The sequence below is a fragment of the Cherax quadricarinatus genome, chromosome 56, assembly GCF_038502225.1.
Source record: "Cherax quadricarinatus isolate ZL_2023a chromosome 56, ASM3850222v1, whole genome shotgun sequence".
NCBI classification, from domain to species: Eukaryota; Metazoa; Arthropoda; class Malacostraca; order Decapoda; family Parastacidae; genus Cherax; species Cherax quadricarinatus.
This window is the reverse complement of record NC_091347.1, coordinates 56563-128651: the sequence shown is the minus strand read 5'-3', so window position 1 is coordinate 128651 and position 72089 is coordinate 56563. Positions and strand designations below refer to the sequence as shown.

General features: G+C 37.7%; 2 protein-coding genes across 2 annotated transcripts; both read right to left on the bottom strand.

Moving 5' to 3' along the window:
- Positions 1 to 16172: 16172 nt before the first annotated feature.
- LOC138854368 (uncharacterized) lies at positions 16173 to 23403 on the bottom strand. Its single transcript, XM_070096993.1, has 2 exons — positions 20950 to 23403; positions 16173 to 18964 (listed from the first exon to the last, which is right to left on the bottom strand). Exon 2 carries the CDS (start codon positions 18510 to 18512, stop codon positions 16200 to 16202), a length of 2313 nt encoding a protein of 770 aa, XP_069953094.1. The 5' UTR covers positions 18513 to 18964; positions 20950 to 23403; the 3' UTR covers positions 16173 to 16199.
- Positions 23404 to 23561: 158 nt separating this feature from the next.
- Positions 23562 to 58506, bottom strand: LOC128700627 (uncharacterized). Its single transcript, XM_070096977.1, has 2 exons — positions 56775 to 58506; positions 23562 to 29291 (listed from the first exon to the last, which is right to left on the bottom strand). Exons 1-2 carry the CDS (start codon positions 58440 to 58442, stop codon positions 26358 to 26360), a joined length of 4602 nt encoding a protein of 1533 aa, XP_069953078.1. The 5' UTR covers positions 58443 to 58506; the 3' UTR covers positions 23562 to 26357.
- Between the last annotated feature and the right edge of the window lie 13583 nt (positions 58507 to 72089).

Genomic DNA, 72089 nt, shown 5'->3' with positions numbered 1-72089 from the left:
TGTTTCATTTGGTGTGAGTCGGGGTTCATCTGGTTTTGTTAGTTTGATTGTTTTGTTTTTGGATAACTTTTTAGTTCCAAGAATTTCAGATAGAGTTTTCCAGGTTTTTTTCATATCACCTTTGATGTGATGCCACTTCGGTGGCAAAATCTAAAGTCTATCTTCAACCCTCGTATTTTTGTACAATTCCCTTCTTCAATTCTATCGTATTATTATTATTATTATTAGCAGTAGCAGAAATGTTTGATTCTTTGCTGTGTTCAAGAGTAAACATATGATGTCACTGTCCAGTACCCTGGTTTACCTGTGTAATCTTTTGACTACCGCCCACAGGATGGGTATGGGATGCATAATAAACATATTAAACTAACGTCCAATACCCGTCCGAATGGCCATTTCTATGCCCGAAATGCCTATCCATGCTAAGCGTTATAGTGGTACACTCTGTAATCACAATTTTACTACATGTAAACCAAACTAACCAAATTTCTGTAAACTCAGCATTGTAATCCTTATAGAGAATAAACTTTGAATTGAATTGAATTGAATATGTAGTCATGAATGGGTTGACATTATTTATACTGCAGTTTAATAGCAAATGATGAACAAACAATAAACTCACCACATTAATATTATTATTGTTATTATTATTATTATTATTAAAATGGGGGAGCGCTAAACCCGGAGGATTATACAGCGCATGGGGGGGGATGGAAGGCATTCAGACTCAATTCAGGGAACTGGAGCACAGATCCAATTCCCTAGATCAAGAGCCTCTCACCAGCTTCAAGGAACCTCCCTTGAGGGGAATAATAATAATAATAATAATAATATGAATATGATAGAACTGAAGAAGGAAATTCTACAAAAATACGAGGGTTACAAGGGTTGAAGCAGTGGTGGAGGAAGTGGTTGACAGACTTCTGCGTCAGCCTTTGTCGGGTGTGGACGTCTCTCTCTCTCTCGCCTGAGTATCAGTGATAAATTTCCCCCGTTCTCACAGGGACGCTTGTCTTTATCTATTTAGCCCGCGGGGCACTCTACAGGAGGGGCACCTGTTCATCGGCTTACTTTAGCCAGCTCCATTTTTTTTTACCGCTCTGCGGAAAATTCTTTAACGGTCTTTGGTGGGAAGCCGGTTACTGAACTCAGGTGGGAGTGTTGGTGTCCCTCTTTGCTGCGGCTTGGCAAGGGCGTCCACCGGATCTAATTGGAAACTTCAAGTTTCTATCTCTATTTACAAAGGAACTTTTGTTCCTTTTCTCTCATCGCCCAGCCATGGGCAACAATTTTCCTCGAACCATGGAGAAACCGCGTTCGATACGGCTTATGTTGTGGGTGGCCCTGATAAACCCACGCCGTCAGTCAGCGTGGCTGTAGTTATGCTGGTGTGAGTATTTGTCTATTGCTCTTCCAAACATTTCACAGTTATTTATTGTGTTTGGTGCTTGTAGAGTGAGTGCGACTGCTGCATGAGTAACCGTGAGCCCAAAGAATTACGCTAGTGCCAGCCGTTTGGTAAAGAAACACGATAGAATAAAAGAAAGAGGTTGTACCAAAATACAAGCAGTGCGCCGCCATTTGTCGAGGCAATGGTATTTAGATTTAAATTCAAATTAATTTATTTCTTTGCAAGTAGTTCCCTCAGGGAAGGTTCCTTGATGTTGGTGAGGGGCTCTTGATTTAGGGAATTGGATCTGTTGGGTTAGTCGGAGCTAGGAACAGTGTGTTCAGGTAGTTGCCAGTGAGGTAACTTTATATTAAGATTAAAGGACACATGTGTAACTAATGCGACATTTTTATTGTGGCAACGTTTCGCTCTCCAGGAGCTTTGTCAAGTCGTCACAGACAATATATTATTGCAATTTTTATTGTCGAAACAGTGGCTTAAGACGCCTATAACAATCGGTGACATTTACCCGATACCCCACACAAACATCCCAAATTTCAGTGAGAAATTAAAGGCACTAATAACAAACAGACAAATGAATAAGCACCACCTTCTCTTAGCTGGAGACTTCAACATCAACCTTGGCCTACTAGATGATCAGCCTGTAACTGATTTCATCAACAATATGAACAACACACTTCTCATACCAACAATAACTAAACCAACCAGGCTCACTGAAACAAGTGCAACCATAATAGACCACATATGGAGAATATACTAGCCCCCCTTAAATCAGGGATAATCACAGATAGCACTACAGACCACTACCCTACCTTCCTCTTGACAAACATTAGTAAACCACCACTTGAATACAACAAAGTTTCATTTAGACTCCATGATGAGCCCTCAATAAGGAAGTTCACAGCTAACCTAGAGACTGTTGACTGGCCTACAGAATTCTCCAAGGCCAATGGTATTGATAAATGGACAGACATTTTTAAGATAAGATTTCGTTCGGATTTTTAACCCCGGAGGGTTAGCCACCCAGGATAACCCAAGAAAGTCAGTGCATCATCGAGGACTGTCTAACTTATTTCCATTGGGGTCCTTAATCTTGTCCCCCAGGATGCGACCCACACCAGTCGACTAACACCCAGGTACCTATTTGCTGCTAGGTGAACAGAACAACAGGTGTAAGGAAACGTGTCGAAATGTTTCCACCCGCCGGGAATCGAACCCGGGCCCTCCGTGTGTGAAGCAGGAGCTTTAGCCACCAGGCCACCGGGCCTATAAAAACGAAACAGATCACAAACAAACGGCTTGGTTGCCCATGGCTAACCAGCACCATTCTGAAATCCATTGACAAGAAATACCAATATGAAAAGCAATATAGACAGAGCTTAATACACAAAGATATTCTTAAACACTATTCATCAGTCCTCACCAAAGTAATAAAGAAAGCCAAACAACTATACTACTCCAGTAGATTCACTGATACAAGAGGAGATATAAAAAAGACCTGGAAAACACTCTCTCAGATTATAGGGACCCACAAACTGAAAAAAAACAAGAATATTGTCCTAACTAAACCTAATGAAACACCACTACATCCCACTGACACAGCTAACAAGATAAACGACTTCTTCTCAACCATAGGTTCTAATCTCGCCAATAAAATCCCACGTACCAATGCCCATGCCGGGGACTACCTAGATGGGAATTTCCCAAATTCCTTCTATCTTGCTCCAACTGAGCCCACGGAAGTCACCGAGATTATAAAGTCACTTAAAAATAACTCAGGGAATCTGTCTCATGTCCCACCATTATTGTACAAGAGAGCGGCCCATGTCCTCTCGCATGCTATCTCATTACTTTTTAACAAGTCACTAGAAACTAGCACCTTCCCGAAACTACTCAAGACGGCAAGGGTTACACCAATACATAAAGGTGGTGACCCTACAGATTTAAACAACTATAGGCCAATATCAAACTTACCATTGCTATCCAAAATCTTTGAGAAACTCGTGCACAGGAGACTATATTCATTTATAACGGCACAAAACATACTCAACCCTTGCCAATTTGGATTCAGGAAAAATAAAAGCACTAACGATGCAATCATAAAAATGCTAGATCTGCTTTACACAGCATTGGAAAATAAGGAATATCCACTAGGAATTTTTATTGACCTAAGAAAAGCTTTTGACACAGTAGACCACGGCATCCTACTCCACAAACTTGACCATTATGGTATAAGAGGCCATGCGCTTGCATATTTCAAATCTTACCTTACTAATAGGTATCAGTATGTCACCATTAAAGACACAGCATCAACAACACAGCCACTTGATACTGGAGTTCCGCAGGGAAGTGTCCTTGGTCTCCTGCTCTTCCTCATATACATCAATGATCTTCCAAACGTATCTCAACACCTGAACCCCATTCTCTTTGCTGACGACACGACTTATGTCATCTCTCACCCTAATCTTGCCACCCTCAACACCATTGTTAATGAGGAGCTGATCAAAATATCGACTTGGATGATAGCCAATAAACTTACGCTTAACACTGACAAAACCTACTACATTATGTTTGGTAGCAGAGCAGGAGATGCGCAAATTAACATTAAGATCGACAACACTCTAATTGCCAGGCATAATGAGGGCAAATTCCTAGGCCTATACCTCGACAACAACCTGAACTTCAGCACCCATATCCAACACATAACCAAAAAAGTATCCAAAACGGTTGGGATCCTCTCCAAGATACGATACTACGTGCCGCAAACTGCCCTTCTCACACTATACCATTCACTTATATATCCATACCTCACCTATGCTATCTGTGCTTGGGGTTCAACTGCAGCAACACACCTAAAGCCAATAATAACCCAACAAAAAGCCGCAGTAAGAATAATCACTAAATCCCATCCCTGGCAACACACTCCCCCCACTTTTCATAGATCTAAACTTACTCCCTGTTCAGTACATCCACACTTACTACTGTGCACTCTACATCTACAGGACCTTAAATTCCAATATTAACCTTGACCTAAAACGCTTTCTTGATAGTTGTGACAGAACCCACAGGCACAACACCAGACACAAACATCTCTATGACATTCCCTGTGTCCGACTAAACCTTTACAAAAATTCAATGTATGTCAAAGGCCCTAAAATCTGGAACACCCTACCTGAAAATTCTAAAACTGCAGACACACTCATCACCTTCAAAACTACCATCAGAAAACATCTTATCTCCCTGATACACCCTGTCAACTAATTACACGAATACCACCTGGTGGTTAACACTTACACTCACTCACCCATTTGACCATAAACAGAAATATCAATCTCAATCTCAAAATAATGAATCTTAACTAGTCATAAGTTGGCCTGTGATACTCCAATACTGAAACTATGTATAGTGCCAAAACAAAAGCATTCACATTGCTAAACTCACAAACTAGTATTTAGTCACTTAGCCATAATACCAACTTACCTCATAATTTTGTAATATTTTAAACTTAAGATTTAATTTAAGTCTGCCCGAAATGCCTAGCCATGCTAGGTGTTCTAGTGGTACACTGTAATTATTATTTTACTACATGTAAACCACACAATAACCAAATTCTGTAAACTCAGCATTGTAATCCTTATGGAGAATAAAATTTGAATTTGAATTTGAATTTGAATACAAGACTGACAAGCTTATTACATTATCTTTTCCTCGTCACTGCTTTGCTGTCTTCGGTATTTCTTATCCTGCAGAGCAGACGAAAAAATTCAACAGTAATGATAACTAACTGTCGAATATGCGTCTTACTAATCCGTAAGTGTCAGAGAGCTTTCTCATAGGTGACAAAGGTGAACTTGAGGAAGGTCAGAAATACCTTGCGGGCAGGAATGAAAACAAATTAATGGTCACCAATTCGGTTTACTGAGCTTGCCAGCGAGCTTTCAAGAGCTAGATTAGCCTAGCTCTTTAGAGCTAGGCTGACAAGTTTCCAAGTTGGATCAAGAAAGCTGTTCTGGGCCAGTACAGTTGTGTATTTCGTCTTCTAAAATAAAATAAAAGAAAGTTGTGTAATTCATATTTATTTCAAAATTATTGGTTTGTATTATATTACTTCTTTCATGAAATAATATATTGTCTCTCCACATAAATAACATTACATAAATTACTTATAAAACTTGTTAGGATACAATAGTAAGTCAATACAAAGTGGTCGACTAATAATATATTTCATTAAGTGCAAACAAACATGAGAAAATTATTTTGCATATAACTGTGTAAATTTCATGTATTAAATGATGCAGTACCAACCTCCCCAAAAATAAAAAAAAACATACACAGTGTTTCTTTGTTTGAACAAGGGCGTTGTAAGTTCATAGGCAGTACTGTACTCAACACACAATAAAACTTATTAACCTTTACCGGAATAAAAAAAAAAGAAAGAGAACTTCAGGTTTTTGAAGCATTTTTGAGCATAGATTACTATTATAAACCATTCAATAATTTAATGTTTAAAGGCTATATTTGGAATACTAGGCCGTTTCCCACATAGGCAGGGTGACCCAAAAAGAAAGAAATAACTTTCATCTAAATTCAACACTTTCACCATCACTCATACATAATCACTGTCTTTGCAGAGGTGCTCAGATACAACAGTTTAAATGTCCCTCCAAACTGTGAATATCTCAAACCTCTCCTTTAAAGTGCAGGCATTGTACTTCCCATTTCCAGGACTCAAGTCCAGCTAACTGGCCATATATATATATATATATATATATAGATATATATATATATATATATATATATATATATATATATTATTATTTTTTTATTATCACACTGGCCGATTCCCACCAAGGCAGGGTGGCCCGAAAAAGAAAAACTTTCACCATCATTCACTCCATCACTGTCTTGCCAGAAGGGTGCTTTACACTACAGTTTTTAAACTGCAACATTAACACCCCTCCTTCAGAGTGCAGGCACTGTATATATATATATATATATATATATATATATATATATATATATATATATATATATATATATATATATATATATATATGTCGTGCCGAATAGGCAGAACTTGCGATCTTGGCTTAAATAGCAACGCTCATCTTGCCATATAGGACAAGTGAAAATTTGTGTATGCAATAATTTCGCCAAAATCATTCTGAACCTAACGAAAAAAAATATATTTCACTGTATTTGTTTAGCATTAAATTACTGTAAACAAATCTAAAATATGTTTAGTTAGGTTAGACTAAAATAAATTGTTCTTGTTATAATAAGGTTAGGTAAGTTTTCTAAGTTCCTTTTGGTGCAAAATTATAAATTTTTACATCAACATTAATGAAAAAAATATATCTTTAAACATATAAGAGAAAATTTTAGAAAGGACTTAATTTTAAATGAGTTCTTGCTAATTGACCAGTTTTACATATTCGGCACGACATGTATATATATATATATATATATATATGTATGTATATATATATATATATATATATATATATATATGTATATATATATATGTATATATATATATATATATATATATATATATATATATATATATATATATATATATATATATATATATATATATATATATATATATATATATATATACAGTGAACCCTCGGTTATCCGCCGTTCCACTTATCGGCCAACTCGCTTATCGGCCTGTTTCCCGCCTTCCTGTTATCAGCCGTTATTTTGCTTTCACTTATCGGCCATATTGGACGCTTATCGGCCGGCGATGCTCGTGCTTCTTGAGTCAGTGTAGCTGTGTTGCTAGCCGAGTGAGGAAGCTTCTGCTCTTTCATCCAAACATTTCGCTATAAATCAGTGTTTTTCTTTGCTAATTATTAAGTGCAACTGTGAAATAAGTAAGCATTTACCCAAAGAAAGTTCCTGTGGTACAGAAAGTGAGAAACATGATAGAATTTAAGAGAGAAGTGATTGAAAAAATTGAGAGTTGTATGCGAGTGTTGGGACTTGCCAGCATGTATGGGAAAAACAAATCTACCATCACTTCCATCCTGGCAAAGAAAGAACAAATCAAGGAAGCTGATGTTGCGAAAAGAGTAAATGTGATAACGAAACAAAGGTCAGCAATAATGGAAGTTATGGAAAAGTTATTATTTTTGTGGATCAGGGAAAAACAATTAGCAGGAGATAGTGCTGTGAAGTCAGTGATTTGTGAGAAAGCAAAGCAGTTGTATGCAGATCTTGTAAATATAATGCCTGGAACAAGTGCTGCTGTTAGTAAATTTAGGGACAACAAAGGCTTGTTTGAGACATTTAAGAAGTGTAGTGGCATACACAGTGTGGTAAGGCATGGAGAGGCTGCAAGTTCTGATAAATGTGCGGCTGAAAAATTTGTGCAAGATTTCAAGGAGTACATAGAGGCTAAAGGATTCCTCCCCCAACAAGTGCTCAGTTGTGACAAAACAGGCCTGTTCTGGAAGAAAATGCCAAAGAGGACCTACATTATGCAGGAAGAAAGGGCCCTGCCTGGACACAAGCCTATGAAAGACAGGCTTACTCTTTTGTTCTGTGCTAACACTGCTGGGGGGATTTCAGAATGAAGCCGTTACTGGTGTATCACTCTGAAAATCCCAGTGTTCAAGAAACACAATGTTTTCAAGAGTAAATTGTGTATGATGTGGAGGGCTAACAATAATGCATGGTTCACAATGCAAATTTTCAAAGAGTGGGTGAATGATGTGTTTGGCTCGAGTGTGAAATAATACCTCCTGAAACATAAATTGCCACTCAAGTGCCTCCTGGTACTGGACGATTGGACAGTGCTCTTGCTCATCCTCCAAACTTGGTAGAGCTATTGTCTGTGGAATTCTGTTTCATCACAGTGAAGTTCTTGCCTCCTAACAACTCTCATCCAGCCCATGGACCTGCAGATCATTTCTAACTTTAAAAAACTGTACACCAAATCCGTGTTTCAAAGGTGTTTCGAAGTGACCTCGGACACAGATTTGACCATATATATACAGTGGATCCCCGAGTTTCGGCAGCCTCGACTTTCGTGAAATTCGACCTTTGGCGAGTTTTTTTGGCAAAATTTGGCCTCGAGTTTCGTGAAAAGACTCGTGTTTCGGCGACCGTCTGGTACCCGCCTACCCGTCACCGCGCACACCAAGCCAGTCTCCCACACCATTCACGCTCAGTGTGCCATTGTTTACCAACACGTGACCATCACCCCGCCGGTTCATACAATACATTTCATAATAATCCATTGTTTTTTGTGCTTTCAACTGCTAAATAAGTCATCATGCACCCAAGGAAAGCTAATGCAAGCCCTTTGGTAAATAAAGTGAGTGACAGGGATGTGGAAGAGTTGGTGGAAGACCACAGGGAAGAACTAACCACTGACAAACTGCAAGAGCTTCAACTGGAAGAGCATCAGACCACAGCCAAGGAACTTGCTTCAGAAGAGGAGGAAGAAGGAGTGGATGAGGTGCCTTCTTTAGTAATTAAGGACATGTGTACAATGTGGAATGAGTTGCAAAGTTTTGTTGAGAAGTATCACCCTGACCATGCTGAAACAAGCCATATCTGCAACATGTACAATGACAGTGTTGTGTCCCACTTCAAGGAAATCTTAAAGAAACGCCGGAAAAAGACCTCTCTGGACAGATATTTTGTGCGACAGGGGTCCAGTGACTCAAGTTGTTCCCAGTGGCATTAAAAGAAGAAGGGAAGTAACCCCAGATAAGGACTTGCTACCTAAAGTCCTAATGGAAGGAGATTCTCCTTCCAAACAATAGTGTACACCTTACACAAATAACCCGCACATAAAAGAGAGAAGCTTACGACGACGTTTCGGTCCGGCTAGGACCATTTACAAAGTCACACTAACCAGAAGTGGAGCAGGATGGCTATATATAGGCAGGAAGAGGTGGTGGTAGTAGTAGTAGTAGTAGTACAAGAATGGTATGTAATACCGACAGGATAAAATTAAGACACATACGCAACACCCGGGCATCCCTATCGTAGACGTTTCGCCATCCAGCCAGCCACCGGATGGCGAAACGTCCACAACAAAGACAACCAGACGTCGCACATGTGTCTTAGACACATGTGCGGCTGTATATAGCCGCAGGACGGCTATATATAGCCGTCCTGCTCCACTTCTGGTTAGTGTGACTTTGTAAATGGTCCAAGTCGGACCGAAACGTCGTCGTAAGCTTCTCTCTTTTATGTGCGGGTTATTTGTGAATCGTTCCAGTCACGGCATTGTGCCTTTTTTTGTTATTTATACATGGAGGGCTAAGATGATGGAGGTGGTACTGGAAAACTTCATGTACCAACACGTAAGGGACACAACAAGAGAGAGAAGAGAGGATGAACCAGCAAGACTGGACCTAGTATTCACCTTGAGTAGTGCAGATATTGAGGACATCACATACGAAAGACCCCTTGGGGCTAGCAATCATGTGGTTTTAAGCTTCGAATACGCAGTAGAGCTACAAGTGGAGGGAGAAGCAGGAAGGCCCAGACAAATGAAGCCAAACTACAAGAACTGGCAGGGAAGCCAGTAAATGAGATGATGGAATATGCAACAACAATATACAAGGAAGCTGAGGAGAGGTTTGTACCCAAGGGTAACAGGAATAATGAAAAAGCCAGGGTGAGCCCATGGTTCACCAAAAGGTGCAGGGAGGCAAAAACCAAGTGTGATAGGGAATGGAAGGAGTATAGAAGGCAAAGGACCCAGGAGAATGAGGAGAGCAGTCGTAGAGCCAGAAATGAATATGCACAGATAAGAAGGGAGGCCCAACGACAATATGAAAACGACATAGCAGCAAAAGCCAAATCTGACCTGAAGCTGTTATACAACCACATCAGGAGGAAAACAACAGTCAAGGACCAGGTAATCAGGCTAAGGAAGGAAGGAGGAGAGAAAACAAGAAACGACTATGAAGTATGTGAGGAACTCAATATGAGATTCAAAGAAGTGTTCACAGAAGAAACAGAAGGGGCTCCAGAAAGACGGAGAGGTGGGGTACACCACCAAGTGCTGGACACAGTACACACAACCGAGGAAGAAGTGTAGAGGCTTCTGAGTGAGCTAGATACCTCAAAGGCAATGGGGCCGGATAACATCTCTCCATGGGTCCTGAGAGAGGGAGCAGAGGTGCTATGTGTACCCCTAACAACAATGTTCAATACATCTATCGAAACAGGGAGATTGCCTGAGGCATGGAAGACAGCAAATGCATCTTTAAAAAAGGAGACAGACATGAAACACTAAATTACAGACCAGTGTCACTGACATGTATAGTATGCAAAGTCATGGAGAAGATTATCAGAAGAGTGGTGGAACACCTAGAAAGGAATGATCTCATCAACAGCAGCCAACATGGTTTCAGGGATGGGAAATCCTGTGTCACAAATCTACTGGAGTTCTATGACAGGGTGACAGCAGTAAGACAAGAGAGAGGGGTGGGTAGATTGCATTTTCTTGGACTGTAAGAAGGCGTATGACACAGTTCCACACAAGAGATTTGTGCAAAAACTGGAGGAACAAGCAGGGATAACAGGAAAGGCACTACAATGGATCAGGGAATACTTGTCAGGAAGACAGCAGCGAGTCATGGTACGTGGCGAGGTGTCAGAGTGGGCGCCTGTGAGCAGCGGGGTCCCAAAGGGGTCAGTCCTAGAACCAGTGCTGTTTCTAGTATTTGTGAACGACATGACGGAAGGAATAGACTCTGAAGTGTCCCTGTTTGCAGATGACGTGAAGTTGATGAGAAGAATTCATTCGGTCGAAGGCAAGGCAGAACTACAAAGAGATCTGGACGGGCTGCAGACCTGGTCCAGCAATTGGCTCCTGGAGTTCAACCCCACCAAGTGCAAAGTCATGAAGATTGGGGAAAGGCAAAGAAGACCGCAGACAGAGTACAGTCTAGGGGGTCAGAGACTACAAAGCTCACTCAAGGAAAAAGATCTTGGGGTGAGTATAATACCAGGCACATCTCTTGGACAAAGACAGGATGTTCCAGGGAGGGGACACAGAAACAAGAGGTCACAATTGGAAGCTGAAGACACAGATGACTCAGAAAGATATTAGGAAGTATTTCTACAGTCATAGAGTTGTCAGGCAGTGGAATAGCCTAGAAAGTGACGTAGTGGAGGCAGGAACCATACATAGTTTTAAGATGAGGTTTGATAAAGCTCAAGGAGCGGGGAGAGAGAGGGCCCAGTAGCAACCGGTGAAGAGGCGGGGCCAGGAACTAAGACTCGACCCCTGCAACCACAAATAGGTGAGTACATCAACCAAATAACTGCTGCAGCATATGGGCGCCTAGCAATCCTCAGAACAGCATTCCGATATCTTAAGGAATAGTTCAGGACCCTGTACACTGTGTACGTTAGGCGGCACCAGTTTGGAACCCACACCTAGCCAAGCACGTAAAGAAACTAGAGAAAGTGCAAAGGTTTGCAACAAGACTAGTACCAGAGTTAAAGGGGTATGTCCTACGAGGAGAGGTTAAGGGAAATCGACCTGACGACACTGGAGGACAGGAGAGATAGGGGGGACATGATAACGACGTACAAAATACTGAGAGGAATTGATAAGGTGGACAAAGACAGGATGTTCCAGAGATGGGACACAGCAACAAGGGGACACAGTTGGAAGTTGAAGACACAGATGAATCACAGGGATATTAGGAAGTATTTCTTCAACCACAGAGTAGTCAGGAAGTGGAATAGTTTGGGAAGCGATGTAGTGGAGGCAGGATCCATACATAGCTTCAAGCAGAGGTATGATAAAGCTCACGGTTCAGGGAGAGTGACCTAGTAGCCACCAGCGAAGAGGCGAGGCCAGGAGCTAGGACTCGACCCCTGCAACCTCAACTAGGTGAGAGCACACACACACAGACACACAAATTTATTTATATATATATATATATATATATATATATATATATATATATATATATATATATATATATATATATATATATATATATATATATATATATATATATATATATATATATATATATATATATATATATATATATATATATATATATATATATATATATATTAACAAGTCGGCCGTCTCCCACCGAGGCAGGGTGACCCAAAAAGAAAGAAAATCCTCCCCCCAAAAATACTTTCATCATCATTCAACACTTTCACCTCACACATACTCACTGTTTTTGCAGAGGTGCTCAGAACACAACAGTTTAGAAGCATATACATATAAACATATACAACATATCCCTCCAAACTGCTAATATCCCGAACCCCTCCTTTAGAGTGCAGGCATTGTACTTCCCATTTCCAGGACTCAAGTCCGGCTATATAAAAATAACCTGTTTCCCTGAATCCCTTCACTAAATATTGCCCTGCTCACACACCAACAGATCGTCAGGTCCCAAATACCATTCGTCTCCATTCACTCCTATCGAACACGCTCATGCACGCCTGCTGGAAGTCCGAGTCCCTCGCCCACAAAACCTCCCTTACCCCTTCCTTCCAACCTTTTCGAGGACAACCCCTACCCCGCCTTCCTTCCCCTACAGATTTATACGCCCTCCATGTCATTCTACTTTGGTCCATTCTCTCTAAATGACTGAACCACCTCAACAACCCCTCTTCAGCCCTCTGACTAATAATTTTATTAACTCCACACCTTCTCCTAATTTCCACACTCCAAATTTTCTGCATAATATTTACACCACACATTGCCCTTAGACAGGACATCTCCACTGCCTCCAACCGTCTCCTCGCTGCTGCATTTACCACCCAAGCTTCACATCCATATAAGAGTGTTGGTACTACTATACTTTCATACATTCTCTTCTTTGCCTCCATAGATAACGTTTTTTGTCTCCACATATACCTCAATGCACCACTCACCTTTTTTTCCTCATCAATTCTATGATTAACCTCATCCTTCATAAATCCATCCGCCGACACGTCAACTCCCAAGTATCTGAAAACATTCACTTCTTCCATACTCCTCCTCCCCAATTTGATATCCAATTTTTCTTTATCTAAATCATTTGATACCCTCATCACCTTACTCTTTTCTATGTTCACTTTCAACTTTCTACCTTTACACACACACCCAAACTCATCCACTAACCTTTGTAATTTTTCTTTAGAATCTCCCATAAGCACAGTTTCATAAAAAAATGTCATATATATATATATATATATATATATATATATATATATATATATATATATATATATATATATATATATATATATATATATATATATATATATATGCAATAACATCACAGTAAACAGGTGATTTCAGAATATGCAAAACAACCCACTCTGAAAGAATAGAGAAATTCCAAGCGCTTTCGTGACTACTCACATTATCAAGGAACTATGAAATTAAAGCATCCAAGGAAGCTATATAAGGGGTCTGGCCGACACCTCACTATCAAATCCCACAACAGTTAAACACCTGACGCATGCCGGCCCAACTGGACAGGTCCTTTGCACAACTCACCCACAAACTATTCTACCCAAGAAAATTTAAAAATTATTATTTGTCCAGTGTATTATTAAATTCTTCCCAAATTCTATTAATTATAAATGGATCTAATTTATATAAACCAAAGGAAATATTCATATTATTGTCAAAACTGCTTTTTATGAAACAAGATTAAATTATATTCCTGTCAACCATGGACTTGCTTGATACTACTTTCTCAACTTTTTGAAAATCAATTGGATGGTTAAAATCTCTTACATGAATAAATAGAGCATTGGAATCTTGTCCAGTTCTAATGCTATATTTATGTTGTTTTAATCTTAGTTCGAGATTTTTACCAGTTTGACCGTAATAAACTTTATCGCAAATTTTACAAGGAATCTTATAGACACATCCATCAGCATTTTGGGGGGAATTCTTTATCAAAAGTTTTTTTACTGTATCAAGATTTTTGAATACAACTTTAGTAGATATACACCATTTCCTTGGAAAATTAAATAGCTTAGCCCATTCTATAAACTTTACTGTTGAGTTTGAAGAAAATAGCTCATTGCCTTTTCTAGATGTTTTAATTATTAAGGGTAATAATGAATTCAAAATTAAAATTTACAGAAAATCTACAAATAACTGTTCCTATGTCCACTATTATTCTTCGCATCAGTCAAACTGTCTGTTTTCTCATCAATGTTTTTGAGAGCTTTACGAATTTGAAGTCCTGAGTTCATAGATGAGAAAATATCCAAAATTTATGAAATAGGTAATGATTTAAAATACCCAAGAAATGTAATTGATAAATCTTTTAAAGTTGCTAGAAATACTTTTTACAATCCAAAAAGGGACAACCAGCCTTATTCAACTAAAAATATGTTGGTTCTCCCTTACCATGAAAACTTGGTTGATATGCCTTCTCTTCTTAAGACTTTTAATATTAAAGTTGTATTCAAAAATCTTGATACAGTAAAAAAAACTTTTGATAAAGAATTCCCCCCAAAATGCTGATGGATGTGTCTATAAGATTCCTTGTAAAATTTGCGATAAAGTTTATTACGGTCAAACTGGTAAAAATCTCGAACTAAGATTAAAACAACATAAATATAGCATTAGAACTGGACAAGATTCCAATGCTCTATTTATTCATGTAAGAGATTTTAACCATCCAATTGATTTTCAAAAAGTTCAGAAAGTAGTATCAAGCAAGTCCATGGTCGACAGGAATATAATTGAATCTTGTTTCATAAAAAGCAGTTTTGACAATAATATGAATATTTCCTTTGGTTTATATAAATTAGATCCATTTACAATTAATAGAATTTGGGAAGAATTTAAAAATACACTGGACAAATAATAATTTTTAAAATTTTCTTGGGTAGAATAGTTTGTTGGTGGGTTGTGCAAAGGACCTGTCCAGTTGGGCCGGTGCGCGTCAGGTGTTTAACCGTTGTGGGATCTGATAAGATAAGATAAGATTTCGTTCGGATTTTTAACCGCGGGGGGTTAGCCACCCAGGATAACCCAAGAAAGTCAGTGCGTCATCGAGGACTGTCTAACTTATTTCCATTGGGGTCCTTAATCTTGTCCCCCAGGATGCGACCCACACCAGTCGACTAACACCCAGGTACCTATTTGCTGCTAGGTGAACAGGTGTAAGGAAACGTGTCGAAATGTTTCCATCCGCCGGGAATCGAACCCGGGCCCTCCGTGTGTGAAGCGGGAGCTTTGGCCAGACCCCTTATATAGCTTCCTTGGATGCTTTACTTTCATAGTTCCTTGATAATGTGAGTAGTCACGAAAGAGCTTGGAATTTCTCTATTCTTTCAGAGTGGTTTTTTTGGTTATATAGATATATATATATATATATATATATATATATATATATATATATATATATATATATATATATAACTGAAACCGACAAATTGGTTTAAAAAGACATGTGAGGAAACACTAGGATATATTGGAGACTATGGTGCTCCTAGCCAACTCCAAGGCTGAGGGACTGATTACCTCATCTTTTGTACATAGCCCTACATACTTCACATTAGGTCCTAGTACTGTATTGATAAAGCCACTGGATGGCGAAACGTCTACAATAAAGATACCCAGATGTTGCATATGTGTCTATTTCTTCATCTTGTCGGTATTATATATCGTTCATGTACAGGAAAAACTAAAGTAAATTAACATATTTTTCATGAGATATTATGCTTAAAATATAAACTCCCAGAAAAAGTGTCATGACGTGTAAATTCCTCGGTTCTGTAGGAACAATGAAAGTAATTTACTGATTGCTAGTCAGATTCCAAACTATTTATCATAATTTACAAGAGCATCAATAAAGTTTTGAAATTTGGAATCTAGAGCAATGTTAATATGGTTTAAATATGTATCTTCATTTATTGTGCATTCTCGAGGAGATTTTTCTTTTAAAAGTTTAGCTAGAGAAGTTCTGGTGGTTTTTAGTATTAATTCTGAGGAAACATGAAATGAAGGCTTTGACTTTCCTTCAGATGCACTAACATGTGACTTCCCTTCACATTTACATTTCGTACATTTATAAGTAATTTCTTTAGAGCTTTTCTCCTCTCTCTTTATCTTATGTTCTGCATTACACTGAGTACAATGAAGAATACTTGGCATTTTCTTTGGATTTTCCTTCGGTTTTTGAGATCTTTTAGCCTTCTCATAAAGTGGTCCCATACTACGGATGACTCCAATTCCTGCTCCAAGAAGACCCTTTGATCTTCCTAGAAAAAGTAACTCTATACAATCAGCAGAGCTGAAGTTATTTTCCTTGCACATTTCTTTAGCAACTGACACCATAACTGTTTCCACATCAGAAACTCCTGACTCTTGAGTACATCTCAAGTGATTAAAAGCTGCTGCTGACTCCCAAACTTGTTCACAAATTATAAATGATTCTTTAGTCAAATATTTCAAATTTTTATAATAGCATATGAACGTCTTCAATTTATCTTTGAGATCATTTGCTGCAGATTCAATGACATTTGCACCATAAACTTTACTCTGCGATGCTTTAAAAGTATTAACTGACAGAGGTGGAAGTTCCAAAAGGAGTTCCCTGCATTTTTCCCAGCGCCTACGTCCTTTCCTCCAATATGCCTTAGCAAACTCATCATATTCTTCTGTTGTGTTTCCAAAAGTAGAATTATTGAACTTAAACAAGTTTTTACATTTTATATTACAGTTTTTCATAGCTTCAACAACTGGAGGATTCTTTGTAGTGTCAGCAGCAGTAACTAAAGTAATCAAATGATCTACAACACTTTGACCAAACAATGATTTGACATAATCAAAGATAAGTTGTTCTGATGAGGATAAACGTACCAACTGAGCTGGAGCTACAAAACCAATGGCATGGATTTCAATATCATTTGAAGCTACATTTTCTAGGAATGTTTTAAGTAACTGGATATTACCGTCTCCTTGTGTCCTCGAGGAGTCACTTAGCCCTGGAGTGTCAATAACAGTAATAGGAGTTTCATTCTTATCATTGCAAAATGTATATGCAGTAATTATTGTTGTAGTTGATCGTACCTTACTTGAGCCTAAGTCTGCACACATTATTGCATCTTCTGCAGTTTCGGCACCATGGAAGTAACTGCCAATAAAGTTTACTAATGTGGTTTTCCCACTGCCTGAAGCTCCAAAAAGAATTAATACTTTTTCTTTTAATTTAGAGTTGTAAACTCCATAATATTTTCTTACCAAACCAGATGGATCCTTTTGTGATTTGACTGGATTTAAGATACTAAGTTTCAAAGTTTTCTTTCCGGTATTTTGTCTGGCAAACTGACCTTCCTGATTGTCGTTGGCAGATATTTGCAGGTTTTCCTCCAATTCCATGGAACTGCCTGACACATTCTGTTGATTACACTGTTCTTCTTTAATAGACAAAGGAGGTTGGGTAACAGGTCTTGTCTTTTCATCATAAAGTCCAACGTTTTCCTCTGATTCAATGCCACGAGTATTTTTACATTTATCTTTTAATTTCTCTTGATTCTGCTGATCATGAAAATCGTCACTAATTAGCTTGCCTACAGTTGTATAAATGGTTTCTCTAGTTTCTAAACCTGGGGCATATTCATCTCTGTCATCATTTCCATAATTTAGACCTTCGAATCCTATGGAGTAACTAGCTCCTACATTACTGAGTGTCGACGAACACTCTTGCACTTCAGCAGTGTATAATGAACTAACCGAACTATTATTATCATTATTTTCCGAAGTCATCATCTTCATTTCCATAGTTGAATCATTGCACTTCGCATACCTTATAAACTGAGTGTCTTGTCTTTGAGATCTTATGGGGTATGAATGAACCTCAGCTGGTTGAGGTCTAGTGTAATTATTGTCCTCGCTGGATGTAGCATCTGTGTGATGCTTCACCCACTCTCTACCACTCTCTACTTTTTTCGTCCACATTATTTTCAGCTTTTCGACGATTTTTTTAATCGTGTAATCCCAAAAGATTTGGTTTCTGAAGGAAAACTGTAAAAGGAAATTCAGAGTCACAAGAATTTTTAAAAATGTAACCCAAAGAAAATTGCACATTCCCTGACTTCCTACTTCTTGATACCACCTGAATAATGTCTTCATAAACAGTACATATGCACAAATAAAACTGTTTCATAACAATCAGAATTTTCGAAAAGAATTTTTTTCAGATATATTTCGATTTTCCTCATGGCATCCTCTAATTGTTATGTAAAATGCATGACCATAACAGCAAAAGATTTATGATTTACTGCAACAACAGTATGTGGTGAATTATATACTTCAGTGATAAATCCTCTTATTTCCTTAATTTTTGCTCCTCTAACAAAAACATCGTTGCATCCACTGACTCTGACCAAGACTTTCTTCCAGTTTAACTAGTTAAAATGTTCTAGGCTTTTACCACTCGAAGGATTAATAGCATATTAACAGCAAATGTTAGGTGTACTCGCAAATTCACTGTCACTACGGAAGAATTTATGGCTTGGTTGACTGTGTCCACCCCAGGAAGCACTTCCTTCTCTCAAGCACAAACTTCTTCAAGGTCTGGTTCTCTATAAGGAAAAGGTAAAAAATCATTACATGCCAGTGTTTGCATAGAAATTCCTTAACCAGTAAATGTTAGAATTAATAGTGGATTTCCTAATGGCAGTCATATACTTTTAATATGTGATAAATTAGACACATGTGCAACACTTGGGTGTCTTTATTGAGGAAACAGCATATGTGCGTAGAAGTAGCTTATATACCATAGGCAGGAGAGGTGCAGCACACGGAGTGGTATCCACCAACGACTGCTGCACCTCTCCTGTCTATGGTATATAAGCTACTTCTATGCACATATGCTGTATTCTTTTCGAGATTGATAGAGTGACCACATCGACTCAAGGCTGAGGGACTGATTACCTCAAACTCCTCCAGTTCTTCAACGTTCTCCTTTGTATGGACTGATGAAGCCACTCTGTGGCGAAACGTTTCCTCAATAAAGATACCCAAGTGTTGCACGTGTCTACTTTATCAACTTGTCGGTTCTCTGAGCCATTCATCTACTTTTAATATATACCATTTGCTTGTATATAAGAATGGTATTTTGCATCACTCAGTTTGATAGTTTTGGAAATGAAAGATGAAAATTAGCTTTTGTACCATGCAGCGACATGTCATATGAGGTAACCAGTCCTTCAGCCTGGAGTCAATAATGTGTTTAGTCCATCGCTCTGAGAAATGTACAGTATATGCGAGCAGAAGTTACTTATATACTGCAGTCAGGCGGACTGAAACAAGAGGCGGAGATACCAGTGGAAAAATCTTACTGTTGTATGTAGGTCATGCCTATAGGTTACTACAGCTAGTGTAAATTGACAGATCGTAAAAAACAATAAAAACTGCTCTCACTAAACACAAACAGAGTGAAAAAAAATAGACGAAAACAGATAAGAATGAAAAATGGATAAAAATTAACAGAATAGGAATGCACTAGAGGGAACTTAACGTGTGTTTGTGTGTGTATAGTATATATATATATATATATATATATATATATATATATATATATATATATATATATATATATATATATATATATATATATATATATATATATATATATATATATATATGTCGTGCCGAATAGGTAAAACTAGTCAGTTAGCAGAACTCATTTAAAATTAAGTCCTTTCTAAAATTTTCTCTTATACGTATAAAGATATATTTCTTTTCATTTATTTTAATGTAAAGATTAATAATTTTGTACCAAAAGAACCTTAGAAAACTTACCTAACATTATTATAACAAGCACAATTTTATTTAACCTAATTGACCTAAATATATTTTAGATAAGTTTACTATAATTTAATAATAAACAAATACAATGAAATATATTTTTCTCTTTAGGTTCAGAATGACTTTTGCGAAATTATTGCATATTCAAATTTTCGCTTGCCTTATTCGACAAGAAGAGCGTTGCTATTTAAGCCAAAATTGCATCTTCTTCTGGCCTCGGTAACAAGAAGACATTAATTTTAGGTTCATCAACATCTTCAGGAGGTATATTTAACCTCGTCATGCCTCCAGCTCATCCAGGTTATATAGAGTGGCATATGGATTTCTTTTCTCAGTTTATGTCAATTTTTCTGGTTGCCGAGGGACCGTGTGCTTCAGGCCATCGTTATTCTTAGTTGACCACTCGGTTTCGGTGCCTTTATATAATGAGGGACAAATGAGTTACAAAATGTCAGGATATTATAGCCGAAAACCTGGATGCCATTATCAAGCAGGTCAGCTTGGCTACAAGAAACTTTTTAACATATTAACAAACCTAACGTTCATCGTTGTTCACGACCAAGTTCAAAATGAATGTTCCTGATTTAACACAAGAGTGACACAGTCTACAGGTGAAGCCACACAGAAGCTGTGAATCGACCCTCTGCAACGAAATATAGGTGAGTACACATCCTGGAAGAACTTCACTAACAAACACTTCCTCCTGAAAAACTGATAAAACTTTTCATTATCAACAAAAGCACTTCGTCTGTCATACCTTCGCAGAGGTGCCTCGATGCTGGTGGTGAATTCTTGATTCAAGGTACTGGAGCTACTCTCTCATTTGCTAGTTCGAATCTGATTACCTACTGTTCCTCAGGCACTATATGATCCTTACAGGTTCGGTGCTTTCCAAAAAATAGCTAATCCTTCTGAAACCAGGGAAGGAGTTAGAACCTCGAGTAGCGAGTAGCAAAACTCCACGTCAGACTGCTGAGTTATACATGTGAACATGCATTTTTCACCTTTATATGGTGACGTGTTATTTAGATATGTTATTGATGATCATTCAAATATTTACAAGGACTCCAATGGAAATAAGTCAATTTGTCTGACTTTTTGGTTATCCTAATTTACACATATGTTAATATGTATGATGATCATGTGTATCTGTGCCTAAATAAACTTACTTGCTAAACTTATTTATTTATATTTGTCAAAAGTCACTGAACTTTCATCCTAAATTAAATTAGTAATATTTAATTAAGGTTATAAATAAATGTGGATACTCTATAATTTCACATTTATTCTCGTTACATGTATAATAGTATCTGCAATTTGTAAATATCTATTTTGCATAACTTACATAAATCAAGATACAATATGTGTGAAACAACTCTTGGTATGCCAAGTCAACGCTACTCAACATACATTACTTTAAAATATCTTTCTTTTCCTCTTGTTATTTGTAATGCTTCCTATCAGGTATCTATTACACACTCAATATAACAGTGTAGTAAAATATAAATAACTTGGGTTATTATATTGACATGAAGATAGGAGTAAATTATGAAATCAATACAAAAATATTAAACATTGTGGAACTCTTATCAGCTTTCACAATTCAGATTTTGAAATTATAAATGTAATGTTTATTTGCATGAAAAATGTCAAGAAAATCTGAGTTCGTTGAACTTCAGCCTAAGAAAATTAAAAGAAAATCAGGCTATGAAGAAACTATGGAAGGTTTTGTGATACATTTTACATGACTGAAGGCACTCACAAGCCTTTAATTACGAATAATGGTGTATCACTAATAAAATATCTGTTACTAAGCCTTGGTTCTGTATTAGTAATACGGTAGGAAATATTGATGAGCAAGACAAAAGTGCGACACTTAAGTGCCTTAACTGTTGCAGTATACTGTTGATGTATCCAATTTCGTTTAATAAAAAAGTATTGTCGCACTTATCTTGCTCAACTTACCAGTACTGTATAACATTCTAACATGATGCACTATCAAATACACTATGGTACATCAGCAGCAGGATACAACACACAAATATATAGACCATACACCTTCAATCAGGAAACAAAAATCTAGAAATAGTGATTCTGGTGTACACGACTTGATAATACAGTACTTCCGTGAGCTTAAATACTTTCAATCATCAATTTCTAGTTAAATGAATAGAATTTTGTTCATACTGAACCCTCATTTTAAAGACAAATTAATACATATTAATTTGGGAAAGGCGTGGTCCTAAAAGTTAATGTAACGACTTGCGAGTGGAAGTTGTCACAAATTTAGTTTGCAAATGACAAAATGCTGTTGGGGAAGACTAAGACAAACTGTAGACTCTGGTACAGTAAAGAAAACACACTTTCCAGAACAAGCAAAGCGTGTCTCATTCACTATTATCAGCAATTTGTCATCTTGTTCAAACACTGGTATAATAGACTGGAAGTCTGTTTACATAAGTTGAAAGTAAAAGTAGAGAACAGGAAAGTGATGATAATAAGTATTGTATAGGAATGGAGGATTAGAGGTCATGATGGAAGGAAGAAATGTGGAAGATATAAATGTATTCAGATACTTGGAAGCTGATGTATCACCTGTTAGGTCTATGAAGGATAGAATAACCCAATGAACAGATGAGATAAGTCAAGATGAATTAGTCTGGAAAAAAATGTTAATGCAAGATTAGGAGTGTATCAGAGAAGCAATGCTGATTTTTGTGTATAGGAGTGTGTAGCAAGAAAGTTAGAGGTGGTGATATTATGTCTGAGATTAATAAGTACTATGAACATAGCATAATGCAGAAAAAAAGGAAGTAAAGGGAGAGTTAATCGAGCAACTAATAAAGAAACAAACAGTAATTGGAAACTACTACTGTTTTCATCAACTACAATATGTCGGTATTCCCATACCATCTACCAGCAGAATAGAGCAAGAGAAGTCATTAGAAAGAGTGCGTTCATCTGGAGTGAAGGTGGGATGAAAGTGCAAAGGGCAACAAAAGAGTGTCAGAAGGAGAGTGTAAAAAAAATATTGTGAGGCAGGAGTTGAATCACTCAGGAAGTACACTCTTATGTGAGTATGTTAGGACAGGACGGGTGAAGGCGAGTGATCCACAGGAACACTCTTGGCGTCTCAACAAATATCTGTATCGTAAACCTATCTAGGAATGTAGATAAATGGTTCAGAGAACCGACGAGACACATGTGCAACATTGGGTATATTTATTATGGAAACATTTTGCCACACAGTGGCTTCATCAGTCCAATACAAAGAAGAACGAAGATCAGAATCAGTATGAGGTAATCAGTCCCTCAGACTGGAGCTGATGTAATAAGTCTATCAATCTTGATAAGAATACAGCATCGACTACATGCTGAGGGACTGATTACCTCAATCTCCTTTTGATCTTCACTATTCTTTGTACTGGACTGATGAAGCCACTGTGTGGCGAAACATTTCCACGATAAAGGTACCCAAGTAGTGTACATATGTCTAATTTCTAAGTTACCATGCAAATGTAGTGGAGAAGTACCTTGTTGTCTTCATTGTTATTCTTTTAAATTGAAATTCTAACCTTTTTTTTCTCATACTGGTTTCAGTGTATCTACTGGCTGTTTACCTATTTATATTATTTTATAAGCATATACTGTTTGTGGCTGACATGTCTCGTGTTGCATTCCTGTCTTCAGAAACACCATTTTAAGTGCATTTCCATAGCTCTCATTTTTTTACATAACTCATATTTCTCAGTCCTGGAACTACATTGTGTTGTATATCTCATACATATCTCATATCTAAAGGACCCCAATGGAAGTAAGTCACTCTGTCTGACTTTTTTGGGTTATCCTAGGTTCTCTACACATATGCTGCTATGTATGATAATTCTATGTAACTGTATTTGTGTATACCTGAATAAACTTACTTACTTACTTACTTATTCAAATTTCTTTAGGTAAGAACACTATACTGAAACCTTACGGAAGTATTCAGTTTAGTTCTAACAAAAGTTGTGAATTTTTGTCAGATTTTTTCTGGGTAGAAGTAGACATAGGCTTCTTGGAGACTTCAGACTACAGGGGAACCTCGGTACTCGAACAACTCCGTTCTCGAATAACTCGGTACTCGAACACTTTGTTCGGTAAGAAGATTAGTGATAACAGTCAACCAAAAAGAAAATTGGTTAGAGTGTGTTTGCCCTGATGTAAACACCTCTGCCACTCCATGTAATATGCCTTTTATTAATTTCGGCATCTTTATTGTGTTTCTAGGTGATCTATCGTGTTTCTGATATCAAGTTGTAATACATGTAAAAGATAGATAACCTTAATTACTAATATTAGCATAATTACAGTACACTGGATTCACGCAACTGCTAGTATCCAGCTACCAAGATGGCTCATCAGATACTGAATGCTCCTTCTGCTGGCCCCTCCCTCTCCCTCCTATAGCTCCTCCCACTTCGGGCCCCTCTTATATTAGGCTTACTTTCCATTTTGAATTTTTATTCACACAAAAAATAGAAGATTTACTGTTATACAGACTAATGCATTATTGAAAAATGGTATAAATAATATCAGCGCATTTGTGAAAGCATATTAGACCCACCAGTTAACGTGTATTGGACGTGTGACGTGATTTGTTTACTCTTGAACATCAGCAAAAATCGAAAATTTCCGCTACTTTTAGTCTGTAAACCATTCAAAATTATCTCTTTTTCTGTAACATATCTTTCATTTATCAAATGAGATAAAAAAAACGAGAATACAATCATAAATACCATACGATAATACACCGCAAATTCGCTGTAAGTGTATTTTGGGAGGTCTGAAACGGATTAATCAAATTTACATTATTCCTTATGGGAAAAATTCGTTCGGTACTCGAACAGCCTCCTGGAACGAATTAAGTTCGATTACCTAGGTTCCATTGTACATAATACATGTATTAAATGCTGAGAAACTTCAAAAAAGCTTTCAACTACTTTAAGTTCTGTAAACAATTCTCATTATACTATATTAGACCAAAATTATAATATGTGGCTAGTACAGAGTAGAAAACTCTCGGAACTCATGAAAGGTACAGTGTCCTCTCCTTAAAAATGGAGATAAAATAAATATGTAAATAACTGGATTTTCAAAAACTAGAATTATGAAAAAAAGCTGAAAACACTGGTATTGTAAAGCATAATATATGAAAACAGGCAACACTGAATGTGCAAAGTAATATAACTAAAAAAAAAGAAACTTGAAGATTTATTTATTGGTACTGAACTATGCAGGGTAAATTCTGCTCACCTGATTGATCAACTTTTCTTTCATCTCCCTCCACAAAATTTTATACTCAGAATCTTAACTTTGTAAGTTAGCAGGTCAGACACTAGCAGAGCATCAACAATTAGTCACCAGGTGATTTAAAGATTGTCTACACATCTTAAATCACTATTGTTCTGAGAAACTGAGGCTTTTGCATTCTTTTTAATAACAATATTGAGTCTTATTAAATTACAGCCAGTAATATAATTTACTAAAATGCCTTCTTTATGTTAGTTAACATTACTGATAATGCATTGGCAAACGTTAGCAAATAAACAAAAATGAATACGTCAATATATTTTTCAGTATTGAGCAGAAAATACGAATTATGCATTGAGAAAGGCATTACAAAAACGTACTGTTCCTCAAACTTTTGTATATAAAGACCATTGTATACTTTTAATTGTCTGACCTACTTAAAGTCTCATGGAAGAACGAGAGGTTATAAACTCAAACTACTTAAAAACAATACAAAGACAAAAATATAAATCTTGACAAGTAATGTGATACGATATTCTTGTGGGATCCAAGAGGAGTTAGTTATTTATTAAACTATGGGACATGAGGAACATGCCTCTTCTCTTTCAAATTAAAAATAATATTCTAATTGATTAAAGGTCAGGTTAGGTTTGTCAGGAAACAGAGCAGGTGTTTCCTGACTCGGGTCTTAGCTGCTGATGACCCGCTTATGGTCATCTGACCGAGGCCTTCCTCTGGCTTACCGGTCCACCCCTTTAAAAATTATAGTCAAAATTATAACCATTTTTTAACAATAATTGATTACATTTCAATCATCAGTTGATTGCAGTTTAATCAGCTCTATTCTTACTCAAATACTTAGTAACATTCATACTAATGGAACTGTAGAAGGTCGTGAATAAGCTCACCATATTGCTGACCTGTGACTTCATTGATTACATTCAGATAATAATCTTTATCTAGCAAATATTCTGAAGTGGAAAAATCTTTTATTACCTTAGTGATGCATTCTCCTGTGTGCTCAAGTAATGTGTTTAAGTTATCATTATTAGAAATCAAATATTCTTCGGGAGGATCTTCACCAAATGGCTTTTCGCCATGTATATCCGCATCACATTCGCATTCAGTACACTTATAAGTAATAACTGCTGCATTTGGCGTACGCAGTGACCATTTACTTTTTGTAGTGGTTTCTGTTCTCCTCAACTCATGATGTTTATCGCATTTGTGACAGTATAAATATTCTAGAGCTATACTTGAAGGTGTCCTTCGTTTATTCAGTGATTCTGAAGCCTCTCTGTATATAGTTGCAGTGCTCTGTATGATTCCAATTCCAGTATTTAATAAAATTCTTGATGGAGCAAGAGAAAGAAGCTTCATGCAATAATAATGAGCAATTCCATTATCTTTGCAAACTTCTTCAGCAAAATGCGCTAAAATGTCTTCAACATTGTTAGAGTCAGATAAATGAGTAGATCTGAAATGGTGAACAATTGCTGCTAACTCCCAAACTTTTTCACATACGTGAATTCCCTCTTTTGTCATGAAGTTTTGTCTTTTCATATAACCAATAAAGGTTTTTATTTCAGTTCTTAGTGCCCTCTCAGCAGAGTCAATCACAGTTGATGCATACACCTCACTCTGCAATGATTTTATAATATTGACTGATAGAGCAGGAAGGTTTTGCAGGGATTTCATACATTTTCTCCAACTTTTACTCCCAATTCTCCAGTAAACTCTGTCCAAGTCATCAATTTCATCGGTTTTGTTATTACTGAGAGAAGAATTGTTAAACTTCAAAAATATATTACACTTCACACCATAATTTTTTATGGCCTCTACAACTGGTGGCATCTCAAGATTGTCTGCAAATGTAATAAATGTGAAGAAGTGGTCTTCAATTCCTTCACCAAAAAGTGTGGAAACATAATCCATGACGAGGCGTTCTGATGACGTTAAACGTACCAAATGAGCTTGTGCTACAAAACCAATGCCATGTATCTCCAAATTTTGTGAAGCAGCATTTGCTAAGAAGGTTTTAAGTGACTGGACATGATCTCGTACTTCAGCCCCTGAAGAGTCATTTAACCCCGGAGTGTCTATTACAGTAATGGGACTCTCGTGCTCGCTAGAACAAAATGTATAAGCTGTAACTGATGTTGTGTATGACCTCACATCATTAGTGTTTCTGACAACATGTACCAATTCACCATCAGCACTTTTAACACCTTTAAAATAGTTAGCAATAAAATTTACCAGTGTTGTCTTTCCACTCCCTGAAGCTCCAAGAAGAATTATGGTTTTCTCTTTCATCTCTGAATGAACACCATAATATTTCCTCATCATTCCACATTCATTAAAGGCTTCCTTGACAGGCTTGAGATAGCCTGCAGTAAGACCAAAATCCTCTTCATCTTTTTTCTGGCTTACTTCATAACTTTTAAATGGTGCATTGCACATGTTTGAAACATGAGAGACTTTTGCCTCTGCTTTGCCACTTTCAGATTTGTGTATTTCTTGAGAAAGGTTAGTAACCTTGTCGCCTACAGATTTTGACATAATTGCATCTTCTGACACTTTTGCCCTTTCTTTGTCACTTTCTGCGTTGCTTGTTTCCCGGATTTGATGCGTAACTTCATCTTCCGCAGATTTAACCAAAGGGTAGCTATGAGAATTCTTGGTTTTGATGTTAGGTTTATTAAGGTTTTCACTGTTGTTTAAGAGAGGCTCATTTACTGACATAACACAAGAATCGTAAGAAGCTGCTTGCTCAGTGCTAGGGTCTTTAGAGCCTTCGAAAACTTGTTTCAGCGCTTGGAAATTGCTCATGCGCTTTGATGATCCACATTTGGAGCGCAGATTATAACCACTTACACTGTTTTCATTACCTGACTTCTCGCTTTTTTTGTTTGGATTAATATATTTACTTTGTTGGGAGAATTCCATCAGTTGACTCTCAGCTGTCATTTGTGAATTTCCAACGTTTTTCTGTAAATCATTTTCACAGTGACTGCAACGCTCTTTACTAGTGCTTCCAAAATCAGAGTTTTCTTCTTCTGGTGTGCTAAGTGTGTCATAACTCTTAACTACACTTTGATGTGTTTTTGGAATGCTTGTTTTATTGATGTTTTTTATTTCCTTCTTAGTATTCTTAACAGCAGAAGCATAAGTATTAATAGATACAGTAGGTTTTATTACATATGTGGAATATGGATGTTTACTGACTTCAGACTCTGTCAAAAGACGTAAAAATTCTTGTAAAGCATATTTAATAAATTTGAAGTTCTTACTTTTATTTCCTGGAGGATAGATATAAGCTTCACCTTCTTTACATAATTCTTCAGGAATTAAACTTATGTTATCACCATTAACCACAGAATACAGATAATTTACCAAGTCAGACAACAAATTCTGTTCTAGCTTATGTGGAAAATGGATTAACATATCAACATAACACTTAAAATTAAGAGAAGTGACAATATACTCGTGATAATGAGGTGCAATGTCACCTGTCATCTCAATCACTTTATTTCCCTTTACTAGATATACATAACCAGTCTTTGTTTCGTATTGTTGTACCCATCCTGCGCCATCAAAAACACGTGAGTTCTCCAGTGCCCATTGAATAAAATCCTGATCCCAGATTTCAAATTTGAATTCAGGAGAACACATCCGAGCCTTGATCATATTTGCGTCTTCACAGTGAAAGTACTTCTGCTGAGCTCTATCATATATCCATCCCAGCTCAACATGATCCTGATGTATAGATGCCTCCTCTCGTTCAGGGTGTCTATAAAAAAAATTCCTCTAATGCAGTTATAATTATCTTTTAGCTTGATATCTATTTTAATAGAAATTTATTTTCAGGAATTTGGAAAGAGATATGAAAATTGCTCTACTTTCAAGCCAGATAATATAATAAGCAATGTGTATTTTATAATAACGTTGGTAGAATTACCGACAATATGTTAAGTAAAAGGACACAAGTGCAACTAATGTGACGTTTTATTGTGGCAACGTTTCGCTCTCCAGGAGCTTTATCAAGCCGCTATGGCTTGATAAAATAACACATTAGTTACATTTGTTTCACTTTACCTAACAGTGCGTATATGTAGAGTAATTAATTATCTTTTTTATAATTACCAGACTAATTTATATGTAATTACAGGTTCTTATTGGTAATTTTCGAAGTAAATATATGTTTCTTATGCTTAATAATAATTATATATTTTTGTTTAAATAACCTAATAGTGTATACTATATCCTCTAACAACCCATCTTCATCGTGTACGAGACGCGTGCAGAGTTGGACGTTCCTTGGGTTTGCACACACACACACACACCTCGCTGCCAGATGTGCCATGACTTTTTTTTTATGATTAAATAGATATTTTTATAAGTTAATGTAACATAACCTTGGCTAACTTAAAAGGAAAAAATCTATATACACGGATTGTTCAAAAAATAATGTTGGAGACAAACACTGGAGCCTATTACAGTAGGCTGAAAACAAAATCTTTATTAATAAAGAGAAATTCTCTAGCTACGAATTTCTCTACTTAAGAATTTCTGTACTTAAGAATTTCTCTACTTAAGAATTTCTCTACTTAAGAATTTCTCTCCTTAAGAATTTCTCTACTTAAGAATTTCTCTACTTAAGAATTTCTCTACTTAAGAATTTCTCTACTTAAGAATTTCTCTACTTAAGAATTTCTGTACTTAAGGATTTCTGTACTTAAGAATTTCTCTACTTAAGAACTTATCTAGTCAAGAATTTCTCTGGTTAAAAACCTTACTGAGTACGATAAGCTAAAAAAATAAAAACAGTTGTGGTAACTTCACAGCCGTATGGGTTAGAGTACGTATTTCATATATGTCAGTCATGTGCACCAGATACTTCCATTTCTAACCTATCTAACATATCCCAAAACTTCTGTCGTATGTTATGCTTAGATTATATAAAATGCTTGCATTAAAACCTTTGGAAGTGTACACTTAGTTCTACCAAGCATTTGAGGCTCCTCATTGATAGAGGCTGCCGGCAATATCACAGGGTTTGTGTGTCTGCTCGGTCATTGCTCTGAACATCAACGTGTCCAGGGATCCAGCAAAAACAAAAGACTTGTGTTTACTAAAAATGCGACATAACCAACGTTTTATGTGAAGGACAAAGGGGTGAGGGAAGTCGATTTACTGGATAGATTGTAACCCACTTTGGGTGCCAAAAAACAATGAATGAACGGGTGGACATGGTCACAAAATGTATGATAACGAGAATTTCGTGTAGCTCTGCAGCGAAAATACTGGCTAACGTTAGTAAATGTTCTTTGATTATTGTTATTGGATAAAAAAGTAGTATACTCGACACAGTCTAGAAATTGAAAACCATTAGTGTACACTGCTATACTATGTATGAAAGTGAGACTGAAAGTGTACAAGAAAAAGTGAAGGTAAGGTTGTAGTGAACAAGTAAGCTTTTGGGTATGGAATAAGGGAGGAACAAAAGATGAATCTTTGGAACTTCCCAAGGAGGTAGGGAAGCTGCAGGGTGAACGTAAAGAGAGGAGGGAGGTAAACTAAGGGATGCCATTAGAGTTAGAATACGGATAAGAAAGGGGTGCAGTAGAGGCGAAGATTAAATAATTATTCTTATCAATATTCGTAACTGTTGTATGCACAGAAGGGTCGTGAAAGCGAACAAAATTACCATACACTGGGTATCAAGGCGATACTGTAAAAACGGCGTCTGCGTTGGTATACACACTCTGTGGGGAAAGATTGAAAATAACCGAGACAACCGTAAACCTTTACGATGAATAGGATCAAATTTAGAGTAGCATGGGTGAAGCTGAGTAATATAATTGGTTTCTGTAATCTAGTTTGATAAGATCAGTGCTGAATATAAGCGAAGAAGGGTGTGTCTATCAGCCCTCAAGAAAAATAGGCTAAAGCTTTATGTAGGTTCAGGCGAAAGGTTATGCGAGACTTCCAGGACATTCGACAATCAAACAGAAGACAGAAAGAGATTTGACCTTATGTTGTTCAGGGATACTGGAACCTTACAGGTATAGAACGGATAAAGCCGAGTACCACCCTTCCTTCCGAGTGCAGCACACTAATTTGGATTCCAGCAAACAGTGTAGTACCAAATATATTCTACTTACAGTACTAAACGATATCACTTCCATATAATTTTCTGAAAGTAGATGCTAATGTTATGAGTCGCCATCAGTAACATGGCTAGAATGTCAGGCTAGGAAGAAAGTTAGTCAGAAACTGTCAAGACCGAGGATCGAGCAGTCATGGAGAGTCATGGAGACAGTCATGGTGGTAAGTAATCACTGATGATTCTGCCATAGGAAATGACGTCACTAAATAATAAGCTACTGTGATGGTGCAGTACACTGTGATAGTGACATACTGTATTGTGAAATGCAATATGGTCATCCAATGCAATGTTTTGTGGAGTGTTATTCATAGTGAAGCACATAAATTAGTACTATAATAATTAACTAAAAATATTTAGCACTGATACTCAATGAACAATAAAATATACAGTACTTAAAGATAAATTTATAAGCTGTAAATATTCCCCAATGACTTTTCATTCACTCACCAAAATAATTACTAATAATTGTTCTGTTACTTGTCGACAACCAGACAACACGTCAAAACTTCGGCTACCAGTAATAACCTTCAGTGATTGCTGGCAAGCAAGGAGGACACAACCTCTATGGAAAATGATAATCACATACTTAACAAATTTTAAACATCGGCTGTGAGACTAGTTCAGGTATAACTGAAGCATCAACTGTGAGACTAGTTCAGGTATAACTGAAGCATCAACTGTGAGACTAGTTCAGGTATAACTGAAGCATCAACTGTGACACTAGTTCAGGTATAACTGAAGCATCAACTGTGACACTAGTTCAGGTATAACTGAAGCATCAACTGTGACACTAGTTCAGGTATAACTGAAGCATCAACTGTGAGACTAGTTCAGGTATAACTGAAGCATCAACTGTGAGACTAGTTCAGGTATAACTGAAGCATCAACTGTGACACTAGGTCAGGTATAACTGAAGCATCAAAAAACTAAGCATAAACCCTTGACATTTAAGTTTCAGGTAAACTGAAGATCAATTGTGACACTAGTTCGGGTTTAAAACCCGGATCAATCAGAACTAAATTTCAGGATAATTAAAGGGACAACGGGGGAACCTAGTTCGGGTATAAACGGGAAGCATCCCCGTGACACTTTTCGGAAACTGAAGCATAAACCGGACACTGGGGTCGATCCCAACCCATAAACCCGGAGACTAGTTCAGGGAAATTAACGGAACCCAATAAACGGTTAAACACTAACTGTGAAAAACTGAAGCTTTCAATCGTACCCCCCATTTCAGGTAAACTGGAAGCATAAACCCGTGCATTATTTTTTGGAAACCAGGATCAACCCGACATAAGTTCGGGAAAAAAAAGCACAAGGACACCAGTCTGAAAACCCAAGAATAAACCCGTACCAGTTCAGGAAAACCCGGAAGATAAACCCGCTTTACCGTCTGAAGAAAACAAAAGATAAATTTCGTAAACACTGGGTTGGAAAAATTGAAGATCAATTGTTGGGGGAAACTGTTCGGGTGGACACCGGTATAATTCCCCCGGGAGACTAGTTTGGTATAATTGAAGATCAATTGTGAAAAAATTAGTATAAATTAAATTTATAAATTTGAAAATTATTTCGGGTATTCGAAGATAATTGTGATTTTTAGTTCAGGTATAATTGAAGATCAACCAGAACAAGTTCAGGTATAACGGGAAGATCAACTGTGACACTAGGTCAGGTAAAACCAAGATCAATTGTGAGACTAGTTCAGGTATAACTGAAGCATCAATTGGAGACTAGTTCGGGTATAACTTGAAGCAATGTTCCAATTAAAAACCCTTTGTAACATTTTTTGAAAAATAAAAATTCGGGTTTAATGCCCTTCAGATTTTATAAAAAATTATCAATAATTTTTTTTATCTATATAATACACTATGCAGGGTTTTAAAAAATGAATAAAATTAAGATCCCAAAGGTCTTCCTAAACCTTTAAAATGTTTAGATAATTAAAGTTCAGCCCCAAAAAAGTTCCCCTTTTCCCTTAAACCTAAATCGAAAGGGTTTAAAAGCTTAATCCCCTGTAAATTTTGGGGGTTTTATCAGAAAAATTTTGGGTTTTTAAAAAATTAAAAATATTCAGCATGGTTTTTTATAATATCATTTAGAAAAAAAAAGAACCGGGTTTTTGGGGAAGGGGGTGAGGGGGAAAAAAGGGCCCCCTCCCAACACCCCCAACACCCCCCCCCCAAACGGGTATAAGCAATAATGAAGAAGTGATAATATTTATTGTAGCAATATGTAAAAATATATATGGGGATGTACTTATTTGTGCATATATGTTTTTACTTACATTTTTTTTGTTTTCATGTGATGATATGCATGTATAAAAAATAAGGTGTTTAATTTGATCGAGGTTTTGAAAAAATTCCCATTCCCTGAAAAATACAAAACAAAAAAATTTTTTATTTCTAAAAAGGAAAATGAATAAAGATTTTACTGACTTTGATGATACCCCATTAAAAACCCCCGGGTTATGGGAGATTTGGGCAAATTTTTGGAAATTTTGGTCTCGGAATGACCCACCCCAAAACCGGTTTGACCCCCAGATAAAATTACCCCCGGGTGAAGAGGAACACCTGTACGGGGGATCGGAACCTGACCTCAATGGGGTTGAGGGGCCCCAACCCTGACCCAAGGGACACCACGAGCCCAATTATTAAAATAAAGGGGGGCCAAAACCGGAAGGTTTATACACCCGGTGGGGGGGAAAAGGCACCACAACGGGGTAAACGGGAAAACAAAATTAAACCCCAAAATCAAGAGCCCCCCACCAAAAATAAAGGAATCTTAAAATTGAAAGCCAAAAACCCCTTTTAAAGTGACGGGGCCACAAAAAGCCCCCTTAAAATTGCCCAGGAAGGGGGTGCAGACTTATTATTTTATAATCAATAGGGACTTTTTTCCCTTTTTAAAATTAAAATTTATAATTTTCAGTTTCCCCGGGGACGGGTTAAATTTTTAATAAGGAGGCATTTTATGGCTGGGATAGACCTTTTAAAGGCTGACTTTATGGAAAGGAAAATTTTTATTAAACCTAGATTTAAACCCAAAAATAGCACCAATTAATGCCCGTTTTCACCATGGGGGAAGAACCTTTAAATCCGATTCATTTTGGTTTGGAATACCCCATTAATGGGAGGGCTTTTTATATTGGAAAAAACCCCAATTAATTTTTTGATGATTTTTTTGGTGGATAAAACCCATTAATGGTTTTTGATGATTTTTATGGCTAGGGAAAAAGTATTAAATTTTTTTGATGCATCTTAAGGGGGGGGAAAATTTTACCCTTTAATTTTTTGCCACGAAATTTGGAGGGAAATTGAACAAAAAATTGGAAAAATTGAATCCTTTTTAATTACCGGGGTTCGGGAAGCAACTGAATGGGGGAAACAATGGTGGTTCAGGAAAAACCGGGGTTCCGGGAAACCCAAATTGTGGTTCGGGAAAAAAACGGGTGGTTCAGGAACCCCCCCTGGGGGTTTCGGGAAACAATTAAAGTTTCGGGGAAAACCGGTGGTTCAGGAAAAAAATTGGGTTCGGGGAAAAACGGGGTTTGGGGAAAAAAACGGGTGGTTGGGGAAAAAACCGGGTTTCGGGAAAAACCACTGGGTTTCAGGAAACCCCCGCCCGGAAGAAAACGGGAACCGGGGAAACAACTGGGTTTCAAAACACAAATTCCGGGAAAATCCGTGGAAAGGAAGCAAGGGGTGGTTAAAGGAAAAAAACCAAGGGTTGGGATGAAAGGGGGTTCGGGAAACAACTGGTGGGTTCGGGAAACAACTGATGGTTCGGGGAAAAAAATGGTGGTTCGGGAAAAAACTGAAGCGGTTGGAAAAAAACCGGGGGTTCAGGAAACAAACTGAATTTCCCAAGAAACAACGGGGCGGAAAAAAATTGATTTTCAGGAAAAAACCCGGTTTCGGGAAACAACTGATAGTTCAGGAAAAACTGAGGGTTTCAGGAAAAAAACTGCTTTCGGAAACAAATTATTTAAAACCAAAATTATTTCAAGAAAAAAACCCCGAAAATGGGAAAAAATTTGCGGTTTCAAAAAAAATTGATAGTTCAGGAAAAAAAAATTTGGGGGTTCAGGGAAAAAAATTGATAATTGGGAAAAAACCCGGGGTTCAGGAAAAAAACCCGGGGTTCCAAAAAAAACCGGTTTCCCGGGAAACAAGGGAAATTGGGAAAAAAACCCGGGGGTTCGGGGGAAACAATGAAGTTAAAGGGAAACTTGGTGGTTCGGGAAACAACTGGTGGTTCGGGAAAAACAACGGGTGGGTTCGGGGCAACCGGCGGGGAAACAATTGGTGGTTCGGGGAAAACTGGGGTTCGGGGAAAAAAACTGGTGGTTCGGAAAAAACCCGGGTTCAGAAACAACTGGGTGGTTCAAAAAAAAACTGGGGGCCAGGAAACAACTGGTGGTTCAGGAAACAACTATAGTTCAGGAAAAAAACTGGGGGTTCAAAAAAAACCGGGGCCCAAAAAAAAAATTGGGGTTCGGGGAAAAAACTGGTGTTTTGGAAAAAACCCGGGGGTTCAAAACAACTGGGGGTTCGGGAAAACAACTGTTTTCAAAAAAACCGGGGGTTCGGAAACAATGATATTTCCGGGAAAAAACTGGGGTTCAAAAAAAACCCCGGTGGTTCGGGGAAAACCGGTTAGGAAAACCGGTTTTCCCGGGAAAAACTGGGGTTCTTGGGAAACAACTGGGGGTTCAAAACAATGATGGTTCGGGCAACTGGGGTTCGGAAACAACTGATGGCAGAAACAACTGGGGTTCGGGAAACAATTCGGTTCGGGAAAAAAACCGACAGTTCGGGAAAAAAACTGGTGGTTCGGGGAAAAACTGAAAAGTTCAGGAAAAAAATTTGGGGGTTTTCGGGAAAAAAAACTGAAGTTCGGGAAAACCAACTGGGGGGTTCAGGAAAAAATTTGGTGGTTCAAGAAAAAACCGATAGTTCGGGAAAAAACCGGGGGGCAAAAAACAACTGATATTTCGGAAACAACTGGGGGTTTAAAGAAAAAAACTGATAGTTCAGGAAACAATTGGTGGTTAAAAAACAATTCGGTTCAGGAAACAACTGGTTTCAAGAAACAATGGGGTTCGGAAACAAACGGGTTTCCGGGAAACCCCCCCGGGGTTCAAGAAAAAAACCCGGGGTTCGGGAAAAAAACTGGGTCTGGGGAAAAATTGGGGGTTGGGAAAAAACCCGGGGTTCGGGAAACAATTTGGGGTTTCGGGAAAAAAACCTAAAAAACAGAAAAACGGGGGTTTTTCGGGGAAACAACGGGGCCCCCCGGGGAAAAAAAACCCGGGTTCGGGAAAAAACCGGTTTGGTGGGGGAAAACCCAAGGTGGTTCAGGAAAAAAACCCGGGGGTTCGGGAAACAACTGGGGGTTCGGAAAAAAACTGGGGGGCCGGGGAAAAAGGGTGGTTCGGGGAAACAATTGGGGGTTTTTGGGAAAACAATTGGGGGTTTTTGGGGAAAAATGGTGGTTCAGGAAACAAGGGGGTTTTCGGAAACAACGGGTTCAAAAAAAAACGGGTGGCCGGGGAAAAAAACGGGGGTTTCGGGGAAAAAAACTGGGGTTTCCGGAAACAACTGGTGGTTCGGGAAACAACTGGGGTTTGGGGAAACAACTGGGGGTTCTTAAAAAAAATTGGTGGTTGGGGAAACAACGGGACCCGGGAAAAAACCCGGTTTTGGTTTCGGGAAAAAAATTTGGTTCGGGAAAAAAACCCGGGTTGGGGGCTGAAAAAGTGGTGGGCCACCCAATATGGCTTTCCCTTCGCCATTTGATTTCAAACTACCCTTTATAATTTCAAAAGTTAGGGGTTTAAAAAGTTTTGGGACCAAAAGCTGAAAAAAAACCCCAGCTCACGTTTTTCAAAACCAAATTTGTGGGGTACTGGTTAAAAATTTTAAACCCAAAAAACCAGAATCATTATTGACCCCCCGGAACCAGGACATTTTCCAGTTTCCAAGATTTTTTTTATTGCCTCTTTATTATCCTTCAAAATTTTTTTTTAAAAAAAAAATTGTTTCAACCAAAAATTATTTTCCCTCATTGGCATTTTTTTTTAAAAGGAACAAACCCCCAAACCCCGTGTCCGACCTCCGTTTTTTTTTCTCCTGTTTTTCCCAGATTTTTAATTTTTAATTTCTGTTATTTTTTAATTTTTTAATTTGCATTACAAAATGCGTAAAAATTTTTTTGTTTTCAACATTTTTAAAATCCAAAAAGTTAGGTAAATTTTTTTAGGGGAAAAAGTTTTTAAAAAGAATGTTGTTAAAAATTTTTTAACTTTTACATATTTAAATTTTTAAAAAACCATGAGGCCCTTTATTCTTGTCAGTGACTTTTTTAAATTTTTTTTATCTTTGAAGTTTTTTTCTTTCCCCTTATACAAAAAAATGTTTTTTTTTAGAAAAAAACGGGGGTGGGAATAAAAAAAAAAAAAAAACTTTTATCAGTAGATAAATCAATGAAAAAAAACCGTTTGCACTAAAATTTGGGCCCTTATACCTTTGGGCAGCAAAGAAAGGAAACCCTTTTTTTCGGAAATGTACACACCCTCATTTACGGGTTTATTCCCAACCAGCAAACCCAGGTGCCCGGAGGGGATGTTTTAAATCCTAAACCAGTGACCGGTTCAAAATAAAAGAAGATGGTTTTGGGCAATCGCAAAGGTGGGTCCCACTCTCCTGTCTCCCTGTCTTTCCCCATTCTAGAGCCCGGCTACGTTGTTTTTTTGGTATTTTTTCCTTCTTTTTGGAGGATTATACTAATTTCTTACAAAGAATTTTTGGGTGAAGGATAAAAAAAAAAATTTTTCTTTGGGTTTTTTCCCCAACCCCGGGAAAACAGGCCATTTGGACTCTGTTGTAATAGGGGCCCCGCCCGGGGATGCTGGAGCGGGACCAGAGAAAAGGGTTAGTCGGGGGTGAAGCTGGTAGAGGAAATTGTTTTTATTGCGGGGTTGGTTTTTCTTTTTAAGTTTTGTTTTTTGGCAATTTTTAGAAAGGTTACTTTTTAGGGGTCAGCCTTTCCCATTGGGGACCTTTCCAACACCTTACAACTAAATTTGAAAAGGGCCACAGGGTTTCATTTTTTTAAAAGAACAGTTGACCTTGCCGGGGCATTGTTTTTACAAATTTTGGTGTTTCGTTGAGTCAATTTTGCTACGGGAGTTAATATTCCGGAATCGTGACTGAAAAGGAGTAACTTATCCCAATTTAGAGAGCAGACTTTCCAATGCCCCTTTAATAAAACCCCACCAAATTTTCCCCCTTACGGGTTGGGCAAATTGCTCGCCCTTTGGGTATTAAAAAATAAACGCGACGTCAAAAAGGGAATGGGCCCACTGATTGCTGAAAAACTTTGAGAAGAAGAGATGGCACATCAGATTTCCCCTCTACGGGGACCCGGGGCAAAACTCCCATACCCCAAAAGGGGAAGATGATACACCAACGGAGCCCAAAAAGGCCAAATCGAGTGCAGGGGTTTAAATTTTTGAAGTGAATCAGCGGGCTGGCAATTTGAGCTACAAAATCAATCTTAAGCAAAAATAGGGGAAAAGAGAGCATTCGAAGGGAAGAATTTGATAGGGAAAAAGAATGGAGGGGCAGTTTTTTAAATTCTGTAAAAAGAAAGTTTTAAGCCCGACAGTTTGTTTTCCCGCTTAATATTTTAACCAAAAACAAAATTTTTTGAAAGTTTTTAAATCAGGTCGAGCCCTTTTTGAGGGGGAGAAAGATTGGGCAGGGTTTATACCGCATGTTTGGGAGGGTATGGAACAGGTCGCCCTTTTAAAAGACACTGACCCTTTTTGATTATAAAGAGTGAAAACCACAGTGTTGGGAGCAAAAAGGGATCCCAGTCAAATAAAAAGCTTTTTAAATAAAGGGAGCCCCCAAACCCCCGGGGTTTTAAGACAGCAAACCAAAACTTTTTTACCAGTTGGGATAAAAAAAGGGGGTTAAATTCCCGAGAGCAAAGGTTATTCCCGATTGACAACCTGCTGGGGTTTTGGGGGCCGAGGTTCGAGTCTTTTGCAGGGTCGTGGGCTTTAATTCTTTCATTTGGGGGGCCAGGGGTTTTAACCCAAAAAACCGCCCTTTTTCCCAGCGGGGCCCGGTTTTTTTCAACAGCCCCAGAAAAAGAGTCAACCCGAGGGAAAGAAGGGCCCGCCGGGGGGAGAACGCCCCAAAAACCAACCCCCCAAAAAAATTCAAAAAAAACCCCCGGTGAGCCGACTTTTCAACTTTTTGGTCCAAAGCTGAGAGACAAAACCCTCAACATGGTGCATTCGAAAAACTAGAGAAACTGGGCCCCCAGGGAAATCCCAGGGAGGAAAACCCAATTTTCCGCTTTCCCCAAAAAAAAGAGGCTATTCCCTCCCCAAATGCCCCACAAACCCAAAACCCCTCGGGGAAAAAATTTTAAAAAATCCTTAGTAAATGTCCCCGAGAGAAGAGAAAAAAAGGGCCCCTTTTTTATTGCAAGAGTCTTATTTTTCAGGAAAATCAGAAACAACTTGGGCAAAACTTTGAATCTGGGATATTGTTTTCTTATTAGAGAAGGGAAAACCACTTTCAAAAAAAACACTTCTTGAATTACTTGTTTTATTGGGAAACATTTAAAGGGGCTTATAAAAAATTCTTTTCCCCCGGGAAAAATTTTGACAAAGGGAAAAATTCACGAGACTTGACTGTGGGGTTCCAAAAATTCCCATGAAAATGCCTGTTATTACTGGGGAATAACATTACACGAGGGGGCTTTTCCCGGGAAATTATAATGATTAATTTTCTCCCGGGGTTGGCCATAACTTTTGGCAAATCCTTTAAGGGGTTTTCGAAAATGTTGACCTTTTTCTGGACGACTTATTCGGGAAAAGCCCAAAATTGTTTTTGGGGGCACACCGCCGGTTTAAAAAAAAGTGAACAGATCTATCAAATTCCATTCCGGTTAAAGGGTTTCCCGATAAATTTTTGTTTCCATTTCCCAGGGACCGTCCTTTTTTGGGGGATAAAAAAAAGGGCCCCTTTAAAATTTCCCTTTTTAGACAGCCGGGGGAAAAAAATTTTCTGATCATCCGGGCAAGTATGAACTTAAAAAAGATTTTTTTGATCTCAATTTAGACTGATAAGGAGATAGAGGGCCGAATTGTCTGACAGGTTAGTGGGTTTCCCCAAAAAAAAATAGGGCCTTTAAAATTAAATATACTATAATTCTTATTAGGAGGTTTAGGAAAATTAAAAACCTTTCATAGAATTTACAAAAAAAATTTTTTTTAAAAAAATTTTAAAAAAAGATTTAAGAATTTATTAGGTGTTGCTGAGAATGTCAACAAGTAGGGAAACCCGGGCATTCCATTAAACCCCCACTTTCCAACCTATAACCCGCTGATGGAAACCCTTTTTTGGGTTTTAATTTAGATTTTGTAGGTCCACCACCCCGGCCAAAGTCCGGGGAAAACAAATTTATTTACGAAGGATAAGGGGTAAACCAGATATCCTAACAATTCCCAACCGGTATTAATACTTTTAAAACTATTTTAAAACTTTTTCCAAAATTTCTTTTTTTGGCATTCCCAAAACTATTCAAAGTGATCAAGGAATAACTTCACTTCCAAAAAGGGGGGCATTAACTAGGTTAGGGGTAATCCACAACTTACTTCGCCATCATCCCCCGGGGCCCTAGGCGCCTTTGGGAAAAATTCCATCGACGTTAAAAAACCCCGATGAGAACTTTCATGCACTTTCCCCCACAGACTGGGTGAATCACTACCTTTTTTGCTTTCTCAGTAAGAGAGATTTCAAGAAATCTAGGGGGGAGCCCCCCATTGGGGGAAAAGGGACGAGGTCCCCTGCCAAAAGGTGGATTTGGGGGGAAAAATTTTTCCCAAAACTTACAACCCGTCTTTAATTGCAAAGGGGGCACGTCCCCGAAGGGCCCAAACCCAAAGACAGCTCCCAAAATAAAGATGAAACAGAGGTTTGAAAGAAGTGCACAATTCCCTCCTTCCATTCCCGGAGACAAGGTGTTGGAGGGAACCCCATACCTGGCCACACCTTGAAAAAAACTAGGGTTTACGGGGGCCCATAATTTAGGAAAATTATCTGATGTAAACCCTGGGTAGTTTCCCCCTTTATAAAGACCTTAAAAAATAAAACTTACCATTAATTTAATTAAAATTTTTTATACAAGATAAAATCCCAGTAATGACTTGTCCTCTACCTCTGAGGACGACTTGATTCTTTTCACTCATCTCTGAAATTAATGTTAAACTTTCAACCCCTTTCCCAAAGGGTCCTAGCCCTTTAATGGAGGGACCATCTGGGAAAAGCAAACAAAAGTTTAACTGACCTTCACAGAAAACCTAAATTTTTCGGGGTTTCCGGGAAAAAGTACGTTTGTTATCATGATGGGGATTTGGGGAAAATCTAAACCCCTTTAAAACCCCCCCTAAAGTTTAACCCCGAAAGGAGGCACTTGCAGGAAGTAGGGAAATTTTTTTGCCATGGTTTTGTGGGGGAGTCATTAGTCCAGGTTTTAACCCTGCATCCTTTTTTTTAAAAGGCTGAAGGAGGGTTTTTTGAGGCCCGATTTTGGGTGAATGAGGCCCCCAAACAGATGCTACCCTCTTCCCCGTTTTGGATGATTTAATTTACTTTTTTGGGGGGAAGGCCATTTTTTTTTCCAAGGAACCCCCTTAAAGGGTTAATATCAGGACCTTTGAGGATAAGGGAAAAGGAAAATTCCCGCTTGTAATTCCCGGGGGCCCTAAAATTTCCCCCTTTTGGGAAAAGAAAAATTTCCCCTTCATTCCAAAAATTATCCATCAGGGATTAAAGGACTTGAAGACACGGCGTACCCAGATGTATTGTTGGGGTTGATACTTTGGGGCCCCAACCCCCTTTGACCAAGGTTTTTTATGAGACCTTTCAGAGTTCCATTTAACAGGGTTTAATTTTTCTAAAACTTCCTTTTGGGCCAAAAAACAATACTTTTTAGGCCAAATAGGTATTTAAAATTTCAAACCCCCAAATGGCTGTTCCCCCCTATTAAAAAATTTTCCAGTTCCCAAGATAGGGAAAACCTTCAAGTTTCTAGGGGATGATAGGGTTTCAAAGATTCAAAAAATTTCTCAGATATTGTAGCCCCCCTTATTCTCTTACCAATACAAAGTTCCCTTTAATTAAACCCCGATTGTAAAAATGTTTTGATAAAACAAAAGAATATTGTGTACGACCCATTCGCCCCGAACCCCTTTTTAAAACCTTTTTTATTACAGGTTGATGCTTTAGAGTCTGGGGTTTGGGGATCAAAAACGAGAATGAGGGAGTTGCAGCCTGTAGCTTTTTTATTCTGCTAAGTTATGCATCAGAGGGCTTTTCTCTACCATTGGGAAAAAAAAACTTCCCTTGGTAATGGCTTTGGGGGCATTTCATGTTTAGGGGGAGACATCGAGGGGCCGTCAAGGACAAATCCTAGTAATTCCAAAACCCTGAAGAACCACAAAACAAGGCCCTGGCTGACGCTAAGGTTTCAGCCCAAATATTACTATTGACATATTGGGGGCAAAGGGAAAAAGTTAAAACTCCCTTATCAGAGCCCCCAATACAATTTACTTAGGGGATTTAAGGTTTTTTGGGAAAAACCCTTTCCCCCTTTTTTTTTTTATCCCCTTTTGGGGGCTTTTTTTTTTTGGGGGGGGTGGCTACCGGCCCCTTTTATTTTTGGGCCCTAAGCAGCCCTACGACGTTTTCCCTTGGGTTTTGGGTTTTTTTGTCACGGGGAAAAGCTGAGGCCCCCCCTAAGAGTTGGATGGTGAGAGAAAAAGGGGGCCCAATTTTTTGCCACGGCACGGTTACACCGGGAGGTGGAGCCCTTTAACTCTAGCCTTTCCCTGGGGTGTGGGGATGCAAGAGACGGAACTTTTTTCCCGGGGCCCCAAAACCCTTTATTTTGGGTTTTCTCCCCAAAACCCGCGAACCAGGGCTGAGTTGGGGATGGGGCCCCCCCAACTAGGACCAGGTTTCCCGCCAATAAGAAATTTGGGTTTTGGGAATCATAGGGTTTGGGGACCACTCTCCCTGTTTTCCTTTTTTTATTCCCATTCCCAGAGCTAAGGAAGGTTTGCTTTCTTTTTGGCTTTTATTTTGCCTTTTCCCAAAGGGGATTTATACTTAAACTCTGTACATAGTGTACATATTTTTGGTGAAGGAAAAATAATCAAAAAACCTTTTTTTGCCGGTTTTTTTTGTTCCCCTTTTCAACCCCGGGAAAAAAGGATTTTGGGCCCCGGGGGTAATATTCCCCCTATAAGATGAACTGGAGGAAAAATTGGGGGTTCCGACGTTCCAACGCTTACGTTGGGCTGCCCTACTGTTCTAGGAAAACAAAATTTTATTGGGTGAGACCATCAACACTGGGGACCGAGCCACGGGGGCATGACACCCGGTTTTTTGTTTTCAGAAAGTCGATTAATTAAAGCAAAAGCCCCGGGGGTCGCCCAAAAAAACAAAAAAAATAAGCCCCCGGAAACTCTAATTAGACTAATTAAAGCTGAATAAGCCCCAGGGGCTCAAACTAGACTAATTAAAGTTGAATACACCCCAGGGATTCATACTAGGCTAATTGAAACTAAATAAGTCCCAGGTACTCAAATTAGGTTAATTAAAACTAGTTAAGCCCCAAAGAGCCAACAAACTGTTTTTTAGGGCTTTTAAAAAATGCAATTGAACTTTTCTTTAACCATTCACAAGCCTTTTTTTTGTTCAGTATATTTTTCAGCAAATATCATGGATGTGAAGATGGCCAATTTAATTCCAATCTACAAGAAGAGAGATAGGTTCCTACCACTGAAATGCCTATAACGGCTTGTTTTGGTAGGTGCTGTACGCGGTGGTTAAATGATACGTCTTCTTCGGAGGCCCTTTCCATTGAAAAGTGGGAGGGGTTCAAGGTTTGGGAAGGGGCCCATGGCCCGGGAGGGCCAAGCCCAAAAAGGGGAGAGGCTGGGGGGCCTGTGCCCCCATGCCGGGCCGTGGAGTGGGGGGCGAGGCAAGTCTGGGAAATGAAGGGGAAGGCCTAGGTGGCAGTACCAGCATAGGGGAAAAATGAACTGCTGGCAGAAGATGGGTTTTTCGGAGAAGGGACAGGCTGTCTAACCCTCCTTTCAAGGGAAACCTAACTTTAAAAATGGGCAAAATTAAAATGGGAAAAACAGATAGTTATAAATCACCTTAATGAATACGGAATTTTTTCAACGGGGCGTAAATAGATATATAAGGAAAGGGAAATTTTTCCCAAAAATTTCAATTTTTTTATTTGGTTTTCCCCACTGCAGATGGGGTAAAGGAGAAAAAAAGTTTATTTATTTTTTTTCAAAATCTGCCATTCATGGAAAAGTTTCCCTTTTAAAATTTTTAAAAATCAAAACTAAACGCTAAACCCACAAGGTCATAGAGTGCTGAAGGGCAGGATTTACACGATGAAATTTTCCAAGATCCGAGATCCCAAAGGGCCCGTTCAGATAGAGGAAAAATAAGGGGAAATTTTAATGTACAAAAGGGTTTTTTTCTACAAAAAATTCTAAAAAGAAGAAAAAAACCCCTAAGGGGTAGACTGCGCAGGTACAAATTTAAAATTTTGCTAACATTGTGAAAACCTTGGCAACGGTGGATTCAGCGCAACTACTGAAGAGTGCCTTTTCCAAAACGTTGAAAACTTTAAAGTGTTCATGGTCTTTACTAAAAGAAAGTTTGGCATTCACTTTGAACAGTGTAAATTTAAATTTGCCAATTTTATTATATAAATTGATTTTCATGTAAAACTAAAACCGCCTCTTCGGGGGACTGAAGATTTCATTTAGTTTTGGGGTGTATAGAAAAAAATTTAAAATTTTTTTGATTTTTTTAAATGACTTTCTAAAAAAAAAATTTTTTATATAGGGCTGCAAAAGAATTTTTTAAAAGAACTTATAAAAACTGGGGAAATATTTTTTAAAATCGGAAATTTTTAACAGTTCCATATTTTATGTTTTAATTTAAAAAAATATTTTTGGGTTTTGCCAGCAAAAATATGTTTTTAAAATTTTTAAAGGGAAAGGGTTTTAACGTATTCTCCAATTTTTTTAAAATTTACCCCCTTTTTCCTAAAAACCATAATTAGGGTTGGGGGAAAGTTCATATTGGGTGCACCCCTAAATTTTTTTAGCCCCCCATTCTCAGTTTTACAATCTTAAAAAATTTTGAAAAACTTTTAAAGGCTTCTTAAAAATGAATTTACTTATATATATATATAAATATATATATATTATATATATATATATATATATATATATATATAATTTTATATATATATATATATATATATATATATATATTAAAAAAGACACAGTAAACAGGTGATTTTTGAATATTTAAAAACCCTTTAAAAAATAAAACCAAATTTGGATTACTCACATACGGGGAAACCCTCTCGATAATGTGAGAACAAAAGGGGTTTTAATTTTCTTTTTTTTCAAAAGTTTGGGTTTTTTTATATATTAAAGAGAAAAAATATATATATATATAAAAAAAAAAATATATATATATATATATATATATATTGTGTGTGTGTGTGTGTGTGTGTGGGAAAGGGGTGTGTGTGTGTGTGTGTGTGTGTGTGTGTGTGTGTGTGTGTTAGTTGTGTGTGTGTGTGTGTGGCCCAAAAAAAGGAAAAAAATAGTGAAATTCCAAGTACTTGGACTTTTTACATTACAAGGGAAATATAAAAACAATACATCAAAAAAGGGAAAGGGAAAGGGGTGAAGACTTTCCCCCACCATCACATCCCACAACAAAATAAGAACATAAGAATGGAGGAACATTTTGAAGGTCACTGGGCCCCTACAAAGGTCCTTTTCAACACGACCCCCACCCAAAGTTTTCCCAAGAATATCCTCCCACCCCAAAAACACCAATCAAACCCCGCCCTCCCCCTCATATTTTCCAATCCCTTTTTAAAGCCACCCAATTTAGTTTTTCGATCAACCAATTTTGGGGATTGTTCCATGCATCCAAAACTCCCGGAAAACCAGTACTTACCTATGTCCTTTTTAAATTTTAAATTTATCCAACTTAAGTCCATTATTTCGGGGTTTTATTTTGGGTTTGGGAAACCCCGGAAATTTTTTAATATCTCCTTTGTTTTTCTCCATTTATAATTTTAAAAGAATCCCCCCCTCATTCCAAAGGGCTTCCAGAGAGTGGGGGATTCCCGGGCTCTAGCCCCCCTGAGATTCCTTAAAAAGAAATCATTTTTACTGACTTAGAAACACCAAACCCGTTAATTTATTATTTTTTTATATTATTTTTCCAAATTTTTTAAAAATTAAAATTTAGTGAAAGGAAAAATTATATTATTTAAAATGATTTTTTGGGGGAAAAGGGTTTAATTTTATTTGTCGATCGGGGTTGTTTTCAAATTTTCCTTTGAAAATCAACTGGGGACAGATTTGGGAAACCCTGCAAAAGGGTTTTCCAAAAATAAGAAAAATTGATCAAGCAAAATCCACTTCCAAAATATAACTGAACATGTTTCATAAAAAACAAAATTTTGAAAAAAATATGAATATTTCCTTTTTGGGTTTTTAAATTTGTATTCATTTATAATTAAAAAAAATTTAAAAAATTTTTGAACATTAAACAAGTAATAAATCTTTAAATTTTGGGAGAATTAGGTGTTTCAAGAGTTGGGTGTCGTCACAATTTGGGGATGTTGGTTTTTTGTGGGTATGATGGGGGAGGTGGGTCTTTTACCATTTATAAAAACCCTTTCCAGGGATTGTTTTTCAGTTCCTTTAAATTGGGGAGAATACACAAAGTGCTTGGAACCAATTTTTTTTAAGGTTTCTTTTGGGATATTTTGGGTATCACCTTTTTGGGGATCTTTTAGGAAAATATATAGAAATATATATATATATATATATATATATATATATATATATATATATATATATATATATATATATATATATATATATATATGTATGTATGTATTTTGTATATATATATATATATATATATATATATATATATAATATATATATATATATATATATAATTATATATAATATATATATTATATTTTATATATATATATATATATATAATATACATGTATATATATATATATTTTAAATTTTAAATTACGAACGAGTGGAAAATTGGGTTTGGCAACAAACATTAACCAAGGGTTTTGTTTTTATTGGTTGGGTTTATTTGGGGAAGAGAAACCCAGATGATGTGGGTTTTAAGTGTCATTTGGTTTGGGTTTCCATGAGTGTTAGAACATTTGGTTTTGATCCTTTGGGTATCAAGGGGTTGAAAAATATAATATATATAAAAAAAATATATTTGGGAGAGAAAAATAATAAATAAAATATAGAGCTAAATGGTTCAGATATGTTGATGATATTTTGTGTCTTATGCCCATAAATGTAGATATACACCATTTCTTTGGAAAATTAAATAGCTTAGCCCATTCAATAAACTTTACTGTTGAGTTTGAAGAAAATAACTCATTGCCTTTTCTAGATGTTTTAATTATTAAGGGTAATAATGAATTCAAATTTAAAATTTACAGAAAACCTACAAATAACTGTTCCTATGTCTACTATTATTCTTCGCATCAAGATAGAGTCAAACTGTCTGTTTTCTCATCAATGTTTTTGAGAGCTTTACGAATCTGTAGTCCTGAGTTCATAGATGAGGAAATATCCAAAATTTATGAAATAGGTAATGATTTAAAATACCCAAGAAATGTAATTGATAAATCTTTTGAAGTTGCTAGAAATACTTTTTACAATCCAAAAAGGGACAACCAGCCTTATTCAACTAAAAAATATGTTGGTTCTCCCTTACCATGAAAACTTGGTTGATATGCCTTCTCTTCTTAAGACTTTTAATATTAAAGTTGTATTCAAAAATCTTGATACAGTAAAAAAAACTTTTGATAAAGAATTCCCCCCAAAATACTGATGGATGTATCTATAAGATTCCATGTAAAATTTGCGATAAAGTTTATTACGGTCAAACTGGTAAAAGTCTCGAACTAAGATTAAAACAACATAAATATAGCATTAGAACTGGACAAGATTCCAATGCTCTATTTATTCATGTAAGAGATTTTAACCATCCAATTGATTTTCAAAAAGTTGAGAAAGTAGTATCAAGCAAGTCCATGGTCGACAGGAATATAATTGAATCTTGTTTCATAAAAAGCAGTTTTGACAATAATATGAATATTTCCTTTGGTTTATATAAATCAGATCCATTTATAATTAATAGAATTTGGGAAGAATTTAGTAATACACTGGAAAAATAATAATTTTTAAATTTTCTTGGGTAGAATAGTTTGTTGGTGGGTTGTGCAAAGGACCTGTCCAGTTGGGCCGGCGCGCGTCAGGTGTTTAACTGTTGTGGGATCTGATAGTGAGGTGTTGGCCAGACCCCCTTATATACCTTCCTTGGATGCTTTACTTTCATAGTTCCTTGATAATGTGAGTAGTCACGAAAGCGCTTGGAATTTCTTTATTCTTTCACAGTGGTTGTTTTGCATATATACATACATATATATATATATATATATATATATATATATATATATATATATATATATATATATATATATATATATATTATATATATATATATATATGTATATATATATATATATATATATATATATATATATATATATATATATATATATATATGCAAAACAAGCCACGGGGGATGGTGGAAATCTTTAACTGAGAGAGCCTGTGGGAGTTGACAAACATGCACTGAGCTACTAGGAGAAAACTTCCCCTCACTCCTTCAGTTGCTGCCTTGCAACATTGCATAGCTCCTGATGAGAAGTGTGAAAGTACCTGAGCTAAAGATTCCCACTCCCCATGGCTTGTCTTGCACAGTTAAGATCGCCTGTCTGCGATTTTTTGCAATATATATATATATATATAGCAAAGAAATCACGAAACAAGTGATTTTAAAACATTTACCAAACTGCGGCATGCCAGGACTCGACCCTACGAACCTTACACTACCTTCAGAGATAGCACAATGTACGTATCGCCTTACCACTTGAGCCAGCGATCCTACAAGAATTACGCATGCAGCTGAGCTTCATGTTTTTCTCGTGATCTGAGGACACTCGTGGCAGTGGTATCTCGAGGATTAATTTCAGCCTCCCCCTGTTTGAATACCCACCTCAACAAGCAGTCTATATAGCAATGAAATCACGAAACGAGTGATGTTAAATCATTTACCAAACTGCAGCAGGCCAAGACTCGACCCTACGAATCTTATACCGCCTCCAGAGACAGCACAATGTATGCATCGCCTTACCACTTGAGCCAGCGATCCTACAAGAATCACACATGCAGCTGAGCTACGTGTTTTTCTCGTGATCCGAGGAAACTCGTGGCAGAGGTATCTCGATGAATAATTTCAGCCTCCTGTTTGAATACCCACCTATATAAGCACTCTATATAGCAATGAAATCATGTCCAAACCATCTCAACAACCCCTCCTCAGCCCTCTGGATAATAGTTTTGGTAATCCCACACCTTCTCCTAATCTCCATACTATGGATTCTCTGCATTATATTCACACCACTCACTGCCCTCAGGCATGACATCTTCACTGCCTCCAGCCTTCTCCTTGTTGCAACATTCACCACCCCTGCCCCACACTCATACAAGAGCGTTGGTATAACTATACTCTCACACAATTCTGTGGTTCTTGAGATCTGTTCAAGACTCATTCCATTAATTAACAAAAAGAAAGAGAAGATGTAAACTAGAAAGAGAGAGACGTTCCCTATATGACGAAGGCAAACAGTCACAGAGCTGCTGAGTGGGGTCAATATATCTGAAATACGAAGGGAAGCACAAGTCAATGAAATTGCAAATATCGAACTTAAGCTGAAGGAATCTTATGGGAGACAAGAATCACAGAAAGAACTAAAAGCCATAAAGAAAATTTAAAAAAAAAAAAATAATTCTCTTATGCCAAATCTAAGAGAAAAACAACATCCAGTATTGGGACCCTGCTTAGGCGGGATGGGACATACACAGATGATAGCCAAGAAATGAGTGAGATACTAAAGTCCCAGTATGACTCGGTGTTCAGCGAGTCACCGCCCACTCTAAGGGTCGACAATCCAAATGAATTCTTTATGAACGAAACCCAAAATTTGGTCATCCCAAAACTCTCGGATATTATTATAACTCCACAAGATTTTAAAGAGGCAATTAATGACATACTCATGCACTCTGCCCCAGGCCCAGACTCATGGAATTCCGTACTCATCAAGCACTGCAAGAAGTCCCTATCGCGTGCCTTCAGCATTTTATGGAGAGGGAGCATGGATACAGGGGCCATCCCACACACGATAAAAAAAAAACAGACATAGGCCCACTCCACAAAGGTGGCAGTAAAGCAATTGCAAAGAACTACAGACCGATAGCACTAACATCCCATATCAAAAAAATCTTTGAGAGGGTTCTAAGAAACAAAATAGCCAACCAACTAGATACCCATCAGTTACACAACCCAGGGCAATACGGGTTTAGAGCAGGTCGCTCCTGCCTGTCCCTGCTACTGGACCACTATGACAAGGTCCTGGATGCTGTAAAGGATAAACAAGATACAGATGTAGTATACACAGACTTTGCAATAGCTTTCGACAAGTGTGACCATGGTGTATTAGCACACAAAATGCAGGATAAAGGAATAACGGGAAAAGTTAGTAGATGAATCAACAACTTCCTGACAAATAGAACACAAAGAGCAATAGTAAACAGAGTAAAGTCCCAGGCAGCCATGTTAAAAAGCTCTGTCCCACAAGGCACAGTACTCACTCCCATTCTATTCCTTATCCTCATTTCTGACATAGACAGAGATGTAAGCCATAGCTCTGTCTTCCTTTGCGGATGACACCTGGATCACCATGGCAGTGACCCCCCATCGAAGAAACTGCAAGCGGACATCAACCAAATCTTCGAATGGGCCACTCAAAACAATATGAAGTTCAACAAGGAGAAATTTCAACTACTCAGAAGTGGAAAACTTGAAGAAATTAAAAATGTGTCAGGGTATACCACAAATTCTAACCATACAATAGAGCAGAAAAGTAATGTGAAGGACCTGGGAGTGATAATGTCAGAGAATCTCGCCTTCAAAGACCACAACAATGTATCGACCTCATCCGTTAGGAAAATTATAGGATGGATAATGAGAACCTTCAAAACTAGGGACGCCAAGCCCATGATGATTCTCTTCAAATCGCTTGTGCTCTCTAAGCTGGAATACTGCTGTACACTAACTGCCCCCTTCAAGGCTGGAGACATTGCAGACCTGGAGAGTGTACAATGAACTTTCACGGCACACATAAGTGCGATAAGGCACCTAAACTATTGGGAATGGTTGTAGGTCCTTGATCTGTACTCCCTCGAACACAGGCGAGAGAGATACATGATAATATACACTTGGAAGGTCCTGGAGGGATTGGTACAAAACTTGCACACGAAAATCACTCCACATGAAAGCAAAAGACTCGGCAGGAGATGCAACATTCCCTCGATGAAAAGCAGGGGTGCCACGAGTACACTGAGAGACACGCAATAAGTGTCCGGGGCCCAAGACTGTTCAATTGCCTCCCAGCATACATAAGGAGGATTACCAATAGACCCCTGGCTGTCTTCAAGAAGGCACTGGACAGGCACCTAAAATCAGTACCTGACCAACCGGGCTGTGGTTCGTACGTCAGCTTGTGTGCGGCCAGCAGTAACAGCCTGGGCGATCAGACCCTGATCCACTATGAGGCCTGGTCTCAGAACGGGCCACGGAGGCGTTGATCCCCTAAACCCTCTCCAGGTAAACTCCAGGTAAACACAATTTCCTCTTTGCTTTCATGAATAAAGTTCTTTGTCCCATCTATCCTCCAACAGTTGTTTATATCTTACCCTAACTGTCCCCTCCTTTAGTTTATAAATCTTCATCTCTCTCTTCCTTGATGCTTCCATTTCCCTTGTATCCCATCTACCTTTCACTCTCACTGTGGCTACAACTAAAAAGTGATCTGATATATCAGTGGCCCCTCTATAAACATGTACATCCTGAAGTCTATCCAACAGTCTTTTATCTACCAATATGTAGTCCAACAAACTACTCTCATTACGCCCAATATCATATCTTGTATACTTATTTATCTTTTTTCTTAAAATATGTGTTACCTATAACCGAACCCCTTTCTTCATTTACACCTGGCACCCCAAACTTACCTACCACACCCTCTCTAAATGCTTCTCCTACTTTAGCATTTAGGTGTCCTACCACAATTACTCTCTCACTTGGCCCAAAAGTTCCTACACACTCACTCAACATCTCCCAAAATCTCTCTCTCTCCTCTACACTCCTCTCTTCTCCAGGTGCATACACACTTATTATGACCCACTTTTTACATCCGACCCTTATTTTAATCCACATAATCCTTGAATTTATACATTTATATTCCCTCTTCTCTCTCCATAACTGATCGTTTAACATTATTGCTACCCCTTCCTTAGCTCTAACTCTCTCATATACTCCTGACTTAATTCCATTTATTTCTCCCCACCGAAAGTCTCCTACCTCCTTCGGCTTTGTTATGCTTAGAGCTAGGACATCCAAACTCTTTTCATTCATAACATTAGCAATCTTTTCTTTCTTATCATCCACACTACTTCCGCACACATTCAAACATCCCATTTTTTTAGTTTTTCTTTTCCTTGTTTTTAGTAGTTTACACAGAAGGGGTTACTAGCCCATTGCCCCTGACATTTTAGTCGCCTCCTACGACACGAATAGCTTATGGAGGAAGAATTCTGTTCCACCTCCCCATGGAGATTAGAGAAAAAAACAAGAACAAGAACTAGGAAGAAAATAGAAGAAAACCCAAAGGGATTAGTATATATATGCTTGTACATGCATGTGTAGTGTGACCTAAGTGTATGTAGAAGTAGCAAGACATACCTGCAACCTTGCATGTTTATGAGACAGAAAAAGATACCAGCAATCCTGCCATCATGCAAAACAATTACAGGCTTGTGTTTCACACTCATTTGGTAGGACGGTAGTACCTCCCTGGATGGTTGCTGTCTACCACCCTATTACCTATAATATATATATATATATATATATATATATATATATATATATATATATATATATATATATATATATTCAGATATATATATATATATATATATATATATATATATATATATATATATATATATATATATATATATATATATATATATAAAGTACAGTTTGGAAATCTCACACAGCCATTTCAGTGCTTCGAGACGTAACTGACTGCTTCCCACTTTGTGTTAGATTCTTTATGTTTTAACTCTACACCTCTTGCCAACACCCGAGCATTCACTCCTCTAACAACTCCATCTATATATTGAACAGCCATAGTGATATCACACATCCCTGTCTAAGGCCTACTTTTACTGGGAAATAATCTCCCTCTCGCCTACATACTCTAAACTGAGCTTCACTATCCTCGTAAAGACTCCTCACTGCTTTCAATAACCTACCTCCTATTCCATACATTTGCAACATGTCACACTGCCCCCCTATCCACCCTATCACACATCTCTTCCAAATCCATAAATGCCACAAAAACCTCTTTACCCTTATCTAAATACTGTTCACCTATATGTTTCACTGCAAGCACTTGGTCCACACACCCCCTACCCTTCCTAAAGCTTCCTTGTTCATCTGCTATCCTGTCTCCGTCTTACTCTTAATTCTTTCAATAACAACTCTACCACACACTTTACCAGGTATGCTTACTGCTTCCTTAACTCACCTTTTTTTTAAATATTTCCTTCCCCATTCCACCTTAAATTTTCATTTATATTAAGAACTTATTATCATGGGTCATAACATTAGCACCTCTTTCCCTACCACTCCATAATGCCAAGACATTACAACTTAAAAAATATCTATACTTCGACAAAGCTTCCTTAAAAATTTGGATATTTCCTTGAATGCATTATAAAGAAAAGGTTGACTAATTACACGAACAAAACTCCATCTTGCTTTATTTAAATTTCATATTGTTAAGAAACATCATGCTGTATGTAATTTACTACTCTTAAAGTCATTTACAAAGGAATAAGAAATGAATTGTACTATGTCGTAACAATTATTCAGATACATAACTGGCTTGTTATTTTAATTATATGAATTATGTTGAGATCAGGATTAATTACTTATTTCAAACACATTCAACTGCAACTCTAAAGCAAATAAAATCACAGAAAAGATTCCTCTACAATAAGTAATATTTAAAATCTGAAACTCGATTTGATTGCAAAATATAAGGATGACTGTACCTTTAAAGGCATATAACTAATACATCAGATATATAAAATAATTTATACTAGCTAATGTAGACTCAACAACACAGAAACTAAGACAAATCAGGGCCGATGGAGACGTTGGAAACTCTTCGTAGTAGTAAATAGGTTAGGTTAAGTAAAGTCTGTCAGGAAACAGGACAAGTGGTTCCTGAGGCTGTGGTTTCAGTCATGTAATGAGCCGCCACTGGAGCTTCTGGTCATTTTACCGAGGCCTTCACTGGCTTACTAGTCTACCCCTTTAAAACTGGTATTGCAGTGTATAGTAAACAGTATGTGGATATGAATGCATACGTGTATCCACTCAATCCTTGTTATAACAAGAGGCGATGATTGGTACACGAGTTGCCGATTTCTGCTTGCAATATTCATCCCTGTGTTAAACTTAGTGCTGATATAAAGCATGCAAGGGAAATTCTGTAATTACTAATCGTTCCCACTGACAAACTATAAAAAATTATAGCAGTACCTGCATTATAGTGTAATATTAGCATTAAAAAATCTCTTCTCATCTCTCTCTTTTTCTTCACTCTCTTTCTTTTTCTCTCTATCTCATCGAGTGACACATTCACTCATTTTTCTTGTGAAATCATAACTTAGATCAACCAAAAATGATCGCAAATGGATAAACAAGAGATTGAAACATCTCATTCGTCAAAAGAGAGGTATATATAGGCGTATCAAAAGAGGGGCTGGACAGTTAAGAAATCAATATATTCAATTAAAGAGACATTAAATAATGATTCTTAAGCGAAAATAATAATAATAAAAGTGTGTTTTATATGTGTGTGTACGTGTGTGTGTATGTCGTGCAGAGTAGGTAAAACTTGCGATTTTGGCTTAAATAGCAACGCTCTTCTTGCCGAATAAGGCAAGTGTAAATCTGTGTGTGTGCAATAATTTCACAAAAATCATTCTGAACCTAACGAAAAAATATATTTCATTGTCGTGAAGAATAGGTAAAACTTGCGATTTTGGCATAAATAACAAAGCTAATCTTGCCATATAGGACAAGCGAAAATTTGTGCATGCAATAATTTCCCAAAAATCATTCTGAAGCTAACGAAAAAATATATATTTCATTGTGTTTGTTTATTAAATAATTATAAACATCTCTAAAATATATTTAGCTGGATCAGACTAAATTAAATTTCGCTTGTTATAATAAGGTTAGCTAAGTTTTCTAAGATTATTTTGATACAAAGTTATAAATATTTACAATAACATTAATGAAAAAAATATATCTTTAAACGTATAAGAGAAAACTTTAGAATGGACTTAATTTTAAATGAGTTCTTGCTAATTGACCAGTTTTACCTATTAGGCACGACATATATATATATATATATATATATATATATATATATATATATATATATATATATATATATATATATATATATATATATATATATAATATATATATATATAACACATCGGCCGTTTCCCACCAAGCCAGGGTGGCCCGAAAAAGAAAAGCTGTCATACATGAATAACATGCGTCACACTACATAAGCTTCTTAAACATATGAAATTACATTACATTCAATAAGATAACAGATAGGAAGGTTATTATATTCCACTTGCGCCTTCATTAAGACATCCGACTCCTTATTTAACTTTTAACCAACTATATTTTTTTTCAATCAATAATATGTCCTTGGAAATATTTAAGTAGGGATTCACCAGATTGATTACAGTTTCCACGCACTCCCTGGATGACTGCTACTTCTTCCTTAAGTTTTACAAGAAGCTCAATTCTCTTCTCGAAGTTATGTCGTTTCTGCATCTTCTCAGACTCAATCATTAGGTCAATGTATTCCTTTGTTGACAATGGATTGGGCTTGAGGGCAATTTCCTCTAATCGTTCTACATGACTCTGGGCTTCCTTTATCATGTCAATAAGGATCTGTGCATGTTGATTTATGTCATTTTCTATGGCTTTGATGGCACCTTCTTTGTCAAGTTTTCCTTTGGAAGCTTTCTCATAGCGGTCCAAAAGTTCCTGCACTGTGCGAGTTTCCTTTATCCAAGTGTGTTCATACCTGAACCCCATGTTCTTATGAATGTCCCAATAACACTTCTCTGGACAAACTCTACAATAGTTATCTGTCATTGCCCAGCAACCAGCTTTGTTAGCATCATCAGGAATATAACATGGATAATGGCAAGTCATGTTACATTTTATACAATTAGTCACATTTTCCCTGGCTTTCAAGTCAATTTTGGTTATCTTGGGAACTTCAACTTCTTCCTGATAATTTGCACTGCCTTTCATATCATCATCAAGACGGGTCAACATATCTCTCTCTTGATTCAAGTTTGAAAGCATTCCCAAGCCTAAATGAATCTGATTCTGTAAACCGATTACCACTAACTGTAGGCGACTTCGTTCCTCAAGCACCTGTTTGGTAAGTGTTAGACTTGCTGGAGAAGTTTTTCCTAACTTTAAAAAGAAATTTGTCATGCTTTTGTAACCCATCTCCCAGAACAACTTACAAATGTATGCTGAATCTTCATCATCTGAATCATCACTACTTCCTCCATCTCCACCAGTGTTACGAGCATAGAGTGCACTGTTGTTGAACTTGTAAAATCCAGAGTAGTGTACTTCAGCTTCTTTAAGTGCATCTAACACAGGAGGAGTCTTTGCATCGGCAAATGTAGCCATAATATAAATATTATCCTTAATATCTTTACCAAACATTGAAGAAAGGCCATCATAGACATACCTCTGAGTCTGAGTCAATCTTGCAGCAGAAGCAGGAGTAACAAAACCAACTCCATCAACCTGATCAATTCCATAATCTTGTTTCAGAAACATTTCTAGCTGTTTCATCATATCACGATCACGCTGAATGCCTCTGGTGTCTCCAAAACCTGGAGTATCAATGAGCACATAATTGTACTCGAAGGGCATTCCTGGTAATTGGTAGAATGCATAAGCTGTGATCAGATCTGTCTGACTCTCTGCCTGGGAGCGCTTAGGGGCATTTTTATCGTCAATAAGAACCAGTCTAAAGTCGTCAGTGAAGTCAATCCGATATATATAGTTCACCATGGCATTGATGAGAGTTGTCTTTCCAGTACCTGTGGCACCCACTAAGAGAATCACCTTTGTTGGCCTATTTGTTTTCTGTCCAAGAGACATCTTCTGCACCTTATCCTTATCATTTTTGTGTTCCACATTCATCTCCAGTTTTCGTATTTCAAGACCCTCTTCATATTCATGCCGTCTGCTGAAAATGTCTTTTGCTCTGGTCTTCAGCAGTGTCTTTTCATAACCAGCTGAGACAGCCAAATTTGTTGGTGCCATTGTCTTCTCAGGTGAACCTTGGAATTCTGCGAAAATGAATAGGAGCCATCAGTAGTGTTGACGTATTCTTCATCACTCTTGTAAAATGCAATGTTCATCAAAAAACTTCAAATACTATTGCTCGCTTTATGCAGTAGATGCGTTCCAAGATACATGGTAGCTGTATTAACGCAATCAGGCCTTCAACACACAATTCTGCATATTAAGAATGCTTAATACTTTCTTGTGAATTTTGTGGATAGCATATATGGTGAAAGTATACCGCACATGTGGCATTACTGACACAAATGGGATATCTCATAATTGTGAATTCGCATAAACCGGAAGCAAGACGGAATTTTTAGACTAAATAAAATTAAATTAACGGCAGTCCTTACTTTCGTACATATGACAAACATAAGGGTTAAAATTACACTGATCAATCTGTTAAGAAGGAAGGTACTTCATGTCACTGTTACACAGCAAAACCCCGGTGGCCTGGCGTGGCCCGGTGGCCTGGTGGCTAAAGCTCCCGCTTCACACACGGAGGGCCCGGGTTCGATTCCCGGCGGGTGGAAACATTTCGACACGTTTCCTTACACTTGTTGTCCTGTTCACCTAGCAGCAAATAGGTACCTGGGTGTTAGTCGACTGGTGTGGGTCGCATCCTGGGGAACAAGATTAAGGACCCCAATGGAAATAAGTTAGACAGTCCTCGATGACGCACTGACTTTCTTGGGTTATCCTGGGTGGCTAACCCTCCGGGGTTAAAAATCCGAACGAAATCTTATCTTATCTCTTAACAGAATCTAGTTTATTTTTTTAAAAAAAATGGGCAACACAGATAAGATAATACATTCTAATCATGTTTTATAATTGCCAAATCTAAGATATTTCTTTTCAGCCAAGATGAACTGAGAACTAAAATTCTGGCTTCCCATCATTTTGCTGGGTTACTGCAAGTCCGCCTGTGGTTAAATATTACATTAGATTTCTGTGCTGTTTGAATCGAGTATCAGGTGTTGTGCTAACCTAACATCAGGGAGTTTAAAAGTTTGTCCAATATAAGATAAGTTACAGCTTTTGCACCCAGCCTACACAGGTTCCGGGGGGAATTCTTGATCAACATGCTTTTAACCGTCCTTGAATTCTTGAAGACTACTTGCATGTTAAATTCTTTTTAACGGCGTTCTGCAGAACATATAAATTCTCATTGAATGGGAGAACTAACGCATTCTTAACCTGACAGGTTATCCTAGGTTCATATCTGTAATAAGTCTTCCTAGCTGTTATCAAAGGGTTTTCTATGAACTCCTTAATTAAGGTATAGCTATTTCATTACAATATGAAAGATTTTCGTAACTTTCATCTAGAAACTCTGGGCTGCAAACTCGAAAAGCTCTCAAAAACATTGTGAGACTCCTTTTTACTCTTGTTTCAGGGTCTGAATAGTAATGGATGTAGGAATAAACATTAGTGGCCTTCCTATATACTGTAAACTTGAAATCTGTATCTAACCGGTGGATCAAAACATCTAGGAAGAGGAGTTTGTAGTCAACTTCTTTTTCCTTTTTGAATTTGATAGATGGAACAAGTGAGATAAATCTTTGCAAAAACGTATTCAAATCCACAGAGGTCGGCAACAAGCACAGGGTGCCATCCACATACCTGAAGCACCTTGGCTTAGTGAAGCCTGCTAGGGTATGAGAGATGGAGGGAGAATCGAAGCCTGTTGTAACTCACCACTCACCTAGGTGAGTCAACACGGTTAGTCTTCACGGTTAGTCATCATGGTGAATCATCATGGTTAGTAATTATGGTGAGTCATCATGGTAAGTAATTATGGTAAGTCATCATGGTTAGTCATTATGGTGAGTCTGTAACACTCACTGCAAATTTTGTTGGAAGATATTTTTAATTTATATAAATTTAAACACTTTCGTTATATCTGTTTGTTTATTATGCATAATGCAAAGCACGTTAAATGAAATTAAAGAAAAAAATAAATAAATCAGTTACATTTTTTCTATTGCAATTAAAACGTGATTTAAAACGGAAAACGTCAAAACAAATAAAAGATATTTCTTTCATCTTTTTATTATTTACATAGAGTTTCACTCTTTCCCTCTCCACCATTCCTCTAATACTGTACCAGTACCAGGGAGTTTCACTCCTTTCCTCCAAAAGGCATTCCCCTGGGCGAGACGCGGGGTCTCAACAGGCAATCTATAAATTCATGTAGTTCTTTTACATATATACTATTTAATAAATATATATGTAGATACGAAAATTAATTTGCTGTCTTGATATAAATATTTAACATTCTAAATATCATGCTAAGTGAATTTATTTACTTTAGCGTAATATTTTTTTAATCAACTAGGTAACCTAGGTTGGGTTGATAAAAATAATGAGCTTATCACAACAATATGATACTAACCAACAGCATTCTTATCAGCAACCTGTTTTTATGTTGCACTGAGATAAAAGTCTTCACTAGTCCCAGGCTTCCTAGCTCCAAGGACAATTTATTTACATGCATAAATATGAAAATATTTTGTGGTCTCTGTAGGCTTTTATTTTGCTAAACAGAATCGAAAAAACCGACCTCCGCATGAATCAGATACATGATCTATGTCAAGTAAGGCAACAGCGGCACTTCTCCGCTCCATGGAATATTACCCCATTCCAAACTACCATTCCTCCATTTCCCCCCAAACTACTTCTTAAATCACAACCAAAACTTCGCCTTGAAGCCAAACATGAGGCCTTAAGCTGTACTGATAACTTAGTCACACAGCACACACTCTCGCAAATTATTTACGTTGATGGTTCTGTTCACCAATCCACTGGTGCAGCTGGTAGTGCTGCTGTTGTCGTACAGAGTGATGGCTCTCTTAAAGAAATTGGAGCACGCATCAATAATTGGGCCTCTACCCTTCAGACAGAACTGTTTGCCATACTCCTTGCACTGAAATGCATCTATGTATCAAAGATTGACAGTTTAATTGTAACTGATTCTCTGTCATCCATAAATGCTCTCAACTCATTAAGCATAAATTGTGGCATGCTTGTGTCAGAAGCCAGACACAGGTATGGTAGGATTGTGGACAGTGGAGTCAGAGTGCACATGCTGTGGATTCCATCTCACATTGGTCTTCAGATGCATGATAGAACTGATAAATTGGCTAAGCTGTATGCTTTCACAGAGGGAGTAGATTACAATCTTGGCTTGTCAGGTAGTAGTTTGAGAACAATAATACGAAAAGAACTTCAGCTGAATTTTATGGACTTAAGGCTCAGGGAGATTGACACCAGTGAGTCCATCTATCATCATTCTATCATGCAGGAGGAGCCACATGTCTATGGTGCATCCAACAAAATAAGCAGACTCTTGGATGTTACTACTGCCCGGCTCCGGCTGGGTTACAAGTATCTTTGGCAGGTTAAATCACCACCACCAGATGTAGACCAAACGAAATGTAAACTTTGCCAGATGGACTATTGTCACACCCTGCGTCATTATGTACTGGAGTGCGATAAAATTAATGAATTTAGAAACAACTCACTCAGAAGTGTTCAAGAAATGGCTAAGTATTTTATCCACAGTGGTATATTACAGACCATTCTGGAGAAATACCCTGACTTTGCTAGCTGTAAATAAAGCATTACCACATATGGGCATGTGTGTGTGTGTGTGTGTGTGTGTGTGTGTGTGTGTGTGTGTGTGTGTGTGTGTGTGTGTGTGTGTGTGTGTGTGTTTGTGTGTATGTGTATGAGTGTGTGTGTGTGTGTGTGTGTGTGTGTATGTGTGTGTGTGTGTGTGTGAGTATGAGTGTGTGTGTATGAGTGTGTGTGTGTGTGTGTATGAATGTGTGTGCGTGTGTGTGTATGAGTTTGTGTATGTGTGTGTGTGTGTGTGTGTGTGTGTGATTATGTGTGTGTGTGTATGAATTTGTATGTGTGTGTGTGTGAGAGAGAGAGACTCAGCAATCAACATTTGCACCAATAACTCACTACAGTTGTGACCGGGTGTGGAAGTGTGAATTGCTCATTACTCTAAAATTTGTTCATGATTGCAGCCATGTATACACGTAAGTAACCATTCTTACAGTATTCATTACCTTTGTAACTTGTGAGTTCATTACCTTTGTAACTTGTGAGTTCATTACCGTGTACCTAGTTCAGCCATCAAAACTTTGGAGCCCGGTCCCTGGACCCATAGTGTACCTCTGTAATCTGTAAATACCTTTGTAACTTGTCATGATTGTGACTAGACCTACCTGGAGTTCATTACCTTTGTAAATTGTGAATTCATTACCTCTGTAACTTGCTCAGCTATCAAAACTTTGAGGCCCAGTCCCTGGACCCATTATGTACCTCTGTACATTATGTACCGCCCACTGGATGGGTATGGGGTGCATAATAAACATATTAAACTAACTGCTTTACTGATGGTATAGAATACTGACAAATTGATGAATAAGACACATGCAGCACTTGGGTATGTTTACTGCCAGAATACTATTTCACTTTTGCAACAAGGCGTATTCGACCGAAGAAGCTTGTTGCACTGATGAAACGTATCTGCAATAAAGACGTCCAAGTGTTGCACATTGTCTTTTTCATACTTCTTGCTATGCTTGTAGAGTTACCTATATATCATGGTAACCCCACAAAATGGAATATTTAATTGGGATACACAATAAACATCACCAATAACCGTGGAAATAGCGGCAGCTATTCCTTGAAAGACACTAGGTTCACCTAGCAGTAAAATAGGTACCTGGGTGTTAGTCGACTGGTGTGGGTCGCATCCTGGTGATAAAACTAACCTACTATGCCCAAAATACTCAGCATAACAAGTGGCTTTCTATATAGTAGTATGTTATTGATGTCAGCTATGTCTGTATACTTTGTACATGCACTTGTAGAAATGAAAATTATTATTAATTATGATTATCAAATGGTATACAATACCGACAGGTTGGTAGATAAGACACATAGGCAACAATTTTTTTTTTTTATATTTTATTTGAAACATTACAATACATTAAATAAATAAAAAAGAACACAGTATCAGTTCTTCCACAGAAATTATAAAATTTTCATTGCCGAAATACACTGGACGTTTAACTTTGTGCTGACACAAACTGTCCCTCATCCTCTATACATTATATCCCTTTGCACCTATGTTAAATACAAGATTACACATTACATCAACCAAAATACTTACAATATGCTTTATTATTATAAACAAAGAAGCGCTAAACCTACAATATGCATTAATATTTCACTTTTTTATGGTATTAAGACCTTCATGCAGACATTGTACATAAACAGGTACATATATAACAAAGAAACCAAACACGAACTATAAATAATGGTTCCAGTACTCAGTCTACTGAGTTACTACAATGAGGCATCATGACATTACAACGCTGTCTATAATTTACACAACCGACACTCACCCACACCTGTGAGTAATTTTTTTTTTTTTTTTTTTTTTATTTTTATTAGAAACCTTACAAAAGTACAAAGGATGCATAATAAAGTACAGGAATACAAAACATTCTTTTGTTCTACTAGTACCAGGTTATTCCTTGCGGGAATAAGTATTATAACATCTTGTTATAGCAAAACAATACACGCTAAGACAATCCTCACTAAAGTTTATCAGTCATTAATAGTTGCCGCCGGCCATTGTACCCAAAGAAAACACACCAAAAAGAAACTTTACATAGTTTAACAATATAAAATGAATACCTGACATGTCCTATTACAACAAAAACATCATACAAATGTACAACATCACAAGATTAACCAAAACTACCATAACCAATACAAAACAAAACAAAACCCTAACATACCCGCTATGACAGGGTACAGATTATTGGTTAAGTAATGGTACATTAGATCCTAACCAATAGGAACCAGGAAGGAACATATGATTCCTTTCACAACAATCATAGAGAAACAGTATTTTACTATTATTAACATGTTAACCCTCTAATACAATAAAGCTGATACAGAAAACAGAACAACATGCATGTAAAATACAATAATAAAAGAATCCAAAACAAGTATTTATAACAAACCTCGGCACATTAAAGGCTTTATAACCAAACCCTATACATAATTATACCTCCCACATATGTATATAACCCGAAAATCTTGTCCAGAAGACTGTTGGTTTAACACCATAAAAACATGATAAGACCCAAAACCTATACATACACTTAAATTTTTTCACATAGAACCTTCATCTGACAATAAAAGTTAACATAAGACTAGAGTAGTAATAAGGATAAGGCTGCTGTAATTTGCCAGTCCCAAAAGAACTGACACGTATCTCAGAAAATTTTGTGTTGATACCAACGTGCCAATCTAATTACTTAAAAACGAGATCCTAAGGGCTCGGTATCCTGGCTTTCAAGGAAATTTTAAACCCAGTGAACATAACCATCAGGCTTAGAAATGTAACCCTGGAAACCACACTTATATCTCACTATGACAAACATTCTCGTGAAACATGGCGTACCATCCATACCTAATTCTCACTACCTTCCTCTTACACACTACATCAGTTCCAGAGAAAACCAAAAAACAACCCCCCCCTTTACATCCCCCCATAAGGAGACCACTCCTTTGTCCATCCTCAGGGACCCCGCCTAAGGGAACCCACAGTGAGGTTCCTATAACCTTCCGGGAAACTTTTTTCCCAGGACGCCCCATAAACCAGCCTATTCCTACACTTCGTCCTATAGAATCTAGCCGCCAATGCTTTTATCCTCATATCACCCCTTAATCCCCTCATTCCCCATGAAATGTCCAGATAATCCACTATGATATACATTATAGCCCTTCCAACATCCCTAGGCACTCCCCTTACATCTAGTAGTAAAGCCCTTAAAAGCGGCAAACGACCCCCCCCCAACAGTTTGATAACCCCACCCATCCATGATCTCACCCCCTCCAAGGAGGTACAAAAGAAGACCACATGAAACGCCGTTTCAACATCACCACAAAACTGACAACAAGCCTCTTCCACAAACCCCATACTACGTAACACCTCCTTGGAAGCCAGAATCCCCATGATAAACCTATATACTAATTCTCTTACTCTAGCCGGTATCCGAAGCTTACGAAAATCTTTCCAAATAACCCCCCAATCATACGTTGGATACACGGCTACCCCTTGCATAATTCCTTGACCTTTCACTACCCTCACCAACCGTTTCACTTTGATTTTATCCACCTGTTGCACTGTCAATAAAAATCTCAACATATCTTCACAAACCCTCAAGTCCTTCCCACTCCACCATTTACGTGCCTCCTCCATAACTCTTCCTACTTTAGCGCCCCTCACACCCCCTTCCCTCATATACCTCCACTTGATATATACAGCCATTACTCTCAGTCCTAAAGGCAACAAACCTAAACCCCCTCTCCGAACATCCGTCATAACTACCTCCTTACTTAACCATGCCCTCCCAAATCCCCACACAAACTTCAGCACCCTCCTTTGCATTTCCACAATATCTCGTACCTCTAAGGGAAAAACCTCTGCCACCCCCCATACCTTGCTATAGACAAGTGAATTTACCACCACTACCCTCTGATGTAAAGCTAAGTCCCTCGCACTTAAACCTCCTAGTCTACTTAAAACCTTACCCATGACAGACTCCGAATTTACTCTTCTGCATGCCTGCTCTTCCGCCAAATACCATATCCCACATACCTTGATTCTGTCAACCACTGTCCATCCGAACCCCATCCCCAAGCCCCCCCCTATCCAATTACCGACCTCTAGTAACCTTGATTTCACCGTATTAACTCTCATTCCGGTCTTCATACCAAACATCTGAATCACTCTACCCACCCTCTTTAACTCCTCCTTACCCCTTAGCAAAACAGTAGTATCATCCACATACCCAACGATGCCCCCTTTGCACCCCCCTTCCATCTCCTGATTGTTCATTACCCTCTCAACAGACTCATAAAAAGGATTCTGCACACACGCAAAGAGCAGCTGTGACATCGGACAGCCCTGCCTCAAACCTCTCTCCATTGGTACACTTTCACCCAACCTCCCATTGACCTGTACCCTCACCTCTGCCCCATCATACAGAGTGTTCACCCACCTCACTAACCCCTCCCGAAACCCCAACCTCTCTAAGCAAACCCCTAAGAAAACTCTGTCCACGCAATCATAAGCATTCACCCAATCTAATCCTAGTATTCCCCCTCCCGTACATCTCTCTAGAAAATCCCTAATCAAACCATGTCCATCCCTCATCCTTCTTCCCGGAATTCCCAACTGTCCCCTGTGTAACACTAAACCCAACACTTTCCTCATTCTGTTGCCCAAAACCTTAGCAAAAATCTTGTAATCCGAGCACATTAACGTAATCGCACGGTAATCATTCAAAACTCGGCATTCCTTCTTTTTGGGCACTAAAACCGTGACACCCGTTCTTTGTGATTTCCCCATCCTTCCACTACTTAACATACAACTCAAAACCCCCACCAGACAATGCCGTACACTCCCCCAATGATACCTATAAAAATCGTTTGGTATTCCGTCTATGCCTGGGGTTTTACCCTGGCACATCCCAAAAACTGCCTCCTCTACCTCCTCTACGGTAATACTACCCTCGATTCTGTCACTGTCCTGCTCACTTAATACCCTATTAAACCCTTCATCCCCAAACCGTCTCTCACCCACTCCCCCGCCAACCCTCCTCCACTTCTCCCTAAACCAAAAATCTGCATACAAACTAATATTTTCCGTGGTGGATAGGCCTTAACCCTCCTCAAAGCCACCCCCCCCCTGTACCTGCCTCAATATACGCCAAGGTGGTCTTCGCCTGCCGTTCCTTAGACCTCCTTAATACAAAACCCGATGGCCTATCCCCCCTTAAAACATCCTCCAACCCTGCCCTAACTCGAATTGCCTCAAATTTTTCATTGTGAATTTCCGCCAACCTATTTCGCAAACGTTCCATGTCCTCACTCCGCCCCACCCGTTCCTCTGCATAACAGTCATTTAACTGACCCTCAAGATAATTTTGTAGTCCATAGCACCACCTCGCCATCTCCTTACCCCGTACTTTAAAAAATTTCGCGATTTCAACTTTAGCCCTCATTTCCCACCAATCCAGCAAATCCATTTCCATATTCCTAGTCTCCCAAAAGGATTTCCACCAATCTTCAAACCCTGTAGGGTCACCCTCGCCCCTAAGTAGCCTCACATTTAATTTCCAGTATCCTGCATAAACTTTCACTATGCCATCAACCCTCAAATCTGCTATAACAGCACGATGATCAGAAAAACCCACATCGATAGTCCTCACCCTCTCCACACCTATGCCCTGCCTAACATAAATCCTATCTAACCGTGCCTCATATCCCCTACGAATAAAAGTGTGCTCCACTCCATATCCCCTACTTCCCACCACATCTACCACTCCAACATCTCACAAAACATCCCGCAGAACCCCCAAAACACAACCCGCCCCCCTCGGAACCACATCACCATTCCTAATGACACAATTCCAATCCCCACCAATCACCGTAAAAGCAGGTAAACCTCGCAAGTGATATACCAGAACCTCGCGCACAAAATCCACCTTCACCCTAGCGTTACTAGTTGCTGGCATGTACACACCTACAAAACTAACCCTCCTGTCCCCCCAAAACCCATCCACCCTGACAACCCTCCCACCCCCCCCTCCTCCCAACCCAGGATACGCAAAGGACTGGTCTCCTTTACCGCCACAGCCACACCTCCTTTCAACCTCAAAGCATCACATGTAAACAACCTATAACCTTTCAACAACAGCTCACATCCTAACCTATGGTTATGTTCCTGCAAAAAACAGACATCAATACTAAATCTCCTCAAAACCCACTCTAACCATACCCTCTTGACCTCGGTTTTAAGACCGTTTACATTGAAAGTTACACACCTGAATTTTACAAGAATGGCGGCTTACCTCTATGCCGCTGAGGCTTACTTGGTCCTCCTTTCATAGGTTTCGGTTCTTCTCTATCAATCCCTCGTTCCTGCCCTCCAACCCCCGAGGTAGTATAAATTATTAAAAACCACAATAATACAGGCACTGGACAAGATTACCAAGAATTATATCAAGCGCAAGAGAAATAATTATGAAACACGCAAAATACATACACACCATGTACTGACACACATTATACAAAATGATAATATATCTGACACATACACACAAAACTGTTGGAGGGGGGCGGCCCCCCCATGAAAATCATTTATAAAAACACACACATCATTCACACACATATTGATCACAGCAGTGATCAAACATAAATTTACGTAACTTTACTATATACATGCAACTGATTATGAGATTTAACTTAAGAACAAAGTCTATTAATTATCCTAAAACATTTCCCTATAACAAAATTAAGCATTACACAAAATTGCATAAGCATATAAAGCATCAACAAGTGCAAAAGTTCTTACAGCATACGTTGCCTCAGCTACCAAACTTAATAACATTACAAAAGTTCTTACAGCATACGTTGCCTCAGCTACCAAACTTAATAACATTACAAAAGTTCCTACAGCATACGTTGCCTCAGCTACCAAACTTAATAACATTACAAAAGTTCTTACAGCATACGTTGCCTCAGCTACCAAACTTAATAACATTACAAAAGTTCTTACAGCATACGGTGCCTCAGCTACCAAACTTAATAACATTACAAAACGTTTTCTAATAAATATGTTTTCTAATAAACATAATAAATATGTTTTCTAATAAATATGTTATAGTGTTTGCTTACGTGTCTTTCTAAACCATATATATATATATATATATATATATATATATATATATATATATATATATATATATATATATATATATATATATATATATATATATATATATATATATATATATATATATATATATATATTATATATATATATATATTATATAGTATATATATATATATATATATATATATATATATATATATATATATATATATATATATATATATATATATATATATATATATATATATATATATTACATGGAGAGAGTTCCGGGGGCCAACGCCCCTGCTGCCCGGTCTGTGACCAGGCCTCCTGGTGGATCAGAGCCTGATCAACCAGGCTGTTACTGCTGACTGCACCCAATCCAGCCCGGCTGGTCAGGTACCGACTTTAGGTGCTTGTCTAGTGCCTACTTGAAGACAGCCAGGGGTCTGTTGGTAATCCCCCTTATGTATGCTGGGAGGCAGTTGAACAGTCTTGGGCCCCTGACACTCATTGTGTTTTCAGTGATCATAGTAGTTTTGAGATGCATGATCTTAGATTTTTGGTGATCTTGGTGATGAGTGTTGATAGATGACGGTAAACATGATATGGAATTGGTGATCGTGATTTTTGTGTGAATAATTATAAAAATGTGTGTTTTCTGTGATCTTGGTGGTGGGGTCATAAAATCTGGTAAACGTCTTGGATATAGTGTTCTTAGATAATGTAGGGTACAACAGGTTGAAACAAGGTGGGTTGGGTGTGATGTTACCAACCAAGTAACACAATGGGAGTGTGACGTCACTGGAGGTGAGCTCGTCGGTCCTGTGAGGTGTGACATCGTGTGTTGGTGGTATTGAGGTGAGTGCGCTTAGATAATGTCAAATATGATTTTTTTGTGTGTGAAATGTTTATAAAAATGAGTGTTTTCTGTGATATTGGTGAATTTTTAGGTAAGTGAACATGGGTGATTGTTGTTGGTGGTTGTCTTAGATTAAGTGTGTGTACAAGATATGTTTTCAGTTGATGGTGATCATGTACTAAGTGTTTGCGTATTAGGTTTGTTTATGCTTTTTTTTTTTTTTTTTTTTTTTACATTTTATTTAAAACGTCATATAGCAACATATTAAATATATAAAACTCCATCCTTCATTAAACGGGTATACAAAACATAATACATGAACATAATACTCCTTATAAAGTACGCTGCAGCACATACCCGATATTTACACCTAAGCCAACCCGTATTTCCCTAAACCATACATGATGAAATATTATATAAAAGCATACAACCGTACGTATAACATTATAACAAAAAGTAAGCCTTAAACATTAATACATAAAGAAATGAAATATCATCAAACATGTATCCTTATACTTGGACTACATAACATCATAATTACAAGGTAGTATAAATTATTAAAAACCACAATAATACAGGCACTGGACAAGATTACCAAGAATTATATCAAGCGCAAGAGAAATAATTATGAAACACGCAAAATACATACACACCATGTACTGACACACATTATACAAAATGATAATATATCTGACACATACACACAAAACTGTTGGAGGGGGGCGGCCCCCCCCATGAAAATCATTTATAAAAACACACACATCATTCACACACATATTGATCACAGCAGTGATCAAACATAAATTTACGTAACTTTACTATATACATGCAACTGATTATGAGATTTAACTTAAGAACAAAGTCTATTAATTATCCTAAAACATTTCCCTATAACAAAATTAAGCATTACACAAAATTGCATAAGCATATAAAGCATCAACAAGTGCAAAAGTTCTTACAGCATACGTTGCCTCAGCTACCAAACTTAATAACATTACAAAAGTTCTTACAGCATACGTTGCCTCAGCTACCAAACTTAATAACATTACAAAAGTTCCTACAGCATACGTTGCCTCAGCTACCAAACTTAATAACATTACAAAAGTTCTTACAGCATACGTTGCCTCAGCTACCAAACTTAATAACATTACAAAAGTTCTTACAGCATACGGTGCCTCAGCTACCAAACTTAATAACATTACAAAACGTTTTCTAATAAATATGTTTTCTAATAAACATAATAAATATGTTTTCTAATATGTTATAGTGTTTGCTTACGTGTCTTTCTAAACCATATATATATATATATATATATATATATATATATATATATATATATATATATATATATATATATATATATATATATATTATATAGTATATATATATATATATATATATATATATATATATATATATATATATATATATATATATATATTACATGGAGAGAGTTCCGGGGGCCAACGCCCCTGCTGCCCGGTCTGTGACCAGGCCTCCTGGTGGATCAGAGCCTGATCAACCAGGCTGTTACTGCTGACTGCACCCAATCCAGCCCGGCTGGTCAGGTACCGACTTTAGGTGCTTGTCTAGTGCCTACTTGAAGACAGCCAGGGGTCTGTTGGTAATCCCCCTTATGTATGCTGGGAGGCAGTTGAACAGTCTTGGGCCCCTGACACTCATTGTGTTTTCAGTGATCATAGTAGTTTTGAGATGCATGATCTTAGATTTTTGGTGATCTTGGTGATGAGTGTTGATAGATGACGGTAAACATGATATGGAATTGGTGATCGTGATTTTTGTGTGAATAATTATAAAAATGTGTGTTTTCTGTGATCTTGGTGGTGGGGTCATAAAATCTGGTAAACGTCTTGGATATAGTGTTCTTAGATAATGTAGGGTACAACAGGTTGAAACAAGGTGGGTTGGGTGTGATGTTACCAACCAAGTAACACAATGGGAGTGTGACGTCACTGGAGGTGAGCTCGTCGGTCCTGTGAGG

Coding starts and splice junctions, on each gene's coding strand:
- LOC138854368 (XM_070096993.1), bottom strand. CDS start 18,512: ATGAAGACATTATTCAGGTGGTATCAAGAAGTAGGAAGTCAGGGAATG.
- LOC128700627 (XM_070096977.1), bottom strand. CDS start 58,442: ATGGCACCAACAAATTTGGCTGTCTCAGCTGGTTATGAAAAGACACTG. Junction 29,292..56,774: donor ATTTCCAAGGACATATTATT/GATTGAAAAAAA, acceptor TAACTGCATTAG/AGGAATTTTTTTTATAGACA.